The 60,948-nt window shown below is 46.3% G+C and overlaps 2 protein-coding genes across 2 annotated transcripts in view; both read left to right on the forward strand.

Moving 5' to 3' along the window:
• LOC126546311 (uncharacterized) overlaps positions 1–7,551 on the forward strand; it is a 10,242-nt gene extending 2,691 nt beyond the window's left edge. Inside the window, exons 2-5 of the mRNA XM_050194483.3 lie at positions 1,156–1,557; positions 2,715–2,992; positions 3,974–4,411; positions 5,168–7,551. Coding sequence (XP_050050440.2) covers positions 1,156–1,557; positions 2,715–2,992; positions 3,974–4,411; positions 5,168–5,314 — 1,265 coding nt within the window. The 3' untranslated portion in view covers positions 5,315–7,551. The remainder of the gene's footprint in view (positions 1–1,155; positions 1,558–2,714; positions 2,993–3,973; positions 4,412–5,167) is intronic.
• A 17,878-nt stretch (positions 7,552–25,429) lies between these two features.
• Positions 25,430–59,380, forward strand: LOC126543394 (uncharacterized). The gene is made up of 6 exons (XM_055062210.2): positions 25,430–25,549; positions 32,611–32,724; positions 41,333–41,492; positions 43,243–43,358; positions 50,317–50,455; positions 59,034–59,380. Exons 3-6 carry the CDS (start codon positions 41,334–41,336, stop codon positions 59,235–59,237), a joined length of 618 nt encoding a protein of 205 aa, XP_054918185.2. The 5' UTR covers positions 25,430–25,549; positions 32,611–32,724; position 41,333; the 3' UTR covers positions 59,238–59,380.
• Positions 59,381–60,948: the final 1,568 nt, after the last annotated feature.

Here is a 60,948-nt window from a genome sequence, read left to right on the forward strand (position 1 = left end):
TAAAGTAGAGAAGCCAGCAGCTATACTGAAAACGGAATTCTGGCAGTGCGTGCCGCTGCTAACTTTTTTCACGCGTGTAGTTGAAAAAAAAAAGAAGAAATTTAGAGGCAAGAAAAGGCAGCATGGGACAAACGTGCTGTTTTGCTGATCTACTGTTCTATAATGTACTAAGAGTGATTTGCCCTACGTCGTAAATGTGGATTGATCGATCGAATGGGCCCAACACGCCAAAGCAACACGAGGCCTACGTAATGTTGTTTTCGAGCATTCCACGTTAATTTGGCCCGTGGTGTTCGTCATCGTGCACCCAGATTATCGTATACACGAGTCTTTTTTGCGTCATGTCTCTCACGAGCGTCACAGAATGTCTCTAGCACTTTCTACACAGACACGCCTTGCAGCGTCGTCTACAGCCTGTCGTAAGTAAATCTGTGGTCAAACTGCAGAGTGCGACGTCCAGAAATTGCCGTGGCACTGCCATCACATTGAGTGCAGACGAAACAAAGAACCGTCGAAAATCTTTACACTGCAGAGTTATATAACTTTCCCGGGAAGCAGGACTATATAGTGTTATGCATGCGTGGCCAAGCTTTCGAAAGTTGCCTTTCAAAGGCAGACGTTTACATCAGATGAATATTCACCACGTAGCATAGTGACAAGCGCTAGTGTAGTCCCGCTCCCTTTAAGAAGTGCGCTGGCGCGCTTTGGTGCGCCTTGTGCATATTATACATTTCTCCACTCAAGTATGAAGCCTTGCTACATGTCCAGCGTCGACTCGCGTAGCCAGCTCGATCCGGTCCGGAGAGTGCGCCGAGCAGCGGTGGCTCATGGGGTCCTGGACTGCATGATATGTAATAACATATGTTGTATGTTGTAACAAATGTTACATATAGCTTAGGCAAATCCGTCTACTACACCCATGATTCCCATGCTGGCTCAGTTGTCACGTTTTGGTACCCGCAGACACTGGTACCAGACCTCTGTGGTAACTCCTGCACCACACTCTATGATTTGGCAGATAAGCCCTTCGCTATTCCTCTTGGAAGTTGCTCCTGCATAGCTGGGACATCCGCTCAGTATATGTATCCCTGCAGTGTGCATTATCAGTGGTTGTGGGAGACCACCTTCTAACCACGGGTCTCGTACCGCATGCAGGCCCCGGGCCGCTCAACACGCTCGCGTCCCTGTGGCACTGCGTGGCCGCGCTCGCGCTGAGCGCCGCGGCCGTGGTCCACAGCGTGGGCCGCTTCCCGGAGCTGGCGGCGCTGTCCCCGCCCGTCGAGCTGCTGCACGCGTACGTCGCCCTGGTGGGCGTCGGCGTGCTGCTGCTGCCCTTCGTCGCAGCTGCCGCGCTGGTGCGCGTCGGCAACCTGGCCAACGACGGCCTGGCCCTCGACGGCGAAGACGAGGACGAGGTCAAGAGGTCGCTGCCCAGGCTCTGCTGGCGTCACGGGCCGCCGACGGCCGCTGCGCTGCACGCCGCCTCAGCGCTGTGCCTGCTGCTGCCGAGGCTCATGGCGGACGCGGCATTCGTTCGCTACGGACTGCGGCCTACCGGTGAGTGTGTATACCAGGGATCGGCTGGGTGTCGTATATTGGCCGGTGATAGAGAGAGATAGAGAGAGAAACCTTATTGCAGAATGAAAGGCTTATCGGGGAGGGAGCCCTCCATGCATGACCCCTATGACATGAATTAGGCTTAGTGCTTGCGTCGGTCTGTAATGGAGCCTGTTGTCTGAAACTTCTTGCATGTCATACGTGCCTCCGAGATGTGAATCATGCAAAACTTTAGTTGCAGTAGCGAGTTGAACTTTTGCTTGTTCTTTTATTAAATGATGAGGTCGTGCGGAAGATAGGCCACAGAACGGTCACCCATCGTAATCGCCAAAAATAAGCTCGAGCAATTAAGGCAACTAGGAGAAAGTAATATAAACGACAGAAAAAAGGACAAAAAATGTAAGAAAGAATGAATAGCGGAGGAATAGGGCGTGCCTAGTTGACGCAAGAGTTCGCGGAATCTTTCCTGAAGCCGCTCGTCTGTCATTTGTGTAATCAGGCAAAAAGAATTAACACACTGAAAATCGGAAAATACGCAGAGGTGTGCACGGAAACCTCGGAGGCAACAAACGTCATTATTTGCTGCATACCATAGATGGCAACGCATTATGCAGCACCACAGCAAATTTAAAGGCTTCGCTATAGACACGTAGTATATCAGCCTTGACAGCACACACTATATAGTTCTTTAGCGTGCAGTTGAAGTAGTGACTGATGAGAAAAGGCCACGTACAGTGGGCTATGAAAGTTTACGAGAGTTGCGCAAAAGCCGAATTCCCCAAAGACATGTGGACATATCCACTGGGATTTAAAGTTTCTATCTGTAGCAGCCTCGTCGACCTACAAACGAATTCATTAAATTAGTATCGTCATGTCTTAACAGAGCGAAAATTCAGATCGGACGTGGAACCTGTGTTCCGCAAACATTTGTGGCCGACTGTACCGTTATCAGCATCGCGTTCTAAAAAGATCTCAACTTGCTATGCAGCTCCTTTCAGTCGTAGTTATTGTGCAAATTACCTCTGGCATTTTTTTTCTATTTTTTCCTTGCTACTGTCGATTCGTTGCGCTATCTTTTTAATAGATCCTCACTACGATGCTTCCTGCGAAGTGTTTCCTTTAGGAGGGAAAATTTCAAGCAGCACTTTTTCGCGCAGGTGACGTGTGGCGGACCGACCTGGACGTGGTGATGTCGCCGCGCGAGCGGCAGACGGCATTCTTCGCGGCCAACCTGCTGGCAGAGTCTCCGTCCGACGCCGAACCGCCTTCGGTCGAGTTCGTCAACTACGTCCTGGCGTTGGTGGTGTGCGCTCTGCGCTACCCCAGTGTGGTGTGGGACGCCAAGCGCAGATTCGCCCTCCTCTTCGCCTTCTACCTGGCCCTTTGCGCGGGCCAGAGGATACTGCTGTTCCCTGCCGCCTCCGTGCTTTACAAGGTGCGCAGACGATCGCCTGACATATAGTGGCGTTCGCACTACTTGAAACTGACGTTCGTACTACCTGCAACTTTTTTTACGAGTACTACTGATTAGGCGGTTGAAAATTAATGCGATAGGATCGGTACCAAGGAAAGGTAGGTGCAGTCGTGGACCAGAGCATTGGTTAGTGCGGAGCGGTGAGGAAATCTTCAGGCGTATAGGATCGACCCGGTTCGCGCAAGAGCATGAACGTCGCTTGCTGGGAGTGCTAGGCTTTTTCGTCTTGCATGAACATAAAGCATGATGATGATGACGACTGATTTACTAACATAGAGAGGCAGACGTATAGATAAAATTAACAGATGGATAGATAGATAAACACACACACACACACATATATATATATATATATATATATATATATATATATATATATATATATATATATATATACACGTATATATATATATAGATAGATAGATAGATAGATAGATAGACAGACAGACAGACAGATAGATAGATAGATAGACCATAGCTCGTTATGTAGGGGTGGGGACAGGTGTCACTTGACTTAATCGAAATTTGCGATTTCATAGTTTCGTTCATACCCTGACTAATTAATATTTTATCGCTTTTCTTCCATTAATCCTCCAGCCTCCTCTTGCACATATCCACCTTTTGCATATTAATTTCAGAGTGGTGGCTTTCAAATTCCTCCTGCTTCCTGGTTCTTTGTAGTTGCCAAGTCGACTTTGTACGATTACACTTCGTTAAAATATGTTCCATCGATTTCGTCGATGCATACCAGAATGGCAAATATAATTCGTACGCTGCCAAACTTTTACCCGTAGCATTCACTTCTCAAACACCCAACCCTAGACTCAAAGAAGCAAAGCTAATGGTGTGACTTTCGCATCTTTATTTTCATTCGTTAAACCCATCCCCCCTACCTCCTTCAACACCTTCTTCAAGGAAAAAAAAATCTCATCTCCCCTGCAGGCCCACATTGCCGGCGGGGTGCCTCCGTCATTGCTGACAGACTCCGCCACGCTGCTGGTAGTACTGGTTGCGCACGGTGGCTCGGTGGCCCTGTCGGGCCCGGCGCTGTACTGCGCTGCCACCCTGGACCGGCGGCGAGGCGCCAGCGTCGGCCTACTGCTAGTTCTCCTCGTGCTCGCAGCACTCTCCGGGGCACCACTGGCGCACGACCTCGTGCGTGCGTACGCGTCCAGCCGCGACTGTCTACTGGCGGCGGCCGCGGCAGCCGTGACGGTCCAGTGGGTCGTCTGGTCGGCGGCGGCCATGTTGCTGCTGGCGCCGAAGAAGGCGCCCCCGCCCCCTTGCGGGTGCGAGAAGAAGCGCACGCCGGTGACGCAGCGGCCCGTGGATGACGAGTACGCCACTCTGCTCGACGTGTGGCGTCCCGAATCGGACGAGGTAACGATATTCAGCATGTATTTTCGGGTTAAGATAGTGATGATGAAAAACGTAGAAGACGTACCATACATACATTGGCGCATACCCGGGACAAAGATTTGTGAATTGGCTGGTAGAACAATATAAAATGAGGGGAAAAGTGGTAGTAATGATAACTATAAGAATAATAAAACTATAAATTATTATTATAATAGCTTTTACTCGAATAGTTGTGGGAGCTCTTGAAGGGATCTCGGTTTCCTTCTTTTTTATATACCTATACAATGTGCTTGTTTGTGTTTGTTTGTGTATACGAAAGCGAGCTGATTCGGTAGCAGCTTTCCCAGATTTATTTCTCTATTTCCCGGCCACGGCGGCCGCATTCTGATGGGGGCGAAATGCGAAAACACTCTTGCACGTTAGAGAAGCCCAGGTGGTCGAAATTTCCGGAGTCCTCCACTACGGTGTGCCTCATAATCAGAAAGTGGTTTCGGCACGTAAAACCCAATAATTCAATTTCTTTCTATTAAACATTGCTTTCTCTCTCTGTCTATTTCGTGACTTCAAGAAGCTAACTGACCAAAGATACGTAAATGGAGTTAAGAGATTGGAAATAAAACAAGTGCAGCGTGTGTTGTGTTGGTGTCCCCGTCTCTTCATGTGGGTAGCGTCTCAAAGACAAGGTATCTGTCTACTCAAATGAAACATAGTTTTGCTCCTACAGTCGTCCTCACATAACGTACGGGCCTCTGAACTTTGACTTGTTTTGCTGCGCAGGCTGGTCCCTCTGTGCCGTGGATTTCGCATCACCACCGCCACAGTCAGGAGGAGAGGTTGCTAGGCCGTGCTACGGTCACCAGGCTCACCTCGTTCAGGAGCGACCGCGACTCTTCGCTCTACTCGGAAGTACACCGAGTCACGTGACCACCAGGCGATCGCGTCACCATGGAACTTGAGTGCAAATGTTTGGACCGAATCACGTGCTTCGGTCGACTGCCTATTGTTTCAACTTGGGCTGATTGATGCGTGGCTTGAAGTGACTGTCTTCAATGCGTCGTTCGTCAGCAAAACCCCTACACTAGTCTCCATCTTTCTGGCGCCGAGAAGCTACTCCCGGCAAAAGAAAATGGCCATCTGCTCTGTTACGTGCGCAAATGGGTGTGACCGAGAACTACTTCTGTTGCATTGTCGCCAACGTATGGTTCGATGGTGTATATATTCCTCATTGTCTGCTTCCTCGCTTTGACAGAATCTCTCACTGCAGTCATCTCTTGGTGATAGCAGTGGTGATGGCCACACTCTTGAGTGGCACATAACTACTTTTGAGGACAGCCCAGGAACCGTATTGCATGAGGAAACATAATATCAACTAGTACTGCAACAATATATAGGACTACTTCCTTCATTTCTGATCATCGCCATTCGTTCAGTGACAAAACGTGTCGTCACCCTTGACAGCAGGCTTGACCACATCAGCAAGTAGGCTGCCAATCTAGGAATAAAAAGGGTCAGAAAACTGGATTTGGGACTCGACAAAGAAGAGCAAATTTTGCTCGTGTAACGACAAACTTTCGCACCACAATGTTTGTCTTCTGAGAGCTACTTGTTGATATTTTTCGAAAGTTTGCCTGAACTTGGGTTAATAACTTGTGGTGTGTCATGTGTCAAAGCGCCACTGCAAGCTTAGAAACTTGTCATTGTGGAGAGTGCTTCATTACTTCGGTACATCTAGGATTTCTTTAGAAGTGCCATTTATCGTCTTTCTACTGAGTTATTGTTGCCTTACGTGAACTTTATATTGAGATACAGCTGAATGTCGCTCATTACTTTTGTGAGGGCTCATTAACATGCATATATTAATATAAGAAAAATATACACAAAATCGTTCTTTTGCATTTGCCATCCCGTTGGGATCCAGCTGCACTAGGCAGGTATCAAGCCCGAGACCTCGTTCTCGACTGCAGAATGCCACATACACTTAATTTCTAAGGTAGCTGACATTATTTTGTCGTCGAAGACATGAAGAAGTATTCAATCAATGAAAGCAGATAAGCACGGCTCTTTTTTTTTTTTTGGCGCTGGGGTTTCCAAGTGTGTCTCGGCAATTCAATTGTGATGACCCCTTTGCTCAAGCCCCTCTAAAAGCTTATTTTGACGAGGTCTAGAATGATGCAGCTTACTCCAGTGAGCTGCAGTTTATCACAGTTTGTGGAATACCGTAATACAAGGGGCTTTTACATGAGCAACAGCGTCAGTAGCAACATCTTATGCGAATGTATTCAGCAACAAAGCATCAGGAACATCATGTTACTTCATGCTTTTCTCACACAACGGAAGCAAAAGTGACAGCATTAATTAGTTGCATGCTTATGCCGCTGCCAATAACTTTAGGGCCTGCTAGGATGCAGATTTATTGTAGTGACACGTTTTATGCCTAAACTAAACATCATGAGATGGCATCATTAGCATGGAGCTCCGATCCAAGCCTTACGTGTTCCACAAATAGTAATACGTATATGCACGAGCTGAAACTCCCTAGTGGTTATCACGAAATGCTTGGGACATCTAAGCGTTTCTGTGTCTTCATACGAATGTTTCAGAAGTACAGCTGCTCCTTCCTCTACTCCCAGATGATAGCGAATGAAGGAGTGTGTCCATGTACGGAACTCATGCTTGTATAATTTGCGAATGTTAAAGTAATCTAACTAAAAAAATTCAAGGCAGAGAATCCTCCCTTTCATATCATTATTTCCATATGTGCGTGTTTTATTTGCTGAGCTGGCAAACAAATGTTTATTTTGGGTACACGTGCACACAACCTCACCATGTGATCATGCAGAGGTTGTCTTGTACTTTCAGTTCCATTTTCCTCGACTGAGAATATCCCGTTTGTCATACATATGCCTCTCATATTTATTTAATTGTACAATTCAATATACAAAAGTTAATTGGCTTCATTATCTGTTAGCTTCACATGGTTGTTAGCAAGTTTTCTTCTATTTGTCGCACGTTTCTGGTCTGCGTTTGTTGCAGTTGTCACACCATTGTTTTTTGCCACACCGAAGCTCACGAAAACATTGACCAGTTTGCACGCGACCAATGTACGCGCTGAATGAACGTGTGCAAGCTCACAATAAAATTGATCTCATCGCGCTGTTTCATTCTTGGCTTTCTCTTCCTTCTTCTATGAAATGAAATATTGTGTTAGTAACGACAGGTGGAATGTAACCCACTGCAGGTGATCCTGTATGATGTTCTTGGGTTACACCAACTCTGACGCAGCTCACGGGCGATGAAAAGAGAATAAACGACACGCAACTCCCAACCGAGTTTACACGGGCATTAAGGAGGAATAAAAAGCGGCACAGACACAGCAGCCCCGAGTCCGTGACTGCGCTAGACAGCTTCACTGCAATGTAACACTGCAGATGACCTATCAAACTAAATCATACATGCCGAATTGCTTTTCAATTCCATGCCACTGTGTACTGCGCAGAAACACTTCTGAATGACGGACGAGCAGCAGTGTTATGCGCAGTTGCAGCAACGTTGCAGCAATGATGTCTGTCTGTTTGTTTGCCTCCAAGAGTGACTCATGCCCACTACGGGGGATTGGCCGAGAATCGGGTGAGTTAGTCCAGTAGTCGAGTCTCCAAATAAGCGCTATTGCAAGTCACTGGCGATGGCATCACGTTCGGGCCTGTTTCTTCCGCCTGCTATTGTCGGGGCGTCGCTGTTGATAGGGAGCTCGCGCCTTTCTTGAAGTGGCGTGCGTGTGCCCATAGCCAGGACGTCTTCGGTGCGGGCGCTCAAGACGAAATCACGATCTCGTCGCGGTACGCGGGTCGCTGAAGAAGTATGTGTTCCCCTGTCCTTAACTGCCACACTTGTCGCAGTAGGGATTCGCGATACGTCACATGCGATAAAGATAATTGGTCGCGACTGGCACTTTCATACGAAGTCGATGGTCCTGGCAGGTGGCATATAATTCTGGATCGTACTCCGGGCCAAGTGATGGCAGAAGCGCCGGCTATATATATATATATATATATATATATATATATATATATATATATATATATATATATATATATATATATATATATATATATATATATAATTTTCTTACCGAAATGCATTTTGGCCAGCTTCACCCGCTGTTTAGTTTCCCGAAATACCGGAGCCGCCAGATATGCAATGGAAATTGATCCAGTGCCCAGCACTGTTGGGCTTTTGGTGTGGATAGGCAATGTCACAAGCTCCAGGTTTCTTGTTACAGCGCGCGTGCACGTTCCACACATTTTCTAGGGCTGCCTTCGCATCTGTTAGTATGAACTAGTGCCCTAACGGCTGTCAAGGCAGACACATAAAGGCCTCCTTAATGCCACGTAGCTCGGATGGCGCTCGCTCAAGGCGAAACAAGAATCGCTGTCCCGGGGTCACAACAAGATCACAAGAACAGATGCGATGCACGAGGTGTAGGGCCATCCGCGAAAATGTGTGTTACGGTCGAGTACTGCTTGCGAATATATTCCAGAACAGTCTTAGTAGCAGCTGCTTGAGACATTTTGATTTTTCTACTGATTCCAGGGATATATATGAAACAGTTTGGAGGGGTGACAGGGTCCATGATGGAATGTTTCGTGGCATTATCTGCGACAACTAAGCAGTAATGGAGGTAGGGATGCTACCTGCCCAAAGCCAGACCTATAAAGTGGTTATTGAAATAGGACGTAATGGATTTCGACAGTGCCCGCTCAAGTCTATAGTTAATTTTTACTGGTACAGAGGGACAGAATTGCTTTCTTCAGTTTCAATACCTTTTTTTTTTGTCTCCCGAAAACAGTGCAGTATAGAAAATCCTTTCATTCGAAATCTATAGCCTCACACTGACCACAGCCTCACCATGTGGTCATGCACTGAAGCCCCGACACTAGAATTTTGACGCAGTATCAAGACCCTGGGTCATATTCACGGATTTCAAAGCAAGCCTACAAAGTATGGAGGCATGCACAGGCACCTTTTCAGCCGAAAGGCCGAGTTTGTGAAGGAATGCTTCACAACAATAAATTTGTTTAGTATTGCTGAAAATTCAATGTATCTCGGGATTTATTTTAGCCGACGGTCCTTTTACCCAATTGTTGCGGTTTCGGGTTATCGTTCTCGCTTTGGTAAATTTTGCCCTTGGTCGTGGATGTGGACCGTATCTCTAGGACAACGCTAACGGTGTACCTTAGCATAATGTTGCCGCTCTGCGTGCAGTCGCCATAAAAGATGCCATTCAAAACTGCGCATGCGTGGTAAAACCCACAAATGCGCAGTCGACAGGGGCGGTAACTGTAACGGTAACGATAGATTGGTAGTACTATGTTCATGTGTGTCATTGGCAAATGCCTGCCGTCGGTATGCGCCAGTATCGTTGAAGAGGAAAGGAAGGGGATCATATCCTGACTGAACTTTCCGCGTTCGCCGCTTGGAGGCTGTCCTACAATGAAATTATCCTAATTTCTTCACGTGCTATTCTTTCATTTGAAGCGCCACTGTGGCAATATCGGTTATCGACATTTGCGTTGCTGCCATTTAATCTGTTTGGTTGGTAGGTCAACTGCGGTTCGCGCGAAATGTTTAGTTTCTTAGTTATGTGTCTTAAGTTCACATTGAAATGTTTATATGAGGTGCCAGCGCTCGTCAGGAGGTGCAGCGGCAGTTTGAGAGTGCAAACAAAATATTGTGACATCATCCGCTGTATAGGGAGGCCACGAAAGCGGCACACTTTTAACGATAACTTACGCACCAACGCTCGCTTTATACCGATGCATGTACAGCTAAACTCTGTTCATGATGGAGCGCGTTATGAGCTAGATGCGCAACGTGCACGTTGCTGCAAGGTCAGATCAGTGCCGCTGCTGGTCGCACGCGCCACTAAAGTGAGCTACGAATTCACTGGCTAGAAATTGCAGCATGTGCCACTGAGAACTCTTTGCTTTGCGCGCTATAGCCAGATGCGTTACGGCGGTGCTCTTGGCCCGCCAAGTTTCAGCTCTGACTGCCCGTATCGGAGCTCCGAAGCCAGTCTCGCGGAACATGCGCATGTGCCGTATCGTTGGCAGCTTATGAAGAAAAAGAAGAAAGAAATCGAGTACTGACTATCTGCGCTCTGCAGCTACATCTACGCTTTGTTCTCTGTCCAGCTACTTCGAACTCCGGTAGCTACGGCTGTTTTTCGGTCATCCGACAGCTTCAAAACGCCGGTAAGCTATGAGCATCAAGATCTTCGCTCGGTGGTCGACACGAGGACGCGTGCTTTCGAAGTTTCGCAGGCCTAATCTACGAATGCGCCGATAGATACTGCTGGGGGCTTGCTTTAGTAGTTCGCGTAGAATTCGCACAGCTGCGTCTATCGGTGAACTCTTATCTGACTTTGTCGAGGTCCAGGACTGTAGCTGTTGGAGCTCTTGAATACCCTTTGAAGCCACATGTGGTCACAAAGACGCACTCAGTGCAGCGTGGGCGGTGCACTCTTTTGAAACGATAATCAAAGCCAACTCATTTCGAAGAGTTATACGTATATATATACTCGCAGGTACGGCCAACATAATGTTTGGATGGTGCCGACAAAAAAAAGAGAGGAACGAGAATACCGCAGACTATAAACTGAATTGTACTGAAGGGAAGCAGGAACATGTATAGTGGTGATAAGAAAACGAAAGGCATAAAAAACATAAAAAATGAGCTTGCGCATCTAAATGGCGTTACTAGCTGAGGCTTGTGCACTGCGCGATAACGATATTCCATTTCTTTATCGGATAAGGCTGCGTCAGCACGCCGTCAACTGCCAACAAGATCGGCTGTCAGCGAAAGCCGACAGCCGACATTTTCGAAACACTAGCTTATAAATGAAAACTGTCGAAGGCTTTTATAAGCGTTTATTCAGGTTGCAATGTGATGCCATGAAGATTTCATAATATAGAACTTTCGGTTTTTGTTGAACGCGATTTGGCCTAAAGGTTGCTGACGCCGTGCAAGTATAAAGTTTTTCTTGGAACTGACCCTTAACACCGAGTCAACTTTATTTCAATGCCCCTTACAGCTGTCATGTCTGATTCAGGTAGGTACTGCAAAACATTTCATTGCGACTAAAATTAGATATATAGACACTCCAAGCAAATTATTGCCGTCGTCAGAGCCCTGATTTCCGTATAATGTCGAAGTGCGATAAGATCTTATCGCGCGCTGTATATGCTATGGGGGCGAGTGTGAGCCGAAAAGGATGATGGCTTGATGCGCGTAATTTTCTCGCGCGTCCAATGTTGGAGCTCACGTGATCAAGTGCGCTCTAGAGGAGGAGAGCGCCGGTCTCCTTCTTTAGTCCGGCCGTGGCTGCTTACGGCTGAGCACATACGCGTCAGGCCGTGCTTTGCAATTGGCTCCGTATGGCTATAAGCGGCAATTTGCGGCTGATGTAAAGCTAAGGGCGAGCCCAGATGGCTGGTGGCATCACGCGAGTTGTGTTCCCGCGCACATAGTGTTGACGTCACGTAATCTCGATTTTCGGAGGTCACGTTGAAGCGACAGGCAGCATGAACCCCGCGCTTCCCGCTGACAATACTCTTCATCACGCCAGCGTTGTGAAAGCAAGAGTTCATGGTCTGAGGTCTATTCATGATTCCTGGTGCGCGCGTGACACAATGCTTTAGAATTTAATTAGTAAGCGAATGACTACAGCAATTTATACGATCTACACAACTACAAAGCTTACTTCATGTTGTTATCGGTATCAATGCCCCTTCCTTCGGGCGAAACTGCCACTTTTAAGCAAAACTCTCTGCTGGTGCTCTAAAACTCTCAAGTGGCACCAAATTGGAAGCAACGGCAATGGTAGAGTGATCGCAAATGCGGAGTTTTCGCACAAATCTGAAGCAATGGGCTTTATTTTCGCGTTTCTTGCAGCTGCGAACGAGGCCGGTAAGCATTGCAATGCGTACTTTTGCTTTATCAATGTCAGATGTATATATAAATACTTTCTCACAGTTAGGGCCGCGCTTGTCGTCTGCCTCCAATTAATTCCGGCCTATAATCACTATCGCATCCACCTATCACTGTTTTCAGCATGCTTCCATTGAACGACTACATCCTCACTGCAGACTGAAAAATTCTGATAAAAAATGTTCCACGGTGTTTTCCGCGTTACTACTTCATGATTAGACGCTCTGACCTGTAATCTCCATTGCATTATAAAAAAGAGGTACCATGAAAATTGGTTGTCAGTAAATTTAAGAAAAAAATTGCAAGGTCGCCTTCATTTATGTGGATGCAGGCTGCTACCGCGGTGGCGCTAGCATAAACTTGTGCCGCCGCCTGCCGGCAGTTGCCGATATGTAGCCGTTCAAGAAGGATGACCACGTGTTGCCTGCTGCTCTGCATTTTTTCCATACGAACCCGGCAAATTAACTGTGGCCAGTGTTACGCTGAACCACGCAGGCTCCAAAATGTGATCTTTCTGCCAATTATGAGCAAGAACGCTGAAGCGGTTAAGCGGAAAGCACTTTTCTAGTAGCTTAAGAGAAATATGTACCTTCCTGTACTTTTAGCGAATGGCCTTCAGAGAGGCATGCATGTTTATTCGTGGTGCATATCGGTGCGTCTAACTCTATTATTTCGCTTTCTTTTTGAAACCATACAAAAGAAATACCTACAGGAAGCGGTAAGCATTCTCCCATGGTCTTCCACCGAAGCGTCGCATGATTGTCGATGATACTGATTAACAGTTCCCGATGCCGATTTGTATTGCAGAGAAGTGTTGTGTGATACCACGACAGCCTCGCAAGACGAAAACATAGATCGCAGTTCTCCGGACCTTTGGAGCGCATGAAATTTCGGTCATTTGGAGCTCCGCACATTTGGAGCAGCATATCGGACGTGCCCCTCCGACACATAGCTAAGGGGCTCATGAGTAAAGTCGTGTGCAGTGAATGGCAGATATGAAAAAAAAAAGAGAAAAAGTGTAGGCCGTCCTCAATTGCCAGATCTTTTTTTCGACTGCGGAGCATGAGGTCGCGGGTTCGATTAGTGATCGCAGCGGCAGCATTTCTACGGAGGCGGAATGCAAAAGCGCTCGTGCGCTGGGGTTTCAGGACAAGTTAAAGGTACCCTGAAACGAGTTTGACGATATGCACGTAGAAACGTATGAGTCGTTAGGGTAGGACCTTCTGATCATTAAGGGACACATTTAAGGACTCCGCGTGAAGCATGTAATTTATTATAAATGTTTAAAAATGTGCATTGCTTCGGAACACAGCGGCGCCACTCCCCTGAGTTTTCGGCCGCCCCCTCATAGTTGACGTAGATAGCCCAATCGACGTCAGTTGTGTGAGCTGTCGGATTGGCTACCTAGGTCACATCATCGATAGTTTTTCCAACTTTATGGTGAAGGAATGCTGTTCGTAATAGCTGGAATGTTAGTTAATTTGTTTATATAACAAGAAAGTAAGAGAACCAGAATTTAGGACAATTAATCACTACTCTCAAGCACTAGCTTGGGTTACAACGTGTTACAGCGTGCTTGCGCTAAATGTCCTTTGCTTGTGTTACGACGTTCTCCGTGCTGACGTGAGCTGCGTGGTCAGTGTTGGTCTTGAGCTTTCTTATCGCGAGCACCGTGGATCACCCTTGTTACGTTGTAGTCTGCAGATCTAGCGATTGGCGACATGTCAGGCTGCGACATCGTGTCTCTCTGCAAGGCAGCATGCGAGCAGAGCGGCTGCAGCACATCGGGCTGTCGGGATCGGATCGGTGCCAGGATTTGCGCGCTTGCGGCCGTCATTTCACGCCGCAGGATTACTACCACAATCGAGAGCTTTAGCGTGGCGGGTAATCGGGTAAACGCAAGAGCAAGCGGACTCTGTTTTACCGGACAAGCGGAGAAGCGAACGTGAACGGCCTCCACAGTGCCGCCACCTGGTGGCACAGATTTAATATAGCAGCAAGAAAGTGTATTCTACTTTGCTGCTGGTGTAAATTTTCGGCAGGAGCGTAATCGTGAACACGTTGTCCTTTTTAAATGTTTACAGTCTTTTGCACTTGGTTATAGCAATGGTAGCTCTGTGTTCGGCTAGTTTATCCCTGCGCCACCTTGTCTCTGCGGAGTGCAGGCCGCTCAGACCGCTCACGTTTACGCTAAAGCTCCTTCCTCGAAGCGGCAGCAGTATGGAGGGGCATTAGTTTACGCCTCTGCCCATCCGTCAAAACGCCCATCCGTCAAAACGCCCAGCTCGCCTGCGGTTGCCGGAAAACCGGACACGCTCGGCGCTGCGACAGAATACTCGTAACGCACATTGCTTGGATAGTTCTCGCGGGGTGGGGGAGGGGGGTATCGACGGCCAGGCGGCTAGCGGAGAGGTTGAAGAGGCCTCGCGCGCTGGCTTCAAGACAACCGGAAGTAGACGACGCGGTGGCACATTAAGGCTCAACCAGACGTACGCGTTCCAATGCGCCCGCACGCGCCGCACCACGCCTGGGCGCGTACGGCGTCAGGCGCGGAGGCTGTTTCGCGTGTCGGCGCGCGGCGGCGTGGAGACCTACAACCGCTAGAATTTTTGCGCACGCGCCGGAAGCTGCCGCTCGCGTCACTAGCATGACACACCTCACATGACCACGACAAGCCAACGTCACTTCCGGAACGACTCTTCGCGCGACGTTCAGGCAAGCCCGGGTCACCCTAGCGTTGTTGCGGGGTTTGCGGAGCTTGCGGGAAACATGGCGGCGGTCCCGGCTGCCCGCTTCGAATTGAATTTGGCGTTGCTTTTGTAAAATGCACTTCGTTCGTAGCAAATGACTGTGTAAACGGCTTTCGCTTAGTCTCAGGCCGCTTCGACGACAGAGTATTATGGATAACCTCGCGGTGTTTTCGAGATCGCTTCTCGTTTCGAACGAGTCAAAGCCTCACGAAAGAAACATTCGAGATGTCAGCGCCACCTGTCGCTAATGGCGCGAAATAACCGCAACAACGGCATATGGCCTCTGAGATTCGAAGATATCGCCGGTCAACTAAAATTGTAGAAAACGTGCGCTGCTTAGCGTACGCTATATTATAGCGTATAGCGTACGCTATAGTTGCTGACGCTAAACTAAAACTGTCTAATATGTAACACATTGCTTAACGTGGCCGTTAAGCGAAGGCTAGACTGCCTTGAACATGGCAAGCTAGCAACACTGCGCCGCCGCGACGAGACGCGCGGCTACGCGCGGCAACTCGTGCATCGTTTGGGTGCGCGCCCTCTTCCTCCGTCGGGCGCCACGCGACGTCGAGTCAGCGCGCCGTGTGCGGACGCATTGGAACGCGTACGTCTGGTTGAGCCTTTACGGTGCAAAGCCAGGGAAGGCAGAGCTGAGCGTCGCCGATTACATGGCGACCGAGTTGAGGAGAAACAGCATGGCTAGGAAGGAAGGTAACTTGTAATCCTTCGTAGCTCTCGTAATATAAGACCCTTCGCCCAAATTGCGGCGCTAATGTTTTACTGTAGCTGTATTCTACAAAATTTGGCCAAGCCGTTTCAGGAACAATTTAAAAAAGTTCACGTCCTCAAAGTTGTAGTACATGCGCGCCGCCGGTAGAATCAAGACTGCGTGGCTGTTGGCGTGGTAGATAGGATATTTCTATCCTGCCCGTAAGCGTATTGCCCTTTGCGGAATACGTAGCAACGGAGACTCTTATAATCATTGAGTATAATAACATTTTACCATTTTTAACAAATTCTGACTTTCTTCCCGAATGTACTTAGTGGCTTAGTTTCAAAATAAGCAACTCCAACTTCCAGCAGACGTCTTTCTAGACCTGCAAGTGCATCATTGACAAGCAATGTTCTCTGCGGGAGTGGCAATTTTGGTCTCTGTTACGGTTTCATGCGTCGAATAAGTCGGAGTATGGTGAATAAGCTCCAAGGAGCCCCGCAACGAGAAGAGAGAATCTTGAAAGGGAAAACTTGTCGTCCACCCGACAGTGGCACAGAGTTGGTGTCCCTCTTGTTGTTGATTAATTTGGTCTCCCGCGGCGATATGGTGGCCCCTGATTGACCGAGCGACCACCACTGGACAAATGCTTTTTCAACTGTGAAGCTTTGTTTTTGGGAAACTAGTATTGGTTTTCTGTGCAGCTCTGTGACTGCTATATAGAGTGGATGACAAGTTTTCGCATTCATTAGGCGGAGTATAGTGTCAAAATGATCTGGTGATGCATCGCTATTCTTTCACGTAAAAGTTGATATGGCGTACGTGGATAGTTCTGTCATTTATGACGCAGTGGCAATGTTGCCCACATAAGGGGCTAATTAGTTTAGCATTAGTCACTTCACTGTCTAACTACAAATCTCGCGGCTTCTCAAAATAACCGGAAGCGCAGCCAAAGGGATGTGGGAAGGATCACTCAAATACGTCACATTCCCTATTTTTACGTGCCATCGTATACCTCCGCCGAAACATATCCTATGTTAAAACAATACGTAGATTAATGGAATCGTGGAGAAGTGTCACAGTCTCCAAGGAACACTTAGATTACTTTGTCAGAACTCGTCGCGGCATTGTTCATGCAATAGTTCGGAACAACGATGAAGGTGATGTTCACGCCAGGGAACTGTTGTTTTCAGAGGCCTCTTCTGAAGCCGCAGTAAGTTCTGGTCCAGCCCTGAATTTCTCCTGCTTTTAGTTGCCTTACATACGTTTCGCCTCTGCCGGATTGTCGTCATTAACAAAAAGAAAGAAAGGAAGATCCGATTTTTTTTTTTTTTTATGGTGGTCGCCAGTTCCACTACCGAATTAGGCGCGACTGATCAGATTTCGCGCCTTGGCTAATAGTGCTGCGCATTCCCGAGCGCACTCGAGGATCAACAATTTATCCGCAATGTACGGCGAGTTGGTGCCGCAGGTGGGGAACGATCCCACGTCTTCGCGTAATGCGAAGACGTGGGATCGTTCCCCACCTGCGGCAAGTTCCTTTTTCATACACTTTCATTGCCATTAATTTAAATTTCTTTCATTCAGTTAATAAGTGCGAGTAATTTCCCCTATATTTTTCTTGGTGTCTTTGTTTGTTGGCTTCTCATAATATGTTTAATAATATATCGAGCTCCTCGGTTAGCAGCCTTTTTTGTCGTTCTTACATAACGAGTGTCTGGAATCTGGCAGCATTCATGCCTTCAGGTAGCATGTGCGGGTTTATTGACCAGTCGCCTTCACCCAGAAAGATCACGTACTGGTGACGCCTGCGGCAGAAAGGATGTTCCACATCCGCCGTCAAGGTTTGTGGGTGGTGGCACTGGCTAACACTCCCAAGGTTAGTTCGACTAGTAACGCATAAATACCCAAGAAAATGGATGGGGAAACAGCGCCGCAGTAGCTCAACTGGTTAGAGCATCGCACGCGTAATGCGAAGACGTGGATCATTCCCCACCTGCGGCAAGTTATTTTTTCATCCACTTTCATTGCTATTAATTTAAAATTTATTTAATTCGATTAGTAAGTAAAACTGATTTGCCCTGTGTTTTCCTTGGTGTCTTTGTTTGTCGGCTTCTCATGATATGATTAATAAAAAAAAATCAGCCTCCTTGGTTAACCCCCATTCTTGTCGTTCTCTCTTTTAGTATGAAGCTTATGCGTTATGTATGATGTATGCTTTTATTTAACCGCTACGAAGCTGCTCAGTGTATAAGGTGGCCAGGTTTCTCGGCAAGCTGCTACTTGAAGCTTTCTGCCTTGGCCATCCTCGCAGCATTGTTGTTGCAAATAAACGCAATCCAATTCAATTCAGTCTCAAGAGCTTCAGAGCGCCGGTGAAGACCAAGCGAAGAAGGTGAAAGCGAAAGAGGTGCAAGAGGGCTATGCTCTCGTTCATCGTGCGACCTCCACGACAACCCTCGCGCCTCAGTTTCAAGCCCCGGCCGCTCATATGGAGGATGAGTAAGTGCGCGTGAGGATATGTCTGTGTAAATAGCTGGGATAACGTGCGCCCACTTTGTCCGCCCTCCCTCGAATACATTGAGCTTGCAGTAGCAATGCTTGATATTGGTCTAGCTCGTGGTGTCCCATGTTGCGGTCTAGCGTAAGGAACACGCAACGATATGATCAAGGCGGGCTGCTTTTCGCCTGTTTGAACTCGTTGCTTTGAGTTCGTCGTCGTCAGAGTTTTCTTGCGCTATAGCGCAAGACGTTGAGAGTTTGTGTTAGACAAGCGAGTGTCAGCTTGTCCGTAAGCTCTTAACCGTTTACGGATGGTTTACCGGGTTACCGGTAAATGGCAGTAGCAACGCTGGTAGTGACATCTTGTGACGTTTTGTCTAACTACAATTCCTTTTGAAACTTTGTTGTGTCGTGCGTTCTCGTCGATGGAAAAACCTAAAGGAAGTGCACGTTGCCGATTTTGTGGCTACCAACGCTTTGCACCAGCAGTTAAGTACCTTATGGTAGGGCCACTGCGGTATTAACTTTCGAAGCCTTCTTGTTAAATTCCGCATTACGAGATGTCGCTGCGGGCGCTGTGGTTCCCGCACGCCTCTCAAGTTACCAGATATTCCGCATACGGTAAGAATTTCCCGGTCAAGCTAAAATTATCTAGTGTTTAGCTTAGCCGTTACCTGCTTACCCTTCACGGATTGCCGGTTGCAGTAGCAAGAGTAGCAAAGATGGTAGCGGCACCTTGTGGTGTCTCCGCGAACTATTCAATGCGTTTGAACCACTTTTGGGTCGCGCGAGTGTTCTTGTCGAATTACATTTGTAAAAGGACAGCGTTCTAACGATTGCGCGGCTACCAAAGCTCTATAGAATTATGTTAGGTCACCGCAGCGTAAGCTTTGTGCGCTACCTGTTTAAATGTTGCGTCACAAGATGTCGCCACCGGTGTTGTAGCTACCGTGGCTGTCGTACACTATTTCTGTAACCCGGTATTCCCCAAAAGCTTATACGTTTAGGACAAGCTAAAACACCAGCTCGGCAGTGGAACAACAACAACAACAACAAAAGAAACGCGAGGCGCGTATTTTCATTTTTTTTTAAAGCGAGGACACGTGAGAGATACGCCGTGTTTGCCAGACCCCTGTGCACATGTGGGAATTGCGAGAGAACATAAGGTAGCTTCGCTTCGGTGGCACAGCGGAGGAGGTCACGCTTTGTTCCGTTTGTCTTAAGAGACAGTCCTACACATGCCGCTAAATAGTTTCGAGAAGAGCACAGCTGACCGTGAGGAATAAATCTTTCCGTCCGCCAAAACGGTGAAGGGACAAGCCAGCTAGTTGATAGCCGTGTTGCCGTACACTGCTACCATATATACTGCTACCGTATATACTGTTACCACATACACAAATGTGGAACAAGTAGAACTCTCTGTCAGAGAGTTACCACAGTCGTGACCCCGTGAGTATGGGTTGCGCAGTTCGGCCGAGGGAAGTACGTAGTTCAAACTCATCGCCGAGCCCTATACCGGTTTATGAGACCGCTATACGAGCGGCTACTCCTCCAGGCGTCCGACTTTTCATGACGGGAGGGGGAGGGGGGAAGGGTGTTGCTTCGCACAGACCGCTACATGTGCTTGCTGTGCGAGAACTAAGAAACCAAAGAACCACACAATTCTCAGGAAACAAGCCCGCCGCTGTGGGCCAGTTACCACAGCGTTGCGCTCCTGAGCTCGAGGTATTGGGTTCGACCACGGGCACGGCAGCCACATTTAAATGAAGGTGAAACAAACTAACAAACAAACAAACGCAAACACATAAACACACACAAATACATAAGTACACTCGTGTACTTAGATTTAAGTGCACCCCAGTAGAATATCAGGTGGTCGAAATTATACAGGGGTACCCCTCGCCCCTATTACAGCGTGGCTCATAATTCCATTGTGGGTTTGGTATGTGAAACCCCTAAATTTAATTTGACTGCCAGAAAAGGATGCCCGCCGCTGCCATGCCGGCGGTTTCCCAACAGATCGGTGTCCTTCCCAAGGGTTGAGGTCTCTTGTTCTCCTATGTGCTAGAAGGATGTCTGTGACTGGATATTAACGGGCGCTCAGAGAGACCCAGAAATCTGTACAGGGCCCCCTTTCGATATGAGAAAGAGTGAGCTTTGGTGGGAGTTTTCGCTTCATTCCGAGAAATATAAAGCTGATTAACTTTTCAGTTTCACTTTATTTCTTTAATAAGAAGATATACATGCATGCTCACACAAGTATACGGAAGGAGGTCCCCGAGCATTTGGCTGAAAGGGGACCTTTCTTTATTTGTGTGAAATATTGTTTTGGCTTTATGGGGATAATTCGTAAAGTGCTGTTAAAGAATGATCGTACTGTTGATTATCGCACAAATTTTGTTGTGACATAAGGCTTGCTGAGAAAAAATTTTCTTCGTCAGATCCCCCGTGGTTAACAATCTGAGGGGGTCGCTGCAGAAGCTCATTATTTCGAGAACGACGAGGGTTTCTTTAGGTGTATGAGTTATCTTTCACGCTCATTTACTTGTTTGTTACTCTTTGTCACAGAAACCAACGTGTTTAAATTGAGCTTTTTACCCGCGCACAGCTTAACGTCGTAACCCAGTCTCCGATAAAATTTGCTCACTGGTATTTAACGCGATGGCGTTAAGGGCCCATGTCACAGAAAATCCCTGTGTCGGCGCCGGCGTCAGCGTGGCGGAGTTGTCCGTGAGCGAAAATTTCCGTATATATTTAGGTATATGTATATGCCACACCTTGCCATATCACATGCGGTTTATGCGGGCTATATTGTCACACCGTTTCTATCACTAAAGTTATTCATATCTTGTCTTACGTTCCTGACAAAGTTATTCCTCGGGATTTTGAGAATGACAGCCCGCAAACAAATTTCATGAAAGAAAACACCGTCGCAACGGATGCCTTCCTTATGCTAAATATTATCATACGTAATATATGAAAAAATGCGACACAATAACATACATCTGAAAATGACGTAATTATTTTATTGGCCCGGCAATGCGCAAACTCTGGGACCGGCCCACGCATGAGGCTGCGCTTCTAACAGAAAGCTCGCCTTCGTGAATAGCGTCCGCCGCAAGCATTTCCCACGAAACATTACGGTTGCATAAGCTACAATTGCGGGGAAGCGTGATTTGGGTCCGGGTGTCTTATCTAAATACATCGGAAAGGAGAAATCGTTTTTTTTTTTGGCAACCACAGCACCAAGTTTGACGAGGTTTGTTGCTTTTAAAAGAAGTTTAAGTCTAGCGACTGTTGGCTGCAAATTTTTTTTTTATTTCGTGAATATTTTAATAAATATTTGTAAAAATCACAAATGTTTAGAAAAGAAAACTATAGAGTTTACAACTCTAACTTAGGAATGAAAAACGGTATCACAATTCTGGAAATGGCACACCTGAGAGTACATTTAAAGCGGACAAAATTCACGTATTATACATGGCTTTCAAAAAGTCCACCATGTAGTGAAGAGAACGTTCGAAAAATACTTGTAGACAATGCGACATATCAAGATTGTCCGCTTTCGATGCTCTAACGAATGCAGTTTAGAGAACTGCGATATGTCTTCTAGGTTCAGTACCAAGGATTCCTATTTCTAAAGTTCGTCCTGCTATTTTGTTTCAAAACCTACCAATTTTTGAAAATTCAATTAAAAACTCCAGGCCCTACATGAAAATATCGCTGCGAAGAGTCACTAGAAATTTTTTATAGTGAATGCAACAGATTTCATTAAAATCGGCCCAGTGGTTATCCCAGAACAGCGTTTCTGCGCTTCCCATGTATTTGAAAAGAGAGCATCCGAGTTGGGTCCGAGCTAAAGCTTCCTCTTAAAGGCGAAGCTTAAGCATCCTCCCAGTTTTTATCCCACTTCTCTATCTATTGGAGACGCTTATTGCTGCTCTAACTGGCGCTTATTCTTCCAGAAAAACTTTTTCTGCTGTACCTCCGAGTTTGCATAGCATTCATTAGCTAGGTCTCTTATATGCTGTTCGGCGCTATATAGTTTCCATTTGTGTTCTACTCTTTGTGCGTCATGTTGACATTCTATTACGTTGTTCCGCCATGCAAGTTCACATTTGTATATTCCCCACTCGTGCTACAGATGATGCGGGCTGCAGTGCGTGCGTGCGTGCGTGCGCGCGTGTGTGTGTGTGTGTGTGTGTGTGCGCGCGTGCGTGCGTGCGCCTGCGTGTGCGCTTGTGCCCATGAGTGAGTGAGCTGTGTCGTGTGTAGTGTTGCAAGCAGCATTGCACTGTTTTGCATTGTGTTGTGTGGCGCACAAAGAAAATAAATGCGTGAAATAAACAAACCTTCGGCGATCTCTTACGTTTGCAGGATCGCAGGCTCCTCCGATAATTATTACGTCATCATCGTAGCCCTCGTGCTCGCTGTAATGTTCATCGCAATCATTTGGCTCCTATTGGGCAAGCCAGGTAAGTTCGCTGACGCCACGGTCTCGCGAAAGCTGGCACTAGTACCGAGCTGCGCGAGCTTTGGCAATAGCTCGTCGTGGAAGAAGCGCGTAAAGCGATAGCGCTGAACATACAGAGTGTCCCGCCTAACTTTAGCCAGAGTTTAAAAAAAAAATCGCAGTTCCATCGGAAAGGCGAAGCGCCGATTACGAAAGCAAATTAGTAGATAGATGTGCGAAGTAAGGATAGTAGTTCTAGCGGCCGTATAAACTTGTAAACATTCGCTTACTGAATAAATTAACAATGATAGAATGCGTAAGCGTGACTCAACGAGGACGTGAAAATAAACGGACACACGGAGACATCGCTGTCTTTGTGTGTCTGCTTCTTTCTAAGTACTTGTTCAGTCGCGCTTACACATCCTATCATGGAATCGAACCAACTAACCCGTTAACGTGTTTTAACTAAATTAACCAGCACGGTGTCACGCGCGCGCAGGTAAACATGAAGACACATAGCTCGATGACAGCGGAAACTGTCTGTGAAAACGCAAATGCCACGAGCCAATTGACCTCCGTGCATCTGCACGGAGGACAATTCAACGCGTACGAAACGTCGAAAGGCATACGAAGCTACCGGCATCGCGCGCACTCTGCAAACATCGCAGATCGCACTGAAGATGAGGCCCGCGCGGGCGCGCACTTTAGCCACGTGACACACCGCTTTTAAGACACGCGAGCGCCGGCAACACGTCCCTACATCGTCAAAGGCGTCTACTATGGCTTCCGCCATTCGCGTGGCCAACGCCGTAGTAGACGCCGCGGTTCTGTCCACCCTGTACGGAGCGGTGGGCGAGGAGGACATCAAGGCACCGTAGCAGCCGCCGGAGAAGAACGCCCCTCCTCCCTCGCCTGATCGCCATTGGCTCGCGCGCCACAGGAGAGGGCACACATCTGGGCCCCGTTCCTGGCTCGCGCACGCGAGATTGAACCGGGTTCGCCGGTTCACCCTCACACGCTTCCACTCATACTGAACCTCACGGCGACGGCAGAAATCCGCCTGCATTGTCCATATAATTGCTATCGCGATAAAAAGCGTACAGTTTTGTCAGGTTCACAGAATCTGAACTCCGTGCGAGAACCTTCCGACATTTGTCAAGTAACACGAGAGGGTGAGAACGTTCAACAACTTCCCGGGAAGCAAATACTCGGAAAGCACCTATTCGAATACTTGAAGAAAAAGAAATATATGTCCGCTCTAGAACAATGTGGAGAGCAGTGGAAGTTAACCTCCGAGAGCGCATGCCCGAGAGCAAACGACCAGTGCTATAGTGTATTGTCGCGCACACTTGCGCACAGAATCCTTAAGGCGAGTTGGAAGTAAATGCATGCAGCAATCTCGTCTCCTATCTCAACCTTGTACTTCCTTCTGCACGTCTTTTTTTTCCCCTTTCTGTTGTCATGTCTCGAGGCGACGTTCTGCTTACGTCACCCAGCAGCGGGCAGACAAGCACGCTACCACAGCAGGGAGATCGGAGCCTCAGTGTGCTGTCTTACAGCTGCATGGTTGGTGACGCAAGCAAAACGTCGCCTCGAGGGGCGCGGCCTTGCGTTCGCTACAGCCTCCTAGTTTCGGTTTCGCTCACTCTGACGGCTGAAATTCGTCGGGCCACATTAGCGCGAGTAATCGTATTTTTTCCAGATCCAGAAGTTGATACGGCTTTGTACGTAGAGCTCGCTTTAATTTCCGAATTACGACGAGCCCGCTGACACTACTATTTAAAAAGTTAATTAATTGATTCTGCTAATTAGGGACTATCTAGCCCGTATCACCCGTCACACCGCGATCGCCACCATTGACAACAGGTCTCCGAAGGAACACTCCTTTTATTTCAAAACGGCTGTTTTTAAATATTACTTGAGGTCTTCGTAGAAAACGCCCGGAAAGTAGCGGGCGCGGCGTTTTCAGGAAAGTAAACGCAGGCAATACAGATGACGATTATTGTTGCGTGGCAGATATACACTCCAAGGGGTGCAAACGTTTTTTAGAGTGTAGTCCCAAGGGGAAAGTTGAACTTGCTGACGCGAATTGGCATCGCTTGCGTGCTGCTGAAAACTTGTCGCTGCGTTGTTGTGTGTAACTGCGCTGCCGTTGTCACGCGAAGCTTCAGCGCTCGTTGCCCGCATATATACACTCTAAAAAAAAGTTTACACCCCTTGGGGTGTATATCTGCCACGCAACAATAATGGTTATTTGCATTGCTTGCGTTTACTTTCTTGAAAGCGCCGCGCCCGCTACTTTCCTGTCGGCAATGCTATGTCATGCTGATAACGGGCATGCCGTTCGTTACTGGGAAGTACCGGGCTCGCAGCGTTAAAGAAAGGAAATGAGGACAAAACAGATGACGTTTATTGTTGTGTGGCAAGATACGACTCAAAGGGTGCAAACGTTTCTTAGGGTGCAAGCATACGCTGTTACAGGGTTGCCTCATTTCCCCAAATCTTGCGCCGTGCACGATGACAATGTCGATGGTGAATCTGTTGTGTAGCGGTCGATTCTCTGCGGACGATCTACCGAAATACACGGCAGACTCGTTGTGGAAGGTTGCCAATTGCGCACGTCACCTTTTCGTGAACTTCTGCAGAGGACGAGCCCGACCGCCAGCTGGGGCTGCCGAGGCCGAGTCCGTTTCCCACTGCCCCTTGGGTGCTACCGATTACCACACCGAGTGGGAACACAACTAACACGCTGGCAGGTAGGTCTTGAGGCTCAAAGATTCGGGAGGGTAGAAAAAGCGTTGTCACATCTGTAACTACATGCGAGCGTGAAGCACAATTATTCTGCAGATGTGACTTTGGAGCGTTTCTGGGCGCACCCTTCTCTCTTTTTTTTTTTGCCAGGCAGCGTGGAAACTGGCGAAAAGAGCAAAAAAAAAAACAGCAGTTACGCTCAGTTTGTTCTTATCGCATGCTTAGAGTTCACTCGACATGGCTTGGTAGCGGCAAGTCGAGAAGGCATGTCAAATTAAGTCAAATTTTCTTTATTTGATTTCCAAGGGAGAAAAAGGAGGGTGGTGTCGGTTAAAAGCTACTTACGAACAGCTTGACAAAGCCCTGTCCCCCGCTCCCCTATCAACCCGTACAGTTCGACGGCACTGAACAACCGCATACTGCGAGCGTAAGTGTCATGAAAGCTATCTTCGCGTTGCTCATCATCATCATCATCCGCCTGGTTACGCCCACTGAAGGGCAAAGGCCCCTCCCATACTTCTTCAACTACCCCGGTCATGTACTAATTGTGGTCATGTTGTCCCTGCAAACTTCTTGATCTCATCCGCCCACCTAACTTTCTGCCATCGCCTGCTACTTCCCTTCCCTTGGAATCCAGTCTGTAACCCTTAATGACCATCGGTTAACTTCCCTCCTCATTACATGTCCTGCCCATGCCCATTTATTTTTCTTGATTTCTGCTAAGATGACATTAACTTGCGTTTGTTCCCTCACCCAATCTGCTCTTTTCTTATCCCTTAACGTTACACCCATCATTCTTCTTTCCACAGCTCGTTGCGTCGTCCTCAATTTAAGTAGAACCCTTTTCATAAGCCTCCATCTTTCTGCCCCGTACGTGAGCACTGGTAAGACACAGCTGTTATACACTTTTCCCTTTAGGGATATTGGTAAACTGCTGTTCATGATCTGAGAATGCCTGCCAAACGCACCCCAGCCCATTCTTATTCTGATTATTTCAGTCTCATGATCCGGTTCTCCCGTCACTACCTGTCCTAAGCAGATGTATTCCCTCACCACTTCCAGTGCATCGCTACCTATCGTAAACTGCTGTTCTCTTCCGAGACTGTTAAACATTACTTTAGTTTTCTGCAGATAAATTTTTAGACCCACCCTTCTGCTTTGCCTCTCCAGGTCAGTGAGCATGCATTGCAGTTGGTCCCCTGAGTTACTAAGCAAGGCAATATCATCAGCGAATCGCAAGTTACTAAGGTATTCTCCATTAACTCTTATTCCCAACTCTTCCCAATTCAGGTCTCTGAATACCTCCTGTAAACACGCTGTGAATAGCATTGGAGAGATCGTATCTCCCTGCCTGACGCCTTTCTTTATTGGGCTTTTGTTGCTTTCTTTATGGCGGACTACGGTGGCTGTGGAGCCGCTATAGATACCTTTCCGTATTTTTACATACGCCTCGTCTACACCCTGATTCCGTAATCCCTCCATGACTGCTGAGGTTTCGACGGAATCAAACACTTTCTCATAATCAATGAAGCTATATATAAAGGTTGGTTATATTCCACGCATTTCTCTATCTCCTGATTGATAGTGTGAATATGGTCTATTGTTGAGTAGCCTTTACGGAATCCTGCGATAGCTTATCGGCATCCTGTCTAAAGGAGTTACCACCGACTTCTACTACACACTCCTTAATAATGCCGATAAGATTGTCGTTCATATCTTCAACACTAAGGTCCTCTTCCTGAGTTGGAGCCGAATAGCTGTTCTGTAGCTTGATCCGGAATTTCCCTAGTTTCCCTCTTATCACTAACTCATTGATCGGCTTCTTATGTGCCAGTTTCTTCCGTTCCCTCCTCAAGTCTAGGCTAATTCGAGTTCTTACCATCCTATGGTCACTGCAGCGCACTTTGCCGAGCACGTCCACATCTTGTGTGATGCCAGGGTTAGCGCAGAGTATAAAGTCTATTTCATTTTTAGTCTCGCCATTCAGGCTCTTCCACGTCCACTTTCGGCTATCCCGCTTGCGGAAGAAGGTATTCATTATCCGCATATCATTCTGCAAACTCTACTAATAACTCTCCCCTGCTATTCCTAGACCCTATGCATATTCTCCCACTGACTTGTCTCCAGCCTGCTTCTTGCCTACCCTGGCATTGAGGTCGCCCACCAGCATAGTGTATTTTCTTTTGACTTTACCCATCGCCGATTCCACGTCTTCATAGAAGCTTTCGACTTCCTGGTCATCATGACTGGATGTAGGGGCGTAAGCCCGTACGATCTTCAATTTGCACCTCTTAAGTTTCACAACAAGACCTGCCACCCTATGCTATAGAGTTCCTGTATGTTACCAGCTATATCCATATTAATCAGGAATCCGACTCCTAGTTCTCGTCTCCCCGCTAAATCCCGGTAGCACAGGACGTGCCCCCTTTTTAGCACCGTATATGCTTCATTTGTCCTCCTGACTTCACTGAGCCCTATTATATCCCATTTACTGCCCTCTAATTCCTGCAATCGCACTGCTAGACTCGCCTCACTAGATAACGTTCTAGCGTTGAACGTTGCCAGGTTCAGATTCCAATGGCGGCCTGTCCGGAACCAGAGATTCTTAGCACCCCCTGCTGCGTCGCAAGTCTGACTGCCGCCGTGGTCAGTTGCTTGGCAGCTACTGGGGACTGAGGGCCGAGGTTTGACTGTTGTATTCATATAGGAGGTTGTGGCGAAGTACTGCACCAGGGTGGCCAATCCTGCTCTGGTGAGGGAGTGTGTTACCGGTTCTGGTCACTGGGATCAGGCCGCACTCCAGCCCTGTTTTATGCAATTTTATCAACACGCGGATGTTTTTTTTAATCCGGTGGAAAATTGCGCGGCACCGGGGTTCGAACCACGGTCCTCTTGCACGCGAGGCGGATGTTCTACCTCTACGCCACCGCTGCACAGTTGTTATTAATAACTTACCGTCGCAAGGTATCCCGACTAACAGTATTTCCTAAGTTATACGATCACGCTGTACTGCAAAACGATCTGATTACTCAACCCGTACAGATGTTACACCGCGTCGATCATCGTCACAAGGTGACATAGCTTAGGTAACACGAAAAGTTATTCATCGCCTTTTCTTCGCCGCATATCACGAGAATGGAACCACCTTCCTGCTGACATTGTTTCAATTAACGATAGGCTTGCTTTCAAACAAAGCATTTGCTAACATTGCATAAATAGCAATTATTTGGGTAATCTACGGCTTTTCACTTATTGTCTTGTTCACGGCTTTGTCATTCGCTTCAAGCTTATATTTCTTGTTTTTAGTAATTAGCAAACATTGTATTTGCAGCTAATCCTTTTTCATATATTTTAACCGACTTTCTATTTCGTTGTTTCTTGTTGATTGCTCATATTGCTGGTAATGCCATTGTCCCTGAGGATCAACAAAATGAATGCATATAAATAAATGAATGAATAAATAAATAAATAAATAAATAAATAAATAAATAGGCTACATGATAAGAGCAAGAAATAGTCAAACATATCGACAGCAAGTGCTGCAGTCGCGCATATGGCATAAATAAAACACGTACTGAATTTAGTACATATAACGACAAGATGCTCATTGTAAAAAGAGAGGGGGAAAAGAAACACCACTGAGCTGTAAAGGCATCAGGAGAACAAGCGCAACGAACGCGCATATAAATCTGTGGTTACAAAAAAAATGAAAGAAGCACGAACTGCAAAAAAGAAATAGCTCCGCTTTCCCGTGATATTCATCTTTGAATGTCTCTTATTTAGGAGCTCGTAAGCTCAGGAAACCAAAACTAGCTCTCACCCAACCAGCGTATTTGAGAGTTATACCGGGTGTTTTTCTTTTAATGCTCTATAGAACATTGTTTATCGCCTGTGGTAGCTAGCGTAATTATAGTCCCTGAACTGGATTACTCAAGGAGGCGGACAACAGGGCAACACTTCAATCAGGGCAACACTTCAATCAACCAAGAGAACAGGCTGGCTTCAGGAAGGGATGTGCCCCAATGAATGACGTCCATGCCATGAATCAAGTAATTGAGAAATATGCGGAGTACAATCAGTCTCTCTGTATAAATTTGTATATTATGAAGAGGTATTTGATTCATTAGATATACCAACAGCGATGGAGGCATTGCGTAATCAAGGAGTACAGAAGCTATGCATGAATATCTTGAGAAAACCATACAAAGGCTCCACAGCTACCATAATTCTCCAGAAGAAAAGTAGAAAAATACTTGTCAAGAAAGGGGTGAGGCAAGGAGACATAACCTCTTCAATGCTATTCACTGCATGCTTTGAAGAAGTATTCAAGCTATAAGACTGGGAAGGCCTAGGAACGAAGATCAACGGCGAATATCTCAGCAACCTTCGGTATGCAGGTGGCATCGTCCGGTTCAGCAACATTGAGGATAAATTGAAACAGATGATTGAAGACCTTAACCGAGAAAGTGTAGTAGGGTTGAAGAGTTGTATGCAGAAGACAAAGATAATGTTCAATACCCTGGCAAGGGAACAAGGGTCCATGATCACCAGTCAGCCTCTAGAGTTTGTGCAGGAGTACGTTTATCTAGGTCATTTACTCACAGGGGACCCTGATCATGAGAAGGAAATTTACAGAAGATTAAAAAATGGGTTGTAGCGCATACTGTAGGCATAACCAAATCCTGACTTGGAGCTTACTAGTGTTATTGAAAAGAAAAGGGTACAATCACTGCATTCTGCCAGTGCTAATATATGGGGCTGAAACTTCGAGGTTTACAAAGAAGCTCGAGAACAAGTTAATAACAGCGGAAAGAGTGATCAAATGAAAAATGTTATGTGTAACATTAAGGGACAGCAGGAGAGCGGTTTGTATCAGACGGTGATTGCCGATATGCTAGTTGACATTTGCTTGAAAAAAAAAATGGAGCAGGGCAAGCAATGTAATGGGTAGGACAGATAACCGGTCTACCATTAGAGTTACAGAATGCGTACCAAGGGAAGGAAAACGCAGTCGAGGACGGCAGAAAATTAGGTGGGGTTGTGGATTGGGTGAAATTAGGAAATCTGCAAGCGCCAGTTAGAATCGGCTAGCGCAAGACAGGGATGATTGGATATCGCTGGGTGAAGGTAGCGTCCTGCATTGAACAGGAAAGCTAGGCTGATGATGACGATGATGCGTGTTCGCAGAGCCTTATTGCCTTCTGCATTTACGAACAGTATAGAATGCTTCGAAATCTAAACTAATGACGGCAGATAAAGCGTGATAAACGAAGCTACAACAACGTCTGAAGCCATAAGCACAAAGACCAAGCACATTCGTGTGCCTAACCATAAATCCCGTGGTGAATGAACAACCGCAGAGGCAGAGTTCCCTCTAGTAATTATTGTAGGAAATTATGGCCTAAGGTGCCGCGATAGTACCACTTCATTGGTGGCACCCCCTGGCGGGGCAGAGCTAGAAATACACAAACACAGACCTATTATTGCAGCTGCGACCAAGTGTATTTTGCTTTCCTGGTGGTGTAACTTCTCGGCAGTGGCGTGACCATGGATGAACACGTTGCCTTTTTAAATGCATATTTCGACAAGAACGCTCTTGGAACACGAAAGCATGACTGTAAGGAAACTGTGGCAAAGCGACGCGTCACAAAATGTCGCTACCAGCATTCGCTAACACCGCCAACTCTGTAATATGCAAACGCCATTGCGTATACCGTAACACATACGATACGATACATACGTACGATACGCTGAAACTTTCTATTGCCGCAGGCCGTTGGAACGCTTATAGGAAACATATCTAGGCCCGTATTCACAAAGCGATTCGTACGGAAGAATATTTCGTAAAAAGGAAACGTACCAATCATGATAGCATGGGCCGTCGGCCAATCACGAGGAGTTCTTACACGAACGAAAAAACTTCGTACATTAGACACCTAATTACTTGTGAAATGAGGCTGTGTGTTGCTGAGAAATTTTGTCCCTGCAGCAATTTTTACTGTGGCAAGACCACCAAAGTCACGTCGACGACATGTGTGCCACTCATTCAGTGACAGAAGAGGAACTGCACAAATGTTGCTGGCGGTTCAGCAACGTTCATCTCCATCACATAAATTTTGTTCAAAAGCCTGAGCTAGTGATGCGAAACGATCGCTGCTGGCTCGTCTTGGGACATGTCGATGGTTACTTGGCGCCAGCGGAGACCCGAACGCAGCTCCAGAACACGAATGGGGAGAGGTCAAAGGGACCTTAAAGCACCTCCCCACTTGAGGAGCAACGGTTTCACTCGACGCTTTTATTCTAAAAGCCGGAGCTTGCACGCCGCCAATGAAGTCGCCAAGCGATGGTGATGGTTATGTACAGATGAGGGAGATGACGTCCGTAATATGCTCACAATATAATTATTAGTACTATTGAGAGCGGACTATAGTGACATCGACAGTGCACTATCGATAATGTAAAATCACGGGACTTGCCACACGTAAACAATGCAACACAAACGTCGCTACATTTATCTGTTCCGAATCGCATGAAATGACTGCTACGGATAGTTATCTCAAAACGTTTGATAACGTCACTAGCCAAGAACTTCAAAACTATCGGTAACACGGTCAATAATACTACTATCGAATATTTTTGTTACACTTTCAATAGCTTTATACGGAAATATCTTAGGCTAGTACTATCGACACTGCTATCGACAGCAATAGTCTTTTCTTACGCTACCCATAGCTTGAACAAGCTACCGATACTATTGATAGTCATTTTACCGAGAATCTTCCGTCAGTATAGTTCCATTACATGTGAGCGACCTGTGCAGTAATTTTGGGCGACACTGATGTGTTGAGTATTCAGAAGGAAAAAAAAACACTCAGCTCATTCAGACCAAGGCATATACATCCGTGGTCGAAATGTATGCACATCGCTTTATCGTCCATCTAGATAAATCCTATTTCGCATTTACCTGAGAAAACATTACTGTCGCATGCGCAGCTGCTACCACTGGCCTTTCTTTGGACTAGACATTTGTGCTCATAGAATTTGTCGATATGACCCATGCATGCAGAACCAACCGGTGGCGTGCCTTCCACTTCCACGCCTGCTGTAACGACGCCTGCGGTAACGACGCCTGCGGTAACGACGCCTGCGGTAACGACGCCTACAACAACAACGATACAGCGTAAGTTTCGTCGCCACGATAGTGTTCCACAAGTTCCTGGATAGCACTACTGTAGAACACTCTAAACAGTCTTGGTCGCAACTCAATTCTGCAGAAGTGCGCATGGTGGAGGAATGTTCGTGAAAGAGAAAAACTGTCATGCACCCGACTTTAGTACGAATCTACAAAGGAAACCCTCCATACGGGTATGGTATGGTAAAACTTTAATACACCATTAATACACTTATATATAGTCTATATAAACTTTAATACACCATGGCGCCATGGCGCCATGGTGGCCAAGCCATGGTGGCCACTGAGCCACTATGGCGCACACACCATGGTGGCTCAGTGGCTGTGGCATTCTGCTGCTGTGCACAAGGTCATCGGTTCGATTCACGGCAACGATGACTGCATGTCGTTGGAGGTAGAATGGAAGGACGCTCGTATAGCTAAGTTTAGGCGCACGCTAAAAAAAAAAAAGGCGTCTCCACTACGGCGTCCGTGATGTTATATTGCGACGGTTATTACATGGACACTCCAGTTGAACTTTCATTGTCGCGGCCGGCGTGATGCTCCGCGTATATTTACGTGTATGAAATATACTATTCAATCGAGAAAGTTACTCAAACCAGGTCTCATGTCTTGAATTAAATTGTTCCTCTCTTTTTTTTTTCGAAGTGCAGCGCGCCACAGTCATGGAACATTTTATTAACAGCACACGCCCTTTATCCTCGATATTATCAGACTTAAAAAAAAAGTAATATAGTACTCGCGATCTGAAAGTGACGCGAATCACTGGTGCCGTTCTTTTCGCGCATCGCCGTGTAGGCTGTGCGATGCCATTACAGGCCCTACACGACGCGTTAAAACTTTTGAAAGGGTGCCATAAATATATGTACACCCGTCTATGTTGCGTCCGCGCATACAGTTGCACATGCGCATTTTTTGAACACCATCCGAGATGTTTAGGCACTTCGTCACTCCTTGGTATCGCTGTCAGTATATGCTTCACCTGTCAAGTGAAAATGGGAGTGAGGCTTAAATGGCCTCACCACTTGAGTAGCATTCGCAACGTTGCCTGCGAAGTATGAAACGGAGTATAACTTACCGGGAGACCGCTCGGAGACATAATTGCTTTTTTTTTTCAAATTGGTTGCGGTTACCTGTACTGCTATTTTATGAATGTGAGAAATCATTCTTTTTTGTAAAAGACCCCTCGTAAATGCCGAAGACAGCATTTCAATGTAAGTCCTAATGTTAACAGTATCCTCACAACGCCTGTCGCAAACATTTTTATTGGTCAATACGCATAGATGTGAGGATGTAGAATCGCATTGTAGGTCGCAATACTGATGCTGTATTTGCACGTCAGTAAATGACCTTACGTGGACAGTTGCGTGGTATTTAGTAAAATCATATATGGCTGTATTATTACGCTTATATGTTCATATATATGTCATAGCCATCAAGACTATGTACTAGATTTTCGTGAAAAATTGCGATGTTCGGAAAGCAACTTCAGGGGAGCTTTTTGTCGTCTGGGACTACACAACGGACCACATCGATGCGAATTTTCACACAAGCACACACGCCAAAAAAAAAAAACTGAACGGCAATATTGCGCTTATGCCACTTCCGTGCAGTTTCGCGTGCGTCATATGTTATCTCACCGACGTATGCGTCACGCAGTCGCTTTCGATTTGATGTTGAGAAACAACTGAAAGCGAGGCACCTAACGGAATAACAGGTACTGGAAGATGGCACCGCACGCGTGCGGTCTCGCGAAAGATTGCACGTATCAAACACTTGTGCACAAATTTAGGTTTACAATGTGTAAGGTATGCACTGTGTACAAAAGTAAACGGTAATTTGTGCACAAGTGCTGGATACGTGCAATTTTTCGCGCGACCGCACGCGTGCGGTGCGGCTTGCGGTGATGGGCGGCTCGAACGTAAATCGGCCCTAAGCGGTCCAATCTGGGACCGCTTCATAAAAACCTCGCAGCGCTCCCGTGGCCTAGAGTTACTGTATATGCTACCACAGGTAGCAGAGTTGCGCGTAGGTCCGCCATCTTGCCTGGGAAGCAACCAAATCTATGCGGCGAAGCCGCACTCCGTTTTTGCAGGCGGCATGCCTACCGTATCGTCGATCGACAGTTGGTGGTATTGCATCGCTTTTGGACTGCTTGTCCGCCTAATCGCAAACAAAGCACATCGAAACAGCTGACTGCATAAGATCGTCAAGAAAAAGGCGCCGAGATCGGTCCCCACCGAAGCTTAGGCCTAGCGTACCCGCCGAGTCCGTCTGCACGCTCTCGACGCAGCTAGGCTCAGGAATCAAGAAGTCTAACACGGATAAATCACTCTATATTTCAGCTTTCGCATCGGTGTTCTTAAATAAACCATTTGTTCATGTTTACAGTGCCAGCACAAGTAGCGATGAGCGCCGATGTGACGCGTCATAAACACAGGTATATATGTGCTGTCGCGGAAGGCTCCCAGCACTAGCCTGCGCTTCTCTGACGAAGATATATGACTAGACAGACGTGTCGACTGAAAGGCATCACTGAACTAAGAAAACGTTGCATATTCTTCGCGTGAAGAACAAGAAACAGCTATCCAAATCAGTAGTAACAGCCCATACAGCGTCCCGGGTCGGCGGTTCATTTAGGACTTTTTTCAAGGTTAAAATGCCAGTCGCAAGTGAAAATCGATGTTGTGGCACTTCCGAGCGTGCTACTGAATACGGACAGGAAAATTTTCTTTGTGGTACGTACAGGCGTGAGTTTTATATGCAGGGCGATAGCGCATCTACCATGACTGAGCTAGACATCTCTGTGAAACTAAAACTGCTTCTCGATCCTTGAAATGGCATATTATCCACTCATTTTTCTCTTTCTGGCGTGGCGCAGTGGTAAAGTACCGGGCTTGGGATATGTAGGGCCGACGATCGAATCCTGGTCGGAGTTTTTTTTTTTCTTCTTTTATTGCACCAAATCGCTCTCTGTTGCTTTTTGTATCCCAACAAAATATATACGGTGTCCAGGCACCGCGTATTTAACGCGCTATATTCATTTTTCGCACCAGTACCCAGTGCCTCCGAGTACGCCACGCCTGCCCAGCATCCAGCGCGCTGCACTGGGCCCATAATCCGGCGCTGCACTGAACACTGGATAATGGGTACTCGGTTTTGCATTAGGGATACCTGCTTATGTGCCAAAGCTCTCAACGTGTAGGCAGTCTAAAACATTACTGGTGAATCAATGACCAACCATTAGTATTTCGACTCTGGTACCCCATTAGACTTGCTGTAGAAGCGTACCCACCTACTAGCAGGCACTGGATATCAGCCACACTGGATATCAGCCACACCTGCAAGTACCACTTCATTATGTGCCTTTTCACTGCAGGGATACCAAAAGTAACCTTCTGTGGGAGTGTAGTGAAAGTTCTTCTCTCACAGGATTGACATAGCTATATAGCTAGCTCTCCGCAGCTAGCCCGCACGCGAACAGCGAACGCCAAGGTCGGCCGGATTCGCTTTGAATTTGACTGGCGATAACTTGTGTCAATCCAGTTCGCTGCAGCGGCGGCGTCGGGAAATACAAAAATTGGCCCGAGCAGCTGCTTCTCCGCAATGCACGGTTGCTTGACTACCACGTGATGACGCTCTGCCAATAGAAGCGCTAGCGGCGTGATAAAACAGACGCGCAACTCTGCTACCTGTGGTAGCATATACAGTAACTCTACCGTGGCCCGCCGGCAAGGTCCCCCTGGTGTGCGCCGTGAGCAACGCGTTCAGCAAGAGCGACAACTTGCCGCCAGACGGCCTGTGCGACCTGCTCTTCTTCGACTCGCTGTACCGCGACGGGCGCAACCTGGTGGGGGGGCCTTACGAGGACGGGTTCGAGTGGTTCCTGAAGCTGGGTCGCCAGATGCGCGCAACGGGCGTCGGCGTGTCCTTCGACATGCAGTGAGTGCTACTCTGGACGTGCTTGTGGACGTCTTAAGAGGAAGCTATAGCTCGGGCCCAACTCCGACGCGGCCTATTCACATACATGTAAAACGCAAAAAAACGTTTTTTTTTCTGAAATAACCGCTGTGCCGATTTTAATGAAATTTGTTGCATTTGAAAGAGAAACTTAAATTCTAGTGACTGTTATAAGCGGAATATTGATTTAGGGCCTGAATTCTGTTAAAGAGATTTTCAAATATTCGACAGTTTCAAGATAACAGAAGCAGGAAGTTTACAAATTAGCTGTGCATTAAGAAAAGATATCGCGGTTCTGTAAACGACATACATTAGATAATTCAAAGCGGACAAATTCGATACGTAATTTTACATTTTGCGTAAATTTGTGACGTTGTTTACAAGGGTTCTGCAAAAGCTGTATTTCCATATTTCTAGTTTTTTTAATTCATGTGTAACATGCCAATTTTGCCCGCTTTAGATGTACTATTAGATGCAATTGACAGAACTGTATTATCATTTTTCGTTGCTGAGTTAGAGTTGTAAACTTGATAGTTTCGTTTTTTGTAAGCTTTCGATCTTTGCTAATTCTTACTAAAAAATGGACGACGTAAATAAAGAATTCGAAACCAACAGTCACTAGATTTTAGGTTTCTCTTTTAAATGCAATAGACCTCGTCAAATTTGGTACAGTGGTTGCCGAGAAAAAACGAATTCTCCTTTTACATGTATTTAGATGGGAGCACCAGAGCTGAAGCTTCCGCTTAAATGCAAGTCATTAAATTAATTAATTTATGGGGTTTACGTGCCAAAAATACAATCTGATTACGAGGCATGCCGTAGTGGAGGACTCCAGAAATTTTGACCCGCTGCGGTTCTTTAACGTGCACCTAAATCTAAGTACACGGGTGTTTTCGCGTTTCGCCCCCATAGAAATGCGGCCGCCGTGGCCGGGATTCGATCCCGTGACCTCGTGCTCAGCAGCCCAACACCACAGCCACTGAGCAACCACAGCGGGTCAATACGAATGATTTCTTCTGACTAGTTCGACCCAAAGTCAGAGCAGGGCAGGCGCAACGACGCGCCAATTTTGTATCCGAAAAAATTTAGGCCGATCCCGGAGATGGCGCAGCTCGAAAAACCGCGGACATAGTGCAAACGCCGTACATAGCGCGAATAAATCCTACAAGCCCAAACACCATTCCACATCACAGACAATCACCTCACAGTAACTACTACATGTTTATTTAGAGACCTGGAGAGTATGTTGATGTGAAGAAAACGGTGAAAAGACCGACATGGTGGAAATACATAGTACAGTAACTACCTAATTAGTAACTGATTTTCTGAGCTATCCCCAACGCTGATATGGGCTCTGCATTATGTCTCTAGCAATTAAATTAGAATCTTTCAGGCATCACATTCAGCGTATCAGAAATAATATATTAAGCTTTGTGGGGCATCGGCCCTTCGGGCCGATACCGGTTATAGTGCAAGCAGATACCGGATGTAGTGCCAGTTAAGGCTACCTGCGGTGCCAGGTGATGGGCACGCGCAGAAGAGAGCTCCGACAGCGACGTACATGCGGTTGTTGCCATGCTGTCATCGTCATTTCGTAGCCTTCATTGATTCGTGTGATCATTCTTCGGTGATCGTTCTTTCGTTGTCACGTCATCCTCAACCTTCCGCGTTTTTAATCTATCACTGTCACTCCGTAGTGATATCGTAGTCATCCCGCCGTCTTCGAACCGTCGTCGTCATACCATCGTCATCATTCCATCGTTTCACGCCATTTTTGAAATCGCGTCGTCATCAAAGAAAGTCGCCATTATGCTGTCACAGTCGTTCCATCGTCTTATTGTTGTAGCGATTGCGCTGCCGTCAACCCAGTGTCGTCATACCGTCATCGTGATTCCCCCTTCGTCATCCCTTCGTCATTACGTCATCGTCCTCGTATTACTGTAATCATTTTACCATCGTAGTCCCATCGGCGTCATGTTGTCGTCACACAGTGGTCGTCACACCACTGCCCTCATACCTCCTACCATTGTCGTCACTCCAGCGTCATCTCATAGTCGTCACGCAGCCGTCGTCACAACATCTTCGTCATACCTTTGTCGTCAGTCCAGCGTCGTCATCCCGTGGTCGTAATTTAGTTGTCACACCATCGTCGTTATACCCTCGTCATCACTGTTCGCACGCATTTTGCGTCGTCTATGCCTTTCAGAAATGCTTCCGGTGGCATAATCATTAAGGACGGTTTCTGCCTTCTTTTTTCTATGGTCGCCGCCATATTGCTTAGGCAGTGGCGCCATCTATGAGAAGTCCGCTTGCTTTCGCGCTTGGGCAAACGTTCCACGTTGTATGTCAGGCATGCGATCGGCGGCAGTTGCTGGTGGTTGTCTTCGGGCTCCCGCGGTCTACTTAGTATGACGTGGCTGGCGCCTTCTGCGGTGGAAACTGTTTTGTGAAACGTACCGAAGTGATGTAATTTGGCAACGAGACAGTTTATGCTGTTGATGAGGCGGACGGGGCACCCAGCGTGATGTGTGCGTGCGTGTTTGGGACTGCAATCAGCCTCGGAGATCGGTAGTAAATTTTTAAATAATCGTTTCACGGATGTGCCCTTGCTACACTGTTGTCCGAAGCTGTGGTTCAGCAGCGATGAGTATCTTGAAAAGCACGCAGCGATTGTAAAAGCGTGGGTACCGTCCGGTTATAAAATACATTCTGCTGCTTACTTTGACGAGCGTTCAAATTGTAAACCGTGCATACATTGCGCGATTATCTCGTTCGCTGGACGCGGTTTTCGCCTACGAATAAAACTGTTTTTTGTTAGTATAGCGTACAGTGTGAATCACGTTAGTCTAATGGACGAGCGGCCAACTGCCGACTACGCGAGGGTCCGAAGCAGTTGTAACTGCTGGGTTATAGATCTGTTTGTTCTACAGTGCACAGATTGTGCCTGCGGTATGACCATGCGTGCTCTTATGGCGGCGTGAGCTCTTGCGTGTTCTTTTTTCTTTTTTTGCGCGAAAGATCGGCCGACTGGTCACTCTATGAAAGCGTGATTTACACTCTACCAGGCGCAAGAAGATGAAAACTATTTCTTTTGTTCAGTGTTTTTTAGTCGTCCTCACCGTAGCACTAACCCGTTTTACGGAAATTGTGTTCTCATAAATGGCCATCGTAATCTTTTTATGTGACCCCTTTAGTATATTACTGCTTTAGAGGGCGAAGAGGCAATGCCGAAGCACGAAGCTTATGAATATCATGTTGCTTTCCCAAACGCAGCGATCACTGTGTTCAGCCGTGCCATTGTTTTTATACAGGAAGCTAACATAAACATGTAATAGTACACTTCAGATGAGTGAGTTATTCCGGTGGATCACTCAAATATTCTGACTGTCACTTAGATGTGTTGGGGTTGCATTGTTTTGACCGTACACGAGCAGTCTATGTTTGATCAGTTCCCATAAGGGATCAGATAGTGGGAATATATTTCTAATTCATGCTGGAAATCAACAGGCGCCACTGCTCTTCGTCGAGTGGAAGCCGATACAGCCAAAATAGGTCACAACACATTCACACACCACGGCTGCTGATGCACGGTTGCATGTTTGCGCAGCCAAGAAAACTGACCGCATACTGTATAATTAACGCTGCAGAAGAAGGCTATGCACCCACAGGGGTCCCCCGACGACCTTGTACGCGACCTTGTACGAATTGACATCAAGTGAACTTTTTCGCATAACGAGCTGAAACATATCGAAATCATTGCACCGCATACAACGTCAACACATTCAAGCAGGACAGCGCGAGCTGCCGTCAGGAGCAGGATGTAAATGTGTCCTCCGCAGGTAAAAAAAAATGCAGCTATATAGAAACAACTTGGACATGAGTTCAAGGGGCTTGTGGCAGAACTGCTAGCTGGTGCATGTTGCTAGTGGCTCCCAGTACGAGCCGTCGGGTGCTGAAACGTTAGAGAGAGAGGCAGTGTGGAGTGTTCGCTTTGAAGTATGCTTGCGCGCACACTACTCGTAGCCGGCGATGTTCCAGTGTTGGGACGGTTGGGACTACGTGAACATTGTTAGGGACGAAATGTGTGTCTAATTATGTACTCGCGGTCTATTTTCTCTGACAAAGAAGGAGAATGTTCAGAGGCGGAGCTGGCGGGGTGGGAGGCAGCGGATGTATTACTGCGCCAAGTAGTTCGGCAGAGTTTGACAGCGCTTTCGGCTTCCTGGAGTAGATACACTGAAGCAGCGTACAGCTTACATATGTGTGACGATTTCGCACCTACCCGACCTGCCGAAGCGAAAAGCGGGAAAATAATTTAAATTTACAAATTAGAGGACTATTTCCTCTTGTTTTCAAAAATGTTTTTTTTTTTGTCTTCACTGCACTTAAACTAACGCGAATGAAAATGCGGGGACTTCTTTCAGTAGCGCTTTTACTTACGCGCGCTTTGCCTCCGTGTAGCTTTCCCTTCATTGTCAGTTAAAGTTACTCGCAAGTGTGTGAAGCGAGTGTTTACTGCACTTTATACTGCGCGTGAAACTGCGAGACTTGGATCGCCGTAATACTCAAATATGTTGCTATAGGCGTCAACGCTTCGCCCTTCCGGCAAAACTGCGATTTTCTTTTCTTTGTGCAGAATGAAACGGTATCACAACAGTAGCTCACCGATCTTCACGCCCTCCATTGACCACCTTTGGAACGACGGAGTGTCTCACTTCGGCGTTTTGCGGGTGTACGAAGACGATGAAGAGAGCGACCCCGAGGACACCATTATCGAATGGCTGCAATTGCTGCAGGTGAGAGGCACATGGCGCCCGCACAGTCATTTGTCCCTCCTTTTGGAGAGAGACGAAGTTAACCCTCCGTTTACGAAGTATGCTCAGTGCTGTAGTTTAGGCATGGCTATGATAGACCAACTGCAACATAATCTTGCTTTGAGTAAGTTTGTTATGAATCAGTACAGTGTATACCACTGAATTTATCTTGGAAAATCTGCAGTGCGGGTAATTGCGTAGTATTCTTGTTGACAGCCTCTAAACAACACTTTAGCAAAGGACGCGTGCACCTTGTGGTCATGATTATGACGTACATGCGAGCACGCTGCCCCCGAGGTTTCTAGAACGCGCGCGGGCCGCCGCGGTCGCCGCCTAATCTCGGAGGTCTTGCTGAGGAGCCGTGGGCGGTCACGCGTCACTTCCAGCGAGTGACGATGGCATCGTATTAATATATCGTTACCAGCTAAATATTTCCAGCTATCTAGCTATCACACACACAAAAAATGTGGGTGGATCTCGAAGATATTGCAGTCTGAAAATGTGGGCCTTTCGCGTGGGTATACGCCACTGGATATGTGCGGACTTCATGGCATCGTCGCCAGGAGGCGCACTGTGTTCAGAGAGAAGCGCAAGAGAGGCATCCGACTGCAGCATAAGCTTGCCTTACGCATGACGCGCTTAGGCTGTTCGTATACTTGGATAGTCGCCGTAGAAGGTTTCTGAATGTTTTTATCGCGATAGCAATTATATGGAAACTCCAGGCGCATTTCTGCCTTCAGCGTCGCCGTCGCCGTGATGTTTCGTATGAAATCTAAGGGCGATGACACCGTTGCCGCGCGCCTTACGCTGAATGTGCGAGTGAAAGCATGCGACGGCAGCCAACGATCGCGGCTCAATCTCGCCCGCGCGAAAGGGAGGAAAGCGTAAAGGAAGCGCGCCCTCTTCCGGTCGCGAGCGAGGCACCCAACGTCACGAGGCACTGAGAAGGAAGAGAGGGAGGGGAGTGCGGCCTTCTACCCTGGTTGCAACTGCCCATGTGGCGGCTGGGGGCGGCCATGTCTAGAGTGTGAACGGCGTGGCAGATTCAAGGTCCTGTGTGTTCTCGGCGCTCAGTTTGCGTTGAAGCGATAGACAGCACGAAGGTCACTTCGCTCGCTACTGCTGCCGCGCTTCCTCACGCCAGCGTTTTGACAGCGAGTGTCCACGGTCATCGAGTGTGACGTGTTCATGTTTGATGTGTGCGTTGACACCATTCTTTTCAATTTAGTTAGCAAGCGAATGTTTATAACAAATGGTTTTATAACTGCGCGAACAAACGACCACAGAGAGAGAGCACACAAGAACTGCGCCTGTCCTTGTGTGCTCTCTCTCTTTCTGTGTTCGTTTAATTGAGCAGTTATAAAACTGTTTGCTACTATGCACCAATTAACTCACCCAACAAAAAGTTCTTCTAAGCTACGAATGTTTGTAAGTCGATAAGGCCGATAAACGTACTATTCTTACTTCGTATGACTCTCTACTAATTAGCTATCGCAATCGATGCTTCGCCTTTCGGGCGAAACTCCGACTATATTTTTTTCTTTTTGCTCGCTCCGCGTCACCTTCGACAGCCTAGTTTGCGCAGTTCCTACTGCCATCGCGTTTCACAAGCACGCCGGCATTGGCAGGCTGTGAAAGGCGATCCGCCGACCCACGATTTTAGAGTCTGGCTAAGTATCGCGTAACCGTTAAGGAATTTCGGGTGGAAAATGCATCTTGCACGCCTTCGCAGTCTATCCAAAAGCACCTGGCGAACCCAAGGCCGGATGCCTGCCGTCATTCTCACACCGTTATTGGCGTGAGGCCTCCCCGAGACGACTTTTACGAAAAGGTCGCGACCTTTCTGAGGTACGTAATTCCTTGCCTTGAAGATATAGAACCGTTCAGCAGCTGAATTAGTAAATCGCCGCTGTAGAGTACCAATCGAGCCATACTTACCGTATGGGAGCCATGGCGCACTTAGCTTGGTATGCGGCTGGAAAAGGGAAATAAGAATAGTGACGTCGCCTTCAACTGAAACATAGTTTAACGTGTCCAGTAATTCACTTCACTTTATTTCCTTAAAGACCCTCACTTACATAAGGGGTGGGACACATACAGATTAACAACAGAATAGAGAAAAAATTTTGAACGATTTATACAAACAAAGATGATTGTCGTGATGCAAGCGCACAAGTAATTTGGTTAAGGAACATAGATGGGCATGTGATGGCAGCAAGTTCTTGGGGAAGGCCGTTCCAGTCGCCAGCAGTCCTGGAAAAGAATGATGAAGAAAAAGTTGTTGTGCGTGCTCGTGCTCGGAATACCTGCTGCTGATGTCCGGTGCGAAGAGAGAAGCGTGGTGGGGGAGGGCAGATGTAGGGTTCCTGTGATAGCTCGGAATAAAAGAATTTATGAAATGAGCATAAACTAGCAATGTGGCGACGAAGTGCGAGAGTAGGTAGGTTGGACTGCGAGTTCAGAGATGATATGCTGATATCAAAAGAGTACGAGGAATGAATGAATCTAGTTGCCCTGTTTTGAACTGATTCAAGTGAATTAGCAAGGTATACCTGTTTCGGAGACCAGTTAGGCGATGCGTATTCTAATTTTGATCGAACTAGTTATTTGTATGCGAGTAGCTTAACATGCTGGGTGGCAGAGCCGAGATGATGCTTTAAGAAGCCAAGCGTTGTGTTAGCAGATGAAATAATGTTCGCGATATGGCTTTTCCACGTAAGATCATGACTAAGATGAACACCGAGATATTTATATGATTGGACAGGGTCGATAGGAACGTTAGAGATAGTGTAGGGAAACAAGATAAGATTACTGTGACGGTGGAAAGATATATATTTGCATTTGTTTATATTAAGTGCCATTAGCCAGTCGTTGCACCAGTTTTGTACCAGATTTAGGTCGTCAAGCTTGTAGGGATTGCTGGTTAAAGGTGTCAGTAAATGTTTTGTAAATAACACAATCGTCGGCAAACATCCGAATATGGCAATCTAATTTGTGAGGAAGGTCGTTAATATAAATTAAAAACAAAAGAGGCCCTAGGACGGATCTTTGGGACAACCGTGAGGAAACTGGTAATAAGTTAGACATGTGATTATTGATAACGACTGAGTGGGAGCGGTGAGTCAAGAATTCTTTTATCCATGCTAGTATGCCACAATGCAAGTTTAGGCCGGAAAGTTTCAGAAATAGGTGGTTATGGAGTGCTTTGTCAAATGCCTGAGCAAAGTCGCGGAAGATTGCGTCAGTTTGGAGGTTAGCGTCAAGGTTGGCATACAGGTCATGAACGAAAATGGCTAGTTGAATTTCACAGGAGTATCATTTACGAAATCCATGCTGTGTTGAATGAAATAAATTAGTTGAGTCCAGAAACTGCATTGTTAAAGAGTAAAAGACGTGTTCCATGAGCTTGCAGGGTATGCTGGTTAGTGATATGGGGCAGTAGTTAAGTGGTGAATCTTTCTTGCCCGGCTTGTGGGCTGGGACGACCTTCCCCACTTTCCAGTCGTGGGGTATGATACCCGTAGAAATGGACTGCGAGAACAGCAAACATAAAAACTTGGCAGGCGTATGGCGAGGGTTTTTTAAGACCTTTGTGTTGATTTCATCAATGGCGGTAGGTGAAGGAAGCTTTAACTTATCTATAAGAAGGGGTATGCCGGTTTCTGAGAACGTAACGGATGGCATTGCAGTTGTGGGGTCGCTGGCGGTCATGAGGGGTGGTGGTTCTTGTTCTTTAGTGAATACATATGCGAATGCAGAATTAGATATTTTAGCGCACTCAACGGCCGAAATAACCCGTCCAGAATTAATGCACATTTAAACCACCAGAAGATTGGTGGTTTAAAATGTGCCAGAATTTAGTCGGGTTATCCGTAACTATGTTCGGCAAGTCGATATGATAAAAGGAACGTTAGCGTTTTTTACTGCGACGAAATACGCCTTTTCAGCAGCTTAATATTTTTCCCATGTGCAGTCTGTTCTGCTCAGTTTAGCACTGCGAAAAATGTGTTTCTTTTTTATTTTCTAATCTTCCAAGAGTCTTGGTGAACCATGGCTTGTGATGGTTAGCGCGGAAGCTGCATTTGGGGATATATCTATTAGTCAATTCATTCATTTTATATTTAAACATTGACCAGTTTGCTTGGATGTCTTGTTCGTCAAATGACTCCTGGTATGATGGAAGAAAGGCCTCCAATTCCGCGTTGAAGGCCTCATGGTTTACTTTGTTGTAAAGAGAAATTGTTTTTTGGGAAGTTGCTTTTCCTCGCTTTTCCTTGCTGCAAATTCCTGTGCACGCGGGCGGCTATGGCGGATTGCTGGGTGAGCGGAGGAAGAGGGAGGGGCAAAACACAACAAACACAGCGTTCATTTTGTAGTACACAAGTGTATCCCGCTTCGCTACTGGTGAATATTTTCGCCAGCGTCGTAATCGTGCATTCACAATCTCGCCACTGCCGAAAGTTTGCACAGATTGCAACAGTGGTGTTGGATCTACATAATTATTCTGTAACTGCCGAAAACAAACAACAGGCGCAATCTTTAAGTGCAGCAGCGTCGTGTTTTTTTGTAAAGGGTAAATGTGAAATTTGCGCTGCTTTCCTGTAATTGTTCTTTCAGTTATATTAATGAGCTTGAACCGGTTTGAACCGTTGTTGATTTTTTCGCACTGGAGTTGAATTGGAACTGAACCGTTTTCGGTGAAAGAAGTCGAAAACCGCAACGCGAAAAAAAAAAAAAATGTTTGGCTAGGTGACTCTGTTGCAGAGGGAAAATCGGCACGGGAGCTCCCGACGCACGCACTACGCTATTCACTAGCTATACGCTAGAATGCAGAGAGTATATTTCACGCTTAAAGCAATAACCGTAGCGTTCACGAGACGGGCGCGAGATAAGTGACAAGACCAACGCTGTGCTATGATGAGGAACATAAAACTGTTGATACGAGAAGACGGAAATAAATACAGAAGTGGGCCCGCTGTAGTATACAAAAATGAGGATTAGCAAGAACCTGTTCTTGGTCTTCTCGGTACACTAAAAAAACACTAAAGGTAACTATTAGGTGAACCTGGACCGTTAAAATACAATTCCCGAAGCCTTGCGGTGGTGGTTTCGTGTCAGGAAGAGGCTTGGTTCAAGAGAACATGGCGATTGAGACGGCTGCACTGCTCCAGAGCAATTCAAATTGCCCCCAGACGACCACAGTTGGGCCCGAGCTAGAGCTAGCTTTGGCTCAGGCCCAAGTGCGACGCGGCCAATTCAAATACATGTAAAATGCAAAAACGCTTTTCTGAGACAACAGCTTGACCAATTTTAATGAAATTTGTTCCATTTGAGAGAGAACCTTAAATTCTAGTGACTGTTGGAAGGGTAATTTCGATTTGTGGCCTGAATTTCGTTAAAAGAATTTTCAATAATTCGAAAGTTCGAAAAAATAAATAGAAGCACGAAGTTTACAAATTGATAGCGCTGCATCAAAAACAGATATGGTGGTATTGTAAACGGAATGCATTAGATCATTCAAATCGGACAAATTCGACATGTAAACTTATATCTTACATGAATTCGTTACGTTGTGTACAAAATTCTAGAAAAGATGTATTCCCATATTACTGAATTCTTTTCAGATTCACCTGTAACATATCAATTTCGTCCGCTTTAGATGAACTGTTAGATGAAATTCACCGAATTGTGATATCGTTTTTCATTGCTGAGCTACAGAGTTCTCAATTTTCTAGTTTCGTCTTCTGAAAATTTCAGATTTTCGCCAATCTTTAATAAAGAATGAATGACCTAAATCGAAAACTCGAAACCAAAAGTCACTAGATTTTAAGTTTTTATTTTATATGCAGCAAATCTCGTCAAAGTAGGTGCGGTGGTTGCCCGGAAAAACGAATTCTCCTTTTACATGTATTTAGAAGCACCCGAGCTAAAACTTCCTCTTAAGGACCACCCAAAGATCGGGCGACGGAACGAGAAATTTTGGGTGCATTTTTAATAGGTTGCAAGACGGCGGCGTAGAATATGAGACCGAACGGGCGTCACTGATATTCTAGTTGAGATTTAAGAGAAAGCTGCAGCTCGGGCACTCCTATCTGAATATATGGCGAAGGACAAATCGTTTTTCCCCTAAACCAAGTTTGATGAGGTTTGTCGAATTTTGAAAAGAGTGAAAATCTAGGGACTATTGGTAGCGAAGTTTTATTTAGGCCGTGGTTCTTTTTATAAAAATTGTTGATAATTGCAAATTTTCAGGAAAGGAAACAATTAGGTTTACAACTCTGTAACTCATCAATAAAAATGATATCACAAATATGGAACTCGCATCTAATGGTGGACAAAAGTGATGTAATATGCATGGCTCCTAATTGCACCACTATTATGTGAGTAGGGCTGTTGCAAAACTCTTGTAAACATTGTAACAAATTTCAGTATCATATAATATGCTGTATGAAATTTGGTCGCTTTGTGTTTTCTAACGGATGCAGTTTATAGTGCCACGATATTACTTCTGGGTACAGAGTTAGATTTATAAACTTCTTGGTTATATCCTTAGAAACTGTAGATTTTCGGCACTTAGAAGAATTCGGAGCTTAAATGAAAAGTCCACCTCGAACAGTCGCAAGAATTTAAACGTTCTTTCTCAAACGCAACAAATTTTATGAAAATTGTACCGTTTCTGAGTTGTTTTAGACGTATTTGAATCGTGTATCGACGGCATCGAAATTGGGCTCCAGCTTTGCCTTTAAAGAGATACTGAAGGCTAATATTAGGTCAACGTGAACTGTTGAATTACCATACCAGGAAACCTCGCAGTACTCAATTGTTTCTTGCCAAAGAAAATATTTAGTTTTGGAAAAAAGAAAACACGTCGTAAGGGTCTGCATACCTCTGGCGCAATTCAAATCGCCCGGCCCCGAACGACGAATGGTGACGTTGCACACGGCACCACGACCCTTTACTGCCATCGGTGACTAAAATGGCGCTCGCAAGGTGGCTCCACGGCTTCTTGCGCAAAACGTACGCGAGCGGCCACGGGAGAAACCGAGCCACGACGGAACGTTGGATTCGCCACCGCAGCTGGTCTTCGTCATGTGGCGTGGGTGGACCGTTCGGGCATTCCGAGACAACACATGAACGTGGCACTCTCTTGCTACTTGCATTTTGCGTGAGTTTCGCGAGCCCCCAACACTAGTGCGGCACTAAGCGATAGTGAAACTACCGAAGCGCGAATGCGCGGGAGGCGCGGAGCCGAGCGATAACGAAACATTTCGACCGCCAGCGACGTTGCCAAGGGTAACGTCAATTTTTTTTTTTTCTAAAGATTGAATAGAACTGTGTAAGTAACTTATTGTTCCGTCTTATTATGCAATGATCTTTTTTCTTTATTACGAGTGGTTGAGTACTAGTGGCAGAATTATAGTGAGAAATGCCTATGTCTTCGGCCTAGTACTTGAATGTCCTGGGGGAGTTTCGAATCGGGTCCTGCATTTTCCTCAATTTTGCAATTAGTAAAGCTTTGTTCACGATAACGCTGACACTTTAGACGTCCTCGAACATTAATCTATCAGTTTAGATTGATTTAACGTTTGCCTTTGGTGTCCCTTGAGGTCATCTGTACCGAAATTTCGGATCGCGTAAAAAACCCAATGTAAGATAATGAAGGTACCGAGGAGCCACTGTGACAAATTTGACGTTTGAATTATGAGCGGTCGTAAATCTCGCAAAAACAACCGTCTTTGATACGGAAACGAAAAAACATGACGCTATCACCGTTTACCGGAAGTGACGCACTTCCTAGAAAGTGCGGCTCATCAGCAGGGCCTCCGAGATATAAGGCGGTGCCCGCAGCTTCCCGCTTGCGCTCTGAGGCGCAGTGTAGGGACTTGTGTCATAGCGACAACCACCAGGGGCACGTGTCGTCTGCTTAGGTGCTGTTTAAAGGCTGCTAAACACGAAAACAATGCACTTACCAGCCCTGCAGCTTTGTCAAGGTTGCTTTAGTGTTATGCACTGCTCATTTATAAAAAGTTTAGCCAAAGTGGAATTTCATTGCAGTTGGCATTTAAGAGCGACAAATGGCGTCAGGCAGGACATGTAATGCGTAAGGCAAATCACCAGTGGTCTAGTACAATTACAGGAAGAGCACTAAGAGAAAAAAGCGCAGTCGAGGATGTTAGAGAACTTGGTGGTGTGACGAAATGAGGAAATTGGCCAGAATAGAAAGCCCTGCTGCAAGATCAGCTAAAAACAAGCGTCGCAGGACATCAAGGGAGGCCTCTTGCACGCCGCCATCATGTTGAAATAGCCAGACCAAGCCACGTCATCACTGATTCCGTCGCAGTATGTCCTCACAAAGACCAGCCACAAGCGGAGACAGTTCTGTTTAGCCCTTCATCGGTGGGCTATCTTGTCGCCTTGCTTGAGTCAGGGGGATTGGATATCACTGGGAGAGGCCTTCCTACTGTAGGGGACCAAGATAGGATTATTATTATTATTAATTATTAGTATTATTACTATTATTATTATTATTATTAAGAGCCAATGGGTACAAGAACAAGTCCTGCTAATTCGATCCCACAATGAGACAAGCAATTCATTTTCTTGCTATGTATGATCTATTCGGTAACACAGCTAGCAGCAGCACTCTCGGTCAGGAGAGGCCGGAAACGTTCGCAAAAAAAAAAAAGGCTTCGCTTTAAAACAAGACCGCGCGCTACGAGTCCGTGGTTGTGCGACGCGGGGCGCGATTGTTGCAAAAAAAGGAAGTTCAACGCGTGGCGCAGTAATGCAAATTTCTGATTCGCAGGGACACGTTCAAGCCATCTCTTCTCATTGTCAATGTCCACGTGCCTTACGAAGACAAGAACCTCTCCAACTGCATCATTCTGCCACCCAGCATTATAGCTAAACCGGACGGAGGCTTCGTGGCTTATGAAACGTCCATGGTGAGTGCTTACACGCTGAACACTTATAGCGCCCTTATGGGCGTGTAATGCTTATGGGTGTAAGGTGCTTGTTTCTCCCGTGATGAACACCCGCATTCTGATAAGAGGTATTATTGAGTCCTTGGCGGGGACAGATGACCCTTCCTCTTTTCTTTTTGCAAAAGTTTGAGGAAAATAAATATTACAGCTGCCATGGACAACAATAAAAGTGCATGAAACAAACTTCTACCGCTAAACTATGACTGTCAAACTCTCTAGTCAGATATCTCGGTGCGCACCAGGTGGTCAGAATTAATGCACAGTTTTAATCTATACGGCTTCTATCGATCCAAGATGGCGTTTGAGCTTGAACTTGTTCATAATAAACTTCGTTTCAGCCGTAAGGGTAAGAAGGTGTTTGCCATTGGACAAACGAGCACCCTTAAGGTGGTAAGAATCTGAGTGTACACTTAACAGTGGGGCTTTTTTATTTTTATCGTATTTATTTACGCAATACTGCAGGCGAACATACGTGGCCCAGGAAGGAGTAGATTTGTTTATTCGGTGCTTATAAGAAATACAAACATTCAAGGGAACGGAAAAAAAAAGAGCGTCGTCACAAGAAAAAGAACAATGTACAATGCAAGGCATTGTGTAAGGTGCAATCAGATCAATTAGATTTGTTCGTGGACGAAAAGAAAAACGAAGAAGGAATTTCGATATAAGTACTCCAGTATTATCAAGCCTAACGTAGCGAGGATAGAAATAACTGATACATAGCGTTTTAGGCGTTGCCGCTTAAGATTCCCGCGTTGCCAACTGCAAACAGTTGAAAATTGTGGTGATACCGCTTGTCATAATATCCCCACAACTATTCTGCATGAAGGAAAGTTAGAAGAGCTGAAGAGCTAGAGTTAGAAGAGATAGAAGAGCACATGAGAGTACATGCACTTGGTAGAAAAAAAATTGAATTGTGATATTTTAATGCGATTATTAAGTATAGTAATTATTAAACAAGTAATTTATTTCCTCAACTAACTGAAACTTGCTCCAGCATAACAGTTTCGCACGGTTAAGGGTACTGACTTGTCCCATATCTAGCGACGCCCTAACCTTAAATGGACGCTAAAGAGAAAATCTATTTGATCTGTGTTTCAATCACATGATTTTACGTGTCTAAACCGCGATCTGGTTTGAAGCACACCATAGTGAGGGACTCCGGAATAATTTGGACCACCTGGTGTTCTTTAACGTGCACCTAAATCAAAGTGAATGGGTGTTTTCGCCCCGTCGTAATGCGGTCGCCGTGGCCGGGATTTGATCCCGCGACCGCGTGCTTAGCAGCCGAACACCATAGCCCCTAAGCAACCACTCTTGTTAGTAACCCACCCTTCCTCATTACAAAAAAAAACCATCCTTACCGCGGCAAGACGCTTGGTAAATAAAAAAGCACGCCAAAATGGAGGGTTGTGATACCGCCTTGTAGATCCCCCATCAGGTAACCGCGATGTAAATGGATTTTGACGCCCTCAGCTCGGGCAAAGTTAGATTTTCATCGGCCAAAATCGAGCTAGATCGCATTCTAAAAGAAAGCCAGAGGCTGAACTTTGGAAGTTCCAAGAACTTTTACTGAACCACATTGGGGGCTGAAATGCGAACAGATGCTTCGGAATCCGTGACGTCACACCGACGTACCGTCCCTGAGGTTTCGGCTTGAAGTTCGAGAATAAATCTCTGGCCGCGACTTTCTCTTCGAATAATCAACCTATTACAGCTGCATCAACGAAAGTAGAGCGGTCTTCGACAATACTTTATCTAAACTGACTCAGTGTTTCTATTTAGTCTTCGTTTATGGCCGAAAAAAGAAAATTGAAGTTACCGTACACGAGAACGAGCTCGAACGAGACCCCCGATGAGAGAAGACGTAGCTGAAAACAGTGCGCTGATTCTGGCCCTCTGGTGTGCACCGAAACGTCTGACGTGAAAATTTTTGTTTTGTGTCGTTTGTTTTCGTGTGGTCACGGCAATTTTGACACAAAATAATCGTTAAGGAAGGAAAACTTCGTTTGTCCCAGTAACAATTGTGTCTTACGCCTTAAGTGTGGTGTTAGCCGTGTGAGATATACCAGTGCCTTTATGGATGAAATCCTCCTTAGTGTGTATGGAATATACACTAAAAAGCTGTATATTTTATAGGTGTATATACACTATAGGTGTATATACACCCAATATATACCGGGCGTCTCACCCATCATACACTGAGTTGAACAAAAAGAGGCGAATTATTTCACGCGAATAAGACTACGTGCACGTTGCTTACAGTCGTATTGAGAAACCACCAATAATTTCCAATCACTGACGTTTTGTATAATAAAAACAAAGAAAATATTAGCTAACTTCTGAACTGTTTTTCTAATTGTCAGAATGTCGAGTAGGGGGTTATATAGGGAATCTTAAGAGACGCAAAAATAAAGTGCTTCCACCAAGATGGGCATCGCGTGTTTACCTCTTCCGGTAACTCTAGAAAAAAAAAAACGCGAAACACGAAAACATATCACGCGACTGCGCACCCGTGGTCACGGGACAGCAGCGCTACGAAACAGTCTCAGCGGCAAAGCAAGCTGTGCAGGTGTTACTGGGCCTAGCGGCGGTGATAACAGACGCATGTTCTTTCCACGATGCGCGAACAGCTCTGGGTGATCACTGCGCGTCAAGTTAAAGGTAACGCTCTTGCCTTGAACGGTGAGCCTGAGCTTCCTTTCCCATAGAAGCTGTTCGCTGGCGCTGCTATCCCGTGCGTACAGGGCCGCAGTCACGTATTTCTTTTCCATATTTTGCAGGCTTTCTCCATTCGCCGGAAGAAGTAAACACGCGATGTGTACGTATAGCTTGCTGGAAACACTCCAGGCGTATGTCTGCCATCCGTGTCGGCGTCGCCGTCAGGTTCCGTATAATGTCCAAGGGCGATAAAATCGTCGCCGCGCGCCGTACGCTGTATGTGCGATTGAAAAGATGTGAAAACATGCGAAATCTCGCGCACGCAACGCCGGAAAGCGGCCAGAAACGCGCCGCCTTTCCTTGCACGCAGGGCTTCGGGAGGCGTGGAGGGGGGGGGGGGGGGGCGCCTTACTTCGGGTGGCCACACGAAGGCCAATTCGCTCGCTGCTGCTGCCGCGTTTCTTCCCTGCATCGTTTTGACAGCGACTTTCCGCAGTTATCGAATGAGATCATGCTTACTTGTGCGCGCGTGACACTATGCTTCTTAATTTAGTTAGTATGCCTATGTTTACAACTTTATACGGCCGATAAAACTACTATCCTCACCTCATATAGCTGTCCATTAATTTGCTATCACAATTTTTGCTTCTCCTTTCAGGCAAAATTGCGACATTTCATGTTATATTCTACGCTAAGTTGTCTGCCTACACTGTTCCAGGAGGACGCGTTAGCCTACATTTTACGGATACACGAAACGGTCGACGCGAAATTGGATACGGCAGTCTCTGTCACACTAAGAGCCCGCTACTACATGCCGAGGGACATTTCTGGCGCCAACGTGTCTACGTACCAGCCGTTCCAGGAATGCCAGAACTACGAAGGCGTGAGCGATATTTCACCTGCAGCGGTACGTTCACAACACGACAGCGCGTTTCGACAGTGGATAGGCAAATGGCAGATGTGCGCATTTAAAAAACGACACCGTGACCCTTTAAATGAGCCAGGGTCTCCTTTCTCAGACCCAACACTATCCTAATGGCCCAGTACCGTTTATAGAGTAGTTGTTATTGCCAACTGGGTCTCTTATCAACCTGCAAAAATAACCCCTCGGCTCTCAGCGCACACATTTTTGCGCGCGAATTGTTTTTGTCAGTTGTCTCCAGTAGTGGAGCAAGAAAAAAAGAAAGAAATTCCGACCACACCATACTGATATTGAGCACGGACAAGCAACATGTTTATACAAACATGGGGCGGTCGCGGCGCAGACTTCACATAAATAGAGCAGACGGACGCACAGACGTATTGTGCTTGTTTCTGCACACGCAGAGCCATCTTGCGGCAAACACAGAAGACCCCCTCCTCTCAATGTACGGCGCTGCCCCGACAGGTGGCGCGCCACGCGCGCATTGAGGTTGTGCGGAGACAGGCGCGAGGCGCGTCGCGTCCCGGACTCCTCTCCCCTGACGACGTTTCTCCTTGCTCCCTCACGGGTTTTCGATCTATTTTCGGAAAGTAAAATACAGGAATCTTGCCGCCAGGTCCCGAGAAAAAGTCGTTCGAGTAGAGTTTGTATTTGACGCCACGCGATTGCATTGAAACCGTCCACAGCGCCGCCGTACCTCTGTGGTTCAAATCTTTTTACAATTTGTATAAAGCCCTAACATGGCGTCACGCGCGCAATGGTGATCACGTGTTCGAAGTTTGCGCAGCGCCGCTGCAGACACGCGTGGGGAAAGTACACGCACCTTATCCTTGTGCAAGGTGTACAACATCCTGTTGGACACGACAACGTCGTCGCATGTCCCGGGGCTATACACAGCTCCCAACTTGTGACGACGCACCAGGGGCGGTCTTTTGGAAATCCCATCGTAAAACGCAGCAAATAAGTTGTCAAATGAATGTGAAATCTGGGACCACGTTTGGTGATGTCTTAATATGCTCCGTGATTGCATTGTATGGTGGTTGCATTGTATGGTGCAAACCCTACATTTAGAAGGGAGCTTTAACTCGGGGTCAACTCCAATTTGCCTATTCAAGTACATGTAAAGCGCACAAATGCATTATTGAGACAACCGCCTCAGTTATTTGAAATAAATTTGTTGCGTTTAAGAGACAATTTCGAATTCTAGTGACTCTAGGAAGCAAAATTTTTTATTGGAATCGCGAATGTTTAAACAAGATTACGGAAAATTGGCGAGGTTAAATAAAAGAATAACAACCTTTACAAATTTGTAACGCTGAACCAAATGAGATATCGGAATTTCGTGCTTAGTTTGTTAGAGCATCTCTAATGAACAAATATGGCATATCAGTTTATAACTTAGGTAAAGATGTGAAAATGGTTACTTAGGTTTTGCAAATTGCTGCATTCCTCACAATTTAGCTGTTATTTTCAGGTCAGCGTATATGTAATGCATGAATCTCGTCCACATTGAACATATCATTAGGCGCAGTTTAAAGAAATGGGATACTGTTTTTATTGCCGAGTTACGAAGTTGTAACTTTGATTCCTGGGTTCTTGAAAATTTGTTATTATAACGATATTTGTTTAAAAATTTACGTCCTGACAAAAGCTTTAGTTTCATTCAGTCACTAGATTCCAAATTTTCTTTTTAAATGCAACAAACAGCATCAAATTTCGTGCAGCAGTTGCAAAAAATGAAAAATGATTTCTGTTCCGACGCATTTACATACGAGCTGCCGAGCCGAAGCTTCCTCTAGAATTTCTGCATATGTGTTCGCCAATGGGGACATGCCGAAGTACAAGTTAGTGCCCTCGAGGTAGCCAAATTTCTCCTGGCATTAGGGAAATCTGTAATTCACTGACGTGTAAGGGTTGCTGCTCTTGATTTAGTTTCAACTCATTATAGTCATTGACATGGGGGGGGGGGGGGGGGAATGCGTAATACTGTCAGACCCCGATCTTACGAAACGCCTCTTTACGAAATTTTCAAATTAACGAAGTGTTTTTTTTTTCAAATTTCCCCACACGCATTCATAGAACCCAATGCACTGAAAACCTCGAAGCAAGGAAGTGAACCGAACGTCTCGCCTGATGTAACGAAATTTTGCTGGAAATCATGCGTGAAATGTTGATACGGGTGAAATGACTTTATGTACAGGAGATGGACGATAGGGATCGCAGTGCTGCATCCAGATGTTGAGGTTCTCGCACTCCTCTTTCTTTACTGCGATAACAATTATATGGAGACTCAAGGCGCATTTATGGCGTCGCCGTGGCCTTGAGGTTCTGTATAAAATGCAAGGGTGATAAAATCGACGCCGCGCGCCGTACGCTGTATGTGCGAGTGAAAGCGTGCGAGGTCACGTGATCCGGCGATCGCGGCTCAGTCTCGCGCACGCAACGGCGGAAAGCGGGGAAGAAGCGCGCCGTCTTCCGTCGCGCGCAAGGCTTTGGGGTGAATGTAGGGAGGGGAGGTTTGCCGCTTCCTACGCAAGGACAGAAGAGGCGCTCAATGAGCTGGGCGCCTTCGATAAGTACGCACGCCCGCTGCTGACAAAACGCCATCAGGCATAAGTCTTACTCATTTCCTTTTTGCTGTTGAAGCGCCAAATCGATAACGAAACCGAGACGACCCCGTGAAAACGGTCACCGGTAAAAAGGAGCAACACAATGTACGCATGACGAAATGCTATTCGTATGAAAGGTTTTCAATTCAATGAAGTTCTAGAAAATTCGAGTACGCAGAAGAGGCGTAGCCAGAGGTGGGCAAGGCACACTTGGTGCATAACTGCACTGCCCCCCCCCCCCGAAAAAATATGAAAGAGATGTCTGTGTACCAAAATGCCGCCTGCCCAGCCCGCCACTCTCTGACTCATCTCCATTAAAATATGGAGACGAACCGCTGAAAGTACGAGCATAAATGGGTTCACATGTTATATTACTAGCTATTGTGTGATCTCTTTATTTCTAGAGGAAGAAAAATGGGAATGGAGCATATACGGATGGGAACTTGTTAGTAGTAACCAGGAATTTACCGTTATTCTTGCAAAGAAGAGGGTACAATCGCTGCATTGACTGCAATCACTGGTCAAAAACATGGAGGGTATTAAAGAAGCTCGAAAAGAGGTTGATGGCCGCGCAACGAGCGATGGAACAACGAAAAATGACGGGTGTCAGTTCAAGAGACAGAAATGTAGTGTACAGCGAGACAGGAAAACCGGGGTAACCGGTATTTTAATTGAGATCGAAACGAAAAAAACCTGCATACGAATTGGGCAGAGCACGTAATTGGCCTAGAGATAATAAACTCTCGTTTATTAGAGTAACAGAATGGGACTCAAGGGGCGGGAAGTAATTTAGTTAGAGGATTAGGGAGAGCTTCAGGTGATGTCTGCGCACTTCAGATCCTCTGTGCCACCAACGTGGCATTCGCGTTAATCACGCAGTGCTAGAGCTTCCTAACGATGGCAAATGCGTGTTGGAATGCCAAATGTCAGTGTTTCATTGACTCATTCATTCATTTTCACATTATTGCAACCAAAATCGTACGATCTCCACCCACAGTTGCAGTAAGGCTGGAAAATGTAAAATCTTATTAAAGCTGTTTTACGAGTCTATACGGGGTTCTGAAATTTCACGTGCCTCTACTCCTGACGCAGGTTTGCAAAGTTCCCTACACCTCCAACTTCAACTATTACGGAGATATGGAATCCGCTTTTACGTTTAACCCTGATATGATGCGAACCGTTACGTACGATACGGATGCCACATTAAAGAAAAAGGTAATTGAACTGCGTTCTTTCGTTTCTCCGACAAAGGAACAAAAACAGTGAAAGGAACTGCGTCCATGGTATGATCTACAGAAATGAACACAATGCAATGGGAAAAGTTGTATACCAGAGCGCTCCATAGGCGGATGTGATGTATTGGCACCTTGGAGAGCTTTACTCTGAGCTTGATGTTCACAGAACACCTGAGCAGCGCATACACAAGTATTTACAGTAGTATCGTGGTGCCATCTCGGGACCCTGGCGCCAACTAGAGCGCGAAAAGGAAATGTAATTGCAACGACTATGTCCTGCCTCTGTCATGATGCAGCAGCGTTGGCAAGTACAATTGTTAACCCGTAATGAATTTGCCAATCGTCCGGCAAAAAAAAAAAAGAAAACATCTAACGCTTTGTGGTCGAAGAAAGTGCCACGAGATGGCAGTACCAGCGCTCATTCGTTCGTCGACGTCAGATGTGGTGTTGTACTCAGCTATGGCTGCTACATCGGGCCACGCAAAGGGCAGAAACGTAGGTGACCGAAAGAGCCGGAATCGGTGCCGAAACGTCGCGATGTCCAGCTCACACGTGATCGCCTTCTGCGTCATGACGTCACCACAGAATCGTCTCGTGAGAAACGAAACTGAAACTGGCTGTAGAAAGGTCTTATATTACATTATTTAGGGAACTGTGAAGCTTGCTTACTGGTATCTGCAGTAGGGTTTCGAAATCCTGGGCATTGAACTAAAAAAAGAAGGAAGTGTCAAAAATGTATCATGTCTGTACTACATTAAGTAAACAAAGCTGTTATTTCTTGTTTTGGAAAAAAGAAAACTGCGAATATTAACGAAGGCCCGAACTTCTTCGTTCCTTTCCTATCTACAGTCAACCGCAAACGTTCACGGAGCACAGAATTCGAAAAAAAAAGGGAAGGCAGAAGCAACAAGCCCATGCGTGACAATATTCGCTGCACATTTCAACTGAGTGGCGTATACATTCACTGTGACGACGATGTTTTTTTTTTCCTGCAGAATCTGTGCACCAAAAACTCTTGCAGATGGGGATGACCTTGTTCTGCGAAAAACTTTGTGTGACCGCTCGTCACCTTCTCAGTTTTCGACTGCTGATTCTCTTTGTCCTTGTCGCTCCAGGTTTGCACGCTAAAGAATGCGCAACAAAAGACAAACTTTGGCATCGCCGCCTTCGACATCGACTACGACGTTGCGACCATGCCGTGTGCCGAGTTGTACCTCAAGTATGGGGCTTTTACCCGCCTCAAGACTTTAGGGGGACTGCGCAACTACATAAGCAAGGGTTTCTTAAACAAGCATGAATGTCTTGCTGCTTCGGTATAACATGATATAGATTTTTCACGGATCATCCCGCGATATATAAAAAGAAATGTTCGTGTAAAAGTGCGAACGCCAAGCACTTCGTGCCTAATTTATTGCAACAAACATAATACGGGGTGGAGAAGAGAACATTGAGACTGATGAAAATAAACAAACTTCATTAATTAAGTATAAGGACAAATCTTTCGTTTGTGGGGTCGATTGATTCGCACTGTCTTCTCGAACCCACATTGTGATCGCGTGCCCCTATGGGTGGTCAAACTGACCATTGACTGTGCTATTCGACACAAGGTAAATGACTACACCATGACGTAAACATACAGAAAGGCTGTTACTGCTCTGAGTATACAACAGTACCAGCTATCCGATAAACAACTAATAGTTCTTCGATGAGACTATGAAAACAAACGAACGTCGGGAAGCTCGAGGGTCGTGTACGGAAGGGACCAACCACAGGGGGTGTATACTCGCGAGTCTCGAGGATTCCCACAAATTTAACAACGGTCATGGAGAATAAGCTAGAGAGCTTGTCGCGGCTTGTGGTACCGATGCCGCCGTTGGTTCACAGCACAATTTGTTTTTCTTCTATTACTTCGCGCAGTGCGATGTGTGTCACTCCACTTCGTCATCGGGCACCATTATGTGACGGGATCAAGGTACCCATGTGGGGCGGTATTTTCGAGCACTCACTTTCGGAAATGTACGACACAATACGATACAAATAACTTATTTTTCTTTTCGTTACAAAAGGGATAGAAGGAAGGTAAGATCCCTTTCGCGAGACTTAGAAACTCTGTTCCTGTCACTGTGCCAAGATCGCCATCTTCGCTGAGGGTTAGAAACGCTGCCGGCAGTTAACACTAAAGAAAAACTATATGGGTTCCACGATAAGGAAGATTCTAATTTGAAACAGAATTATTTTGGTCCCAGGGTCAACCACGCGGTACCGCCACCAGAACTAGATAGCTGACCCTATACCGTGGGAGCTAATGTCAAGGCTGGTCGGGCAAAGTCGGAATAATTGGCCATCCAACGAATCGCAACACTTGTCGCTAGGAGTTCGGCAAATAAAAAAATCTACAGGTGTGCGTAATCAACGGATGCCGAAGAAGAGAAGGCTCATGCCTGGTGACAGCATTTTCACACGGGCACCCAACTTCGTCACGTGGGTTAGGTTCACTTAAACGCGGGAGGTGAACATCTGGCAGCGTAACTAAACTGAACGCAACCAGCGTACCTGGTCACGCTGGCGGCGTGTTTCACACCAAATACAAACAGCGCTTCGGTGTATCGCGCTTCTCGTACTTTGGTAGTCTACAATGGTAAGCACATGTGGGTCAAAACTTTCCTATTCTTCGTCGTAATCTTTGTTTTGTGTATGTGGCATCGCCGTCGTCGTCGTTGTACCGAGTGTTCACATCGCCGGTACGCCAAGGAGGGGGGAGGAGATTTGCCTCCAAGCGTTTAAGAACGGAATGAGCAAGGAAATTAATAATTTCGAAGTGGGCACCTACAGATAAAGAATTACAAATAAAAAAACGATAATATAACTAAAGCTCTCAATAAAAAAGGGAGATCAGAATAACCAAACCTACAGGGTAATCGTTTATATACAGTAAGTTAATTTCCGTCCACCAAGCAAACACCACTGAGGCTAAACCTCCAACTGTTCGGTTTGTCTTGTCGTTCGATAAATTGGGAGATTTCTACGCAT

This window comes from Dermacentor andersoni, chromosome 10 (assembly GCF_023375885.2).
Source record: "Dermacentor andersoni chromosome 10, qqDerAnde1_hic_scaffold, whole genome shotgun sequence".
NCBI lineage: Eukaryota > Metazoa > Arthropoda > Arachnida > Ixodida > Ixodidae > Dermacentor > Dermacentor andersoni.

What these genes read in the sequence shown, in the direction of transcription:
- LOC126543394 (XM_055062210.2), top strand. Translation starts at nt 41,334, where the DNA reads ATGAAACGGTATCACAACAGTAGCTCACCGATCTTCACGCCCTCCATT. An exon ending in AAGGTCGCGACCTTTCTGAG is followed by an intron (nt 43,359 to 50,316) that starts GTACGTAATTCC and finishes TCTGATTCGCAG; the next exon opens with GGACACGTTCAAGCCATCTC. An exon ending in TGGCTTATGAAACGTCCATG is followed by an intron (nt 50,456 to 59,033) that starts GTGAGTGCTTAC and finishes TTGTCGCTCCAG; the next exon opens with GTTTGCACGCTAAAGAATGC.